The sequence below is a fragment of the Vombatus ursinus genome, unplaced genomic scaffold (genome assembly GCF_900497805.2).
Source record: "Vombatus ursinus unplaced genomic scaffold, bare-nosed wombat genome assembly UNPS02014179.1, whole genome shotgun sequence".
NCBI lineage: Eukaryota > Metazoa > Chordata > Mammalia > Diprotodontia > Vombatidae > Vombatus > Vombatus ursinus.
In genome coordinates this window covers 1,616,128-1,688,216 of record NW_020953957.1, presented here as the reverse complement: position 1 = coordinate 1,688,216, position 72,089 = coordinate 1,616,128, and the positions used below count along the sequence as shown (strand labels likewise).

General features: G+C 40.0%; 1 protein-coding gene across 2 annotated transcripts; it reads left to right on the top strand.

Moving 5' to 3' along the window:
- Nucleotides 1–16,382: 16,382 nt before the first annotated feature.
- Nucleotides 16,383–62,803, top strand: LRIG2 (leucine rich repeats and immunoglobulin like domains 2). 2 transcript variants are annotated; one of them, XM_027860415.1, is made up of 18 exons: nucleotides 16,383–16,428; nucleotides 34,748–34,813; nucleotides 36,478–36,552; nucleotides 36,707–36,841; nucleotides 37,139–37,282; nucleotides 37,411–37,554; nucleotides 38,108–38,251; nucleotides 38,466–38,609; nucleotides 40,588–40,668; nucleotides 41,551–41,622; nucleotides 41,762–41,830; nucleotides 50,651–50,814; nucleotides 51,761–52,081; nucleotides 54,456–54,737; nucleotides 55,235–55,684; nucleotides 56,709–56,858; nucleotides 58,219–58,509; nucleotides 60,551–62,803. In XM_027860415.1, the coding sequence occupies exons 2-18, from the start codon at nucleotides 34,800–34,802 to the stop codon at nucleotides 60,775–60,777; spliced, it is 2,907 nt and encodes a 968-aa protein (XP_027716216.1). In that variant the 5' UTR covers nucleotides 16,383–16,428; nucleotides 34,748–34,799; the 3' UTR covers nucleotides 60,778–62,803. The 2 variants fall into 2 exon arrangements, with proteins under 2 accessions (XP_027716216.1, XP_027716217.1); XM_027860416.1 differs by having other exon boundaries at nucleotides 16,415–16,428; nucleotides 56,709–56,876.
- The last annotated feature ends 9,286 nt before the right edge of the window (nucleotides 62,804–72,089 follow it).

The window sequence follows — 72,089 nt, the reverse complement described above, 5'->3', positions numbered from 1 at the left end:
GTCAACGGTACCAAATGTTGTTTACCTGGGACTCCGAAAAAATCATCCTTGTTATTTTAAAGTACCGGTACTTGGGTACTTGCTCCAGCTGATGTTTGCAAGAACTGCAAAGAGTTTTGACCCAGGGAAGGAACGTAACCCCAGTCCCAAAGCCCGTTGGTGTGGGACTCTCTCTCCTCATTGGTAAAGATCAATGTCCTGCCCTGAGTGATGGGTGGCAGGATGGAGTTGGTGAGGGAGAGAGAAGAGCTTTGGTCTCTTCACCTATGTCAGTCTCCTTGAACTCTTTTGAGTCTCATCAGGCTAGTAAGGTTCTACAGTCACTTTGGGATCTTCTGGCTTCCAGTTCACCAACCCCACTTTGGCTTGCTGAAGGGAGAATTAGATTTTGGAAAGAAGCTAACGTGAGAGGAGCAGGCAGTCTCCAGTATGTCCCTATCCCCAGTTTGCTACTCCAGAGATGTCAGGGTCAGGGAGTTTTCCCTTTGGGTGAGATCTGATACTCCCTCTCTCGGCTGAACTGAATTACTATGCTCCCAGAAGAGATTTAAAACTCTCAAGAATGAAACTACAAAGACATAAAAGGAAGAATTCCAATAAGAAAGAAAAAGGGAAATTATCTAAAAAGACCAACGTAGATACACAGGGAACTCATCCATCAACTTAGACTTTTAAAAGATCAGGACAGAAGATGAATGCAAGAGCAGATAATAGCAAATGATTACAAAAGTGTGACCCAGTACTATAAAAATAGTGTCAGAGATGAAAAAGCTCAGATGAACTGGGACTGTTGAGAAGAGCCAAAGATAACTAAAAAAGCCCTAGAATTTTAGCCTATATACATTTATCAGGTGAGATCACACCTCAAATGTTCAGTAGTTGTGAATAAGGCCTGGGTACCTATTTAGGTGTTACAGGAAGTCTGTTGAGACTGGCAAAGAACCTTGCTCCCACCTTGTGGGTTGTCTAATAAAATAGCAGACCAGTTTAAAAAAATAAGATGTTTAATCAAGTAAAGAGGAAAGAATTTTAATCCTGGTCCTCTCATTTACAACTGATGTGACCTTAGACAAGCCATATATCCTCATTCAACCTCAATTTTATCATCTATAAAATAAGGTTGTTTGACTAGATGCCACATTTCATAATCTCAGTAGGGCCCCCACTGCAACAAGGTAATCCTTTTATACCTTCCTAATCAATTCACTATTCCACTCATCACAATAATTTTCATCCCATCTCAAACCTCTGAATATATCCCACTCCCCCCTTCCCAGAGAGCCATCCTTCATGACAAAGAATTAAAAAGAAGGGAAAAAATAGTTCAGCAAAACTAACCCACATATTGGAAAAAGTCTGACATCATATGCAGTGCTCCTTACCCATTATCTCCCACCTGTTCAGAGAAGTAGAGGGAGGTGCCTTCTCATCTCTCCCCTTTGGGAGCCAAGTTTGGTCATTATAACTTTAAGCATTCAGTTTTGATTACTTTATTGTTGTTGTCCTTTACATTTACATTGTCATAGTTACATACTTTGTCTTCCTGGTTCTACTTCCTTAACTTTGCATCAGTTCATAGAAATCTTCTCGTGTTTCTTTGCAAGCATCATATCCATTATATTTTTAGAGCAGAATAATATTGCATTACATTCCTGTACCTCAAATTGATTAGCAATTCCCCTAAATAATGGGGAATTTTTTGCTTCTAGTTCTTTGCTATTACAAAAATGCTTCTGAAAATATCTTGGTATATATGGGACTTCTCTTTTTGTTCTGATCCTTGTCTATATTTGAAGCCTATAGCATACATTATAGATATTCAGTAGATATTTGATGATGATGATAATGATGATGACAGAAGAGGATAAAGCAAGAAGGAGACTACAACAGCAAATCAAACAATTATATAATATAACCTGATTGGATTTATACTAGGAATATAGGGTTGGTTCAATATTATTATTGATATTAATAACATAATAACATATTAATAACAAAATATCCATTTCTGCTTAAAAAAATTAAAGCATAGGAATAAATGAACCTTTCCTTAAGATAAATAGTATCCTTAGATAAATAGTATCTATCTAAAACCCAAACCAGCTTTATATGTAATGAGGGAAGAGACCTTTCCAATAAGAATAAGGATAAAGCAAGGATGCCAATTATCCCCACTACTGTTTGATATAGTTCTAGAAATAAGATAATAAAAAGAAAATGAGGGAATAAACATGGACAAAGAAAAAAAATAATAGTTAATAATAGTAGTTAATATTTGTATAGGACTTACTATGTTCCAGGTACTATGCTAAGTTCTTTACAATTATTATCTCATTTGACCCTCACAACAACCCTGGAGATAGATATTGTTATTATCTCCATTTTACAGATGGGGAAACTGAGACAAACAGAGGTAAAGTGGCTTGCCCAGGGTCACAGAGCTAATAAGTATTTGATGTTACATTTGAACTCAGGCCTTTCTGATTCTAGGCTAGAACTCTAACCACTGTACCACCTAGTAGCCTTAAATGATCATTTTCTGTAGTGATATGAGGGCCTACTTAGTAAATACCAGCTAGTCAACCAAAAAAAAACTAATTAAAACAAATATCAGATTATAAAATAAACCCATACAAATCATCAGCCTTTTCTATATATTATCAATAAAAGTTAACAGTAAAGAATGGAAAAATAACTATAGAATGTGTAAAATATTTAGAATTCACTTACCAAGGTACATATACAGAAACTATATGGATATCACTAAAATATACTTTACAACAATTAAGACAGACCTAAATAGAGAGATATCAATTGCTTATGGTGGGGCTGAGCTAGTATAATAAAAATGATAACACCATCTAAGGTAATGGGAGGAGATCTAACCGATGAGGATCCATTTCTTATTATCTGTGCAAGGGGCTCTGAACATTGCCAGACCCCACGAAGCCTTGGAGAACCAGTTAATGGAAATCTGTGAATGTATGTAATTGAGTGGCCCAGCTCCCCACAACAGAGCACCAACCCCATCAAGTTCACTTCTGAATGCAGCATAGACAACAAAGTCACACCCTTACTCATAGGACCAACAGAGTTGGGGGAAGCTGTGGTCTCTGCAGCATAGAGAAGAAACCTGCTTGACCTAGCCAAGTGGTGAATCAGCTTTGCAACTGGGACCCCATGTCCTATGAAGCTCACAAAAAGTGATTGTCTCTAGTTCTTCTTTACCTAAGAATAGAAAAAAAAAGATACAACATGGACAGAAGCAACATAGGTGCCAAACATTCCAGGTCACATGGTACTTGGGTAGGGAGAGAAGCCTTGCCTACTCAGAGATTTATGTTGTTCTGTAATGGATCACCGCCAGAAAAGAGAGATTAAAATAACTTCTTAGTGCCCTTTGTAGGCACACTCAGTTGCCAGTCAAAAGGCTTTTCTTTACCGCTCAGTAAGTGGACAAAAAACAGTAACAGAACATCTGTACATACTTTGGAACATAGAGCTAGATCCGTCTCTTACATGTCATCCAGGATTTCTAGAAATGGAATCCTTAAGGCTCCATTTGGGCTGGCAACAGGTAGAGCTCCCACACATGTTCTGAGAAATGAGTCCTCATTGGCCAGATCCCCTGTTACACTAAATTAACATACATATTCAGTGTTGTACCAATCAAACTGCCAAAGGGTTATTTTTAGAGTTAGAAATTTTTTTAAAAATCATTTGAAGGAATAATAAGGCAAGAATCTCAAAGAAAATAAAGAAAAACAGTGAGAAGGAAAAGAGCTTACCACTATCAGATCTCAAAGTATACCACAAAGTAGTAATCATCAAAATGATTTCATACTAGTTAAAATATTAAAAAGTTAATCAGTGAAACAGGTTGAGTACATAACACATAGGAACAAATGAACATAGTAGCACAGTGTTTGTTAACTATTCCAACTACTGGGGTAAAGACTCACTATTCGACAAAAACTGCTGAGAAAACTGGAAAGCACTCTGGCAGAAGCTAGATTTAGACCAAAACTCACACCGTATTCCAAGATAAGCTCCAAATGGATATATGATCTCTATATAAAAAGTCATATCATTAAGAAGTTAGAGGAATGATGAAGGAAATACCATTAGCAATTACGGATAGGGAAAAAGTTCATGATCAAACAAGGGATAGAGAAGATCATGGAAGATTAAATGGACAATTTTGATTACATAAAATCAAAACATTTTTGTACAGTAAAAAACCATGAGGTTAAAATTGGAAGGGAAGCAATTAACTGAGAAATAAATTTTTGCAGCAAATTTTTCTGATAAAGTTCTGATATTCAAAAGATATAAGGAACTTATTCAAATATATGACAACAAGAGCCATCCCCAACAGATAAACGATAAAAAGTATTATAACAACATATACTTGGTGGCATTATTTGCCCAGCCCCACCCTAACAGACTAGTCGAGGTCCCAAACAAGGTTGGCTACATCTCTTCCTCAGAGTTCTAGGGTTAGAATCCTGTTCCTTATTTTCCACTGCTCCTGTATGTGAATCTTTCTATCTAGTCCCAAGTTTTCATAGTCCTCCTCTCCCAAACATGCCACATTTATCCAGCCCTCACCATGGTTTTGTTTCTACTGGCCTGGAATACCCTCACTCCTCCTTATCCTACCATTCTTCAAAGTTCAGCTCAATTCCTGCTCTTCAGTTGAGGTCATCCTCTTCCCAACCAGCTATAGTACTCAACATATATTTTGGCCATTGTCTTTATGTCAATGAATGTTTCAGACTATAGTGTATATTGTTTTTAAGTTGTTTTATGTGTGTAAATCTTTTTGACCCAGCCTCCTTAAGGGCAGGGATTATGTGATGTTCTTGTTTTTAATACCCCACACAAAATCAGTCTTAGATACATGATTAATGCCCAATAAATGTTTGGTGACTTGAACTGAATTTCCAGATCAATTCTAAACAAGTGGAGGTTAGAGGGTAGGTGGGGGAATGGTGGCCTGAAGTACTATTGCTAATAGAACTTAGACTTTGAGTTTATTATTTTTGGTTTAGTTTACCATTGATCTTGGCTTATTGTCCTGTGGATTTTTATTTCACCAAATGAGTAGTATTATAAATTATATCTTTTGTTAGTATAGCCAAAAATGTAATGAAAACATCATCCATAGGAGGGAGAAGTAAACAAAAGCATAATATACTACTTTTCTGAGGGAAGCATTGTTATGGTATGCAAAAATCTCAAATTAAGATAAATAAGGGTTTGTCTAGGGCATAAAAATCTACTCCTCAAAAAAAACCCCCTTCAAATTTGAGGCTTCATCTTATAGCCATTAGATTGACAAAAACGACAAAAAGGGAAGATGGCAGCTGTTGGAGGAGCTGTGGGAAGACAGGCACCCTAACTCACTGTTAGTAGAGTTATGAATTGGTTAGCTATTCTGGAAAGCAATTTGAAACTAGATGGAAAAAGTCACTAAACTCTATATGCCCTTTGACTTAATGATGCCATCATTAGGCCTATATGCAAGAGAAATCAAAGAAAGAAGAAAAGGACCCAAATATACAAATATTTATAGCAGCTCTTTGAACTGTAAACTAAGAGGAATGCCAATCAATTGGGGAATGGCTCTAAAAACTGTTCAGTAAAGCATATGAATGTAATAGAATATTATTGTATAGTAAGAAATGACTAGAGAGACTATTTACAAGAAACCTGGGAAGACTTATATGAACTGATAGGACTGACGGGAGTAGAACTAGAACAATTTTACAAAATAACAACAATGTAGAGGAAAACAATTCTGAAAGAGTCAAGAACTCTGATCAGTGAAATGACCACTCTGCACCCAAGAGTACCAATGATGAAGCAAGTTTGTTGTTGTTCAGTCATTTCAGTTGTGTCTGAGTCTTTGTTATCTGATTTGGATTTTTCTTGGCAAAGATATTGGAGTGGTTTCCCATTTCTTTTTCCAGCTCATTTTATAGATGAAGAACTGAAGCAAACAGGGTCAAGTGACTTGTCCACACCGCTAGGGAGTGTCTTAGGCCAGATTCAAAATAAAGATGAATCTTCTCAAATCCAGCCCCGCTGTTCTATCCACTGTGCCACTTAGCTGCCCAAAGTTACCCCCATCCTAAAAGAGACCCATTTTCAGACGCAATGTATAGATTGGTTTTATATGAATATGCTTATTTGTAACTAGGCCAAGGATTTTGTTTCTCTCTCTCTCTCTCTCTTTTTTTAAACTAGGGGATGGTTTTTGCCCTCTCAGAAAATAAAGAAAAGAAAGTCATTAAAACATTGAAAAGAAAATGCAGTGTGACCCTGGGTAAGTCATTTAACCTCATTGCCTAGCCAAAAAAATAATAATAATAAAAAGAAAAGAAAATGCACAGAAGAGAACAGAAACAAGTTCATAGACAAGCAGGACAGCTTTGAAAGTAACATAGGGAATTTGTTACATACATTAAAAAGAGCATGTTGTGTGTAATAATGATTCATGGATTCATAAACAATCATCTTTTTTTTTCTATTCTACTATGTGTGAGGAAATGCTAATTTTTTCGCTCTTGGTGTTGTTTAAGGGCAGACAAAAAATAAAAGTTGTAAAAAGAGAAAGGAGAGGGGAAAAAAAAGAAAACCTAGAAAGTAATGACAAGTCAAAGATGTGAGCACCAAAGTATTCAAACAAAACTCTCTACTACTCTTTACTGAGCCCTTCTCAGGCATCATTTCTGGTAGTTACTGTATATCCCCTGGCATGAAGCGATTCCATAGAGGGTGACCTGAATTCTTCTGGGCAAAAATTCAGGTTTTGACCCATATTCATGATATAGATTGATCTGCTCACTGCTACTCCTGGTAACTGTGGGAGAGTTACCCTGCTTTAGCATCTTTGAGTAGGAAGAGATTACCTCCAGCTGTCAATTAAGCAGCTAGCTCTTACAGCAAGTATAAATGCTGGAAGCTGGATGGGAAGAACTCAACTGCAAGTATAGTAGAGCCAGCTTCTAAGCTGACCCCAATTTTGAGACTTTTAAAAAAAGTTTATTCCATGCTATTCAGTGCACACGCGCGAGCACGAGCACACACACACACACACACACACACACACACAAACACACACACACTCCCTATCATCTCTGGAGTTGGAGAACTTTTTAAAATGCTTTCAGTTGAGTTATGACAGCCCAGAAAATAAAACAAAACAAAAAACCGTTGCATGCATTTAAAAGCTGCCAGCCCAAGCTGGGGTATTTTCTTCAGTTCTTGGTAATAGCTGTGGTCCCAATGGCCATGCCCTCAGGGGAATACTCATTCCATATGTCAATCTGGGGCTCTTTAGTAAAAAGGGAGAAAAACCCTAAGCCTTTCTGAGGCAATAGCCTGCCTCTTCTTGAGCCCAGAGTCCCAGAGCATACCTTACTTCTTGTTGAAAAAAAAAATCAAGCATGTAATATCATCTAGTTTAGCCCCCTAATTTTATAGATAAAGGAATCGGACCTCAGAAAAGTTAGATGAATTGTCCAAATTGACACAACTAGTTCATGGCCGAGTCAGAATTACTGCTGAGAAAATTTCACTGGACAATAGAATCGATATTCAGGAGGATTTCAACAAGCTGGACTGGTGGGTTCAAGCTAATAAGATGAATTTGGTAGGGATAAATGTCTGGTGATTGATCTTTTTTTAAATGGAGTACAGAATTGGGGGTGGGGCAGAAGAGGTCAGGGACACAAAATATGATTAGGTAGAAGCTGATGTCAAAAACACGTAGCACTGGAAACTTGATTATGAATCATCAATATGACAAGGAAGCAGCAAAAACAAAACCAAAACCCAATGGAGTCTGAGGCTGCATAGAAGTAAGGGGTCCAGTGTGAGGGTGCCATATTGAATTCTGCTCTAGTCAAGTCCACTTCTTTTTTTTAAATTTTTTTAAATTTATTTCTTTTTAGGCAATTGGGGTTAAGTGACTTGCCCAGGGTCACACAGCTAGTAAGTTTCAAGTGTTTGGTCTGAGGCTGGATTTGAACTCGGGTCCTCCTGACTTCAGGGTCAGTGCTCTATCTACTGCGCCACCTAGCTGCCCCCTTTTTAAAAATTTTTTTGTTGTTGTTTTTTTTTTTTTTTTGGTGAGGAGATAGCCTGGGATGACCTCAATGTCTGACCAAATTCTAAGCACTCCATACCTCCTGCTTCAGCTGCTTTCATGGCCATTGGAACAAATTGTTCTCATCTGCCCACTCAGCCAAGGGGAAGTCTTTACATTTTTTTTTTTAAGACAATTGGGATTAAGTGACTTGCCCAGGGTCACACAGCTAGTGTCAAGGGTCTGGTCTGAGGCCAGATTTGAACTCAGGTCCTCTTGACTCCAGGGCCAATGCTTTATCCATTGTGCCATCTAGCTGCCCATGTCTTTACATTCTTGGGGTACACAATATCCTAACTTACTGATGGGTTTGAACCCTTTTGGTTACTCTCAACCTGGTTCAGCCCATATGCCAGAAGGTTTTATCGGGGCATGGCTACTCTGCATGCTACAGCTTCTTGGAGCCACAGGTGAGAATAAAGGTGGACACCAAAGGTAGATGAGCAGCCCTGAAAAGGGCTCAGCAAGCCCTCACTCCCGACGTGCTACTCCTCCTTAACACCCTTTGAACAACCCAAGAGAGGGACTAAATGGCCTTTAAAGTTCCTCCCAGCTCTAAGATTTCATGATTCTAGCACATATCCCATTCAACTTTATGAATAAATTCCAAATATTTCTCTTTCTCCTTACATTGACTAGACCACTCTAGCTAATCTTGCAATATGACCCTGACCTCCCCACAGTGCTAAATGTTCAGGGGCTTTCCCATTATATTTTTCTTCCTTCTTATTTCTCCCAGGCCTCTCTTGGTATCTAGCCCCTCATTTAGCCCAATTAGTACACTGACGCTATCCATTCAGTCACGCTCCCTGGGTTTTCAGTAAGGACATAAGGTGCTGCTAGAGAAGTGGCCGAGGTCTGGAGGCTGTTAGACACTCTTATCTCCAATCATCGAATAGATTAGGGAGCTGGGGATAGCGAGACCCCGATCCCTTGAGCTCAGTTCTCCTCTCTGACAACTTGTTAGACTGATCAGTCAGAACCTCATCACCAGGAACAAGAGGGTGGCTTTTTGGCAGAGTACCTTGGCTCTGTTCATGGACAAAGAGGTCCTGGGAAAGAACAACCAGGATTGAGGGATGTGTCCCCGCAGGCCCTTCTCCTTCCATTCTTCTAGTTGCCATTTGAGCATGCACATGCAGGCAGGCACGCACACAGCCTCTCTTAGTGTTCAGGCAGTTAAGAAGCTGGTGGGTTCATTCCAGGGCAGCAGCCTTGGAGGACAGGGGGAGGATAAAGCCTCATAGATGCACGACCGCACAGGCTGATTACTGAGAAAACCCCAGCTCTGAGGTTCCCAACACTCATTTCAGAGAATTTTTCAAGAAGCATCTTGCAAATGGTCATGATTTTTAAGAGATCATAAGCTTCTTATTTTGACTATGAGTCAGTTCCTTCCCAGCTGAGGCAGGGGAAAAAGACTTGTTATTGATGAACAGTATGAGATATCCCAGGTTGGGTGTGGGAGGCAGTACTGAGTACACGACAGTTTGTGGGTTACAGACTAGAAGTTGGGAGTAGGGAGGCTGGAAAAGGGGTGCCCTAGCAAAAAGATCACGGCAGCTGTGGCCTGGGATTTCATTGGTATCTGGAGCTCTCAGTAAGGAAATTCCATTTATTAATGCAGATCAGCAACTATTCTGCAACTTATAGTCTTAGTGAGTTGCCCTGGGCACTGAGAAATTAAGTGTCTTGCCCAGGGCTACCCAGAGGTCATACAGAGTATATGGCAAAGAGATTACTCGAACCCAAGAGGTCCTGACTCCAAGGCTAGATTTCTATAAACTATGTTATGCTGCCATTCTTATAAAATGTAATGCAGCATAGAAACATGGTATGTTATTAAATTTCAATTGATCAGATTCAGCCCACCCTTCCAGATTGTCAAGATCTTTTTTTATTCAGATTTTGTCATCTAACATCCCATGTAATTCACATATTTGACAAATATGTCAAATCCATCTTCACCTAAGTCACTGCTATAAATATTGAATAGAATAGGGTCAAGAATAGAACTCTGGGGCATGTTGACAGTGATTCAAGTTGACATCAATCCATTAATTAACACTCTTTGGCATCAGGCAAACAACGAATTCCAAGTCCACCTGAGTGTATGTGACACAAATGTAGGCTGTCTATGTGATTGGTGAGTCATCCGTGTAACCGTTGGGGTGATGCTTTAGCAGTAATATCCCGAATCTCTCATGGATTGCTTTCCTTAAACCTGCAAGAATGCTGGGTGTGCTCTTATTAAACCAACAAAGGGATGTAATATAGAATTTGTCCACCAGATGGAGATCCACTCCAGTCACCAGCCTAGAAGTCTTGGTGTAGTCCTGTCAAACACAGGAAGGAGGGACTCCTGCCCAATTCCACCCAAATCCACGGTATCGAAGTGGCAAATAGTTAAAAAACCAAAAACTAGCCGAATTCTGAATTTATGGTAGGGAAGGAAGGTGACCTGTTGCCCAGAAATATTGAGAAGGGTCACACCAGTAGGCACATGGGTGGTGGGGGCAGCTTGCTTCCCCACCTAGTTAGCAGGAAGTCTTCAGTTTCCAGAACAAAAGGAAAAGGCAAAAAGGGGCAGAGAAATAGCTGCACACTAACTCTTTCCACATCCATCAGTCCTCTTGCATTCCCTCATCCTGCTGTGAGTGGTGGGCTTCCGGCAGTCCTGTTGTCGTCCTAGTAAAGGGATGAGAATCTGAAGGAAGCATGGCCCTCACCAGAAGCAACAGAGTCACTCCTTTTTGTGTTTCCCAAATAACCATCATTCTGGTACCTGGAATAATAAATAATTCAAGAGACAATAACGGTTTCAATTATTATCTCTATGCAGATAACTCCCAAATCTATCTATCTAGCCCTAGTCCTAAACTCCAGTCCCACATTTCAGGCTGGATGTTCCATAGGCATCTCAAACTTAACATGTCCAAAATAGAACTCGCTTAGACTCCCCCTCCCCCACAAACCCATCCTTCTTCTCAACTATTATTGTTGAGGATACAATAGTCTTCCTTGTCACCCAGGCTCTGATACCTTTTTATTATTCTTCAGTTTCACCAGGGGTGTGCTGGTAAGTGTTTAATAACCAGCTTTCTGAAAACAAAAATCATGCCCACAATACACTTTTACGTGTAACCTTTTCTCCATCACTTTCTTCAGTATGGACAATCAACAAAACAATAAATCAAGTGCTGATTTTAGCATTTGCCAATTTCGAAGGCATAAATGCCCCACTGAAAATTCAGCGCTGGCTCTGTAGAGCTGGTTTTAGTAGGCTACATCCCACATAATCAATTGGTTGCCTAATCTTGTCCTTTCTATTTCTACAACACCTCCTTTTTTTTTTCTTTTATAACTTTTTTTTTTGAAGAAATCAGGATGAAGGGACTTGCCCAGGGTCACATAGCTAGTAAGTATCTAAGGCTGGATTTCAACTCAGAGCCTCCTGACTTCAGTGCTGATGTTCTATCCACTGCACCACCTGGCTACCCCCACAACAACTTCTGAAATGGCCTCTCCTTTCAAATCATTGCCACCATTCTAATTTGAGCCCTTATCACCTCTCACCTGGACTATCAAAACAGGAACCTAATTTGTCTCTCTATTTTAAGTCTTTTCCCTGAGATGTTATTAGTTGTGTAACTCTATCTGAGCCCTAATTTCCTCATCTGTAACATTCAGATCAGATAATAATAACGCCTACTTCACAGGGTTGTTGTAAGGATTGGATAAGATATGTAAAGAGTTTTTCAAAACTTAAACACTATATAAAACTGAATTATTATTATTGTTGTTGTTGTTGGAATTTATGTAGCAAAATACTAGAAAAGAAGAAAGGGATCAAATACTAACTCTTCTGTTTTTCTTTAAAAAACCCTTCACCACCTGAATCCAACACAGCTTTCTAGCCATATGACATTGCTGTTTGTCGTTTGTTCTCGAAGAAGATGGTGACATCAGGAAGGTGATGCCTTAACAAGCAAGTGAATTGGATTTAACAAACAAGAGCAGTGCAAAGTCACCAGCCTCCGTTTCTCCTCCGGAGCCATCTGGGTCTAGTGGCCAGATATAAGCAGGAGGACTGCAGATGGCCCTGGATGTGCCATATGATGAGTCACTTATTTCACACCCTGTATGATCTAGCCAATGGTCTTCTTTCTGTTTCTCACACAGGTAAGTCCATTTCCAGTCTCTGCCTGTGCACAGGCTATCCCCTCCCCCAAACTCCCCCCCTCACCTTGCCTTAAAAGCTCAGCTTAAGCACTGTCTTCTACAGGATGCTTTTCCTCGTCCTTCAGCTTAGTGCCTTCTCATCCCACCTGAGTACCTTGTTTTTATTTTGTACATAGTTATATTTGTACATATTGTCTCCTGATAGAATGTAAGCTTGTAGGCAAAGCTGGTTTCATTTTTGTCTTTGTATTCCCAGTCCCTGGTACATAGTAGGTATACAATAATAATAATACGTGTATTGAGGAGGCTCAGAAGAACAGTGGATAGAGCAATGGGCCTGGAGTCAGGAAGGCCTGAGTTCAAATGTGACCTCAGACACTTACTGTGTTCTAAAATGACTTAAAGAAGGAAATGGCAAACCACTCCAGTTTCTTTGCTAAGAAAACTCCAAATGGGGTCACAAAGAGTCAGACACAACTAAAAAATGACTAAACAGTAACAACAGAATAATAACTAACATTTATATAGCCCTTACTATGTGCCAGGGACTGTGCTAGATTCTCACAACGACCCTGGGAAGTAGGTGCTATTATTATTCCCATTTTATAGATGAAAAACTGAGGCAAAACAGAGGTTAAGTGACTTGCCCAGGGACACAACACTACCTAGTAAGTATCCAAGGCTTTGAACTCAGGTTTTCCAGACTCCATGTTCAGCACCCTATCTGTGGCACAGCTGAATGCTTATTGATTGACTGTTTTCCAACCTAGGGCTAAGGAAACTCTGGAGGGCTTCAGACACTTGGCGAGAGACGATGGGATCATAGCCGTGGCGTGGGAAGGGACCTCAGGGGCCCAGTCCAGTCCCCTTATTTCATAGATGAAAAAAACCGAGGCCTGGGGAGGTTGTGACTTACCCAGGGTCATCAAGGCAGTCAACTTCAGAAGCAAGATTAGAACCCTTATGCTTTGACGTCAAAGTTAGTGTTCTTTCCACTATTTAACATTATGTGAATCTACAAATAAACAAACGTATTTTCTGTAGACTGAGTATATCTTGCGTGTTTTACTAGCTTTTAAAATGTATTTACGTAAAAAAATTATGTATATGTTGTTACAATAAAAGAAAATTCATTTAAAATTAGAACTGAATAGGTTTTGTCATGTATTTTTTCAATTAATGAATACTAATATAATAACTATTATAATATATTATAATATAATATAATAAATAATATATAAATAATAATATATATTATAATATAATAAACTATTATTAGCAGAGGTGTCTGCGAAATTTTATGTTAAAAAAGTGTACTCAGAGCCATAACTAAAAATATTTTCATGGGACAACGGAGGAGCATAGCAAAACATTTGATTAAAGGGATATGGAGAGACCACATAGGGTAGTTGTGGCAAAGAGGCCAGTCTGACTGAGGGGGCAGTTATGCCAGAAAAGGGGGCATTGTGACCTTTCTTACATCTTATTCCCCATCATGTTCTCTTGATACTGGCCTCCTTGAAGTTCCAGGTATAAGGCACTCCATCTCTTGGCTCCAGGCATTTTCTCTGGCTGTCCTCCATGCCTGGAAAGCTCTGTCTCCTCCTCTCAGCCTTCAGTCTTTAGTGGCTTCCTTTCCGTCAATCAATAAACATTTATTAAGCACCTACTATGTGCCAAATGCTAATTCCTTTAATTCCCAACTAAATCCTGTCTTCCATAGGAAACTTTTCCGAACTCTCAATTTTAGTGCCTTCCCTTTTAAAATTATTTCCTATTTATCCTATATATAGTTTGTACATATTTTTGCTTGCTTTCTACCCTATTGGGTTGTGAGCTCCTTGAGGGCAGGAACTGTCTTGGACACTTAGCTCAGTGCCTGGATTATAGTAGGTACTTAATTAATACTTTTGCCTGACTGATCTTCCACTTCCTCCTGGTGCGGGTTGGGGGTGGGAGAGGGAAGAAAATTAGGCCTGGAGAGAAAGAAGCCAACAAGGTGATTGGGGGGGTGGGGGAGAGAGAGTTATTTTGACCAAAGCAACCGTGATTCAACGGAGGACCAAGAAGTGAGGTATTGGGATAATGGTCACCGAGGAGAGAATTATGCTCCTTCCCTCTACTACAGCTAGGTGGGGCAACTGGTAGAATCCTCTGGGGCCTGGAGTCAAGAAGACCAGAGTTCAAATTTGGCCTCAGACACTTACTAGCTTTTTGACCCTGGGCTAGTCACTTAAATGACGTCTGCCTGTTTCCTCAACTGTAAAATGGGAATACTTCCCAAGGTTGTTTGATGTCTTAAATCTCTTCTGCCTCTAAAAATCTTGCAATCCTATCAAGGAGTTGAAGTTGTCTACCCAGTAAAGGGCAGCACAGGTTGAACTGGGGTCCCAAGGACAGTGGGGAAGATTTGAAACAGGTTGTCTGAGGAATTTGATAGAGAATTCCTAAAAAGCTTGCCACATAGCTGCGAGGGCACAGTGGAGGCTAAACAGCTAGGAAATCATACTAATCAGCTACTTAATGCCAGAATATGTGTGGTGGGGTCCTTTTCTGGGGGCTCCTTCACATACCCAGTTTCTTAGTGGATTCCTTTGTGCAATAAGTGCTAAGTGGGAGGGTCAGTTTCCCCCCCTGGTTTCTGCCCCTACCGGGCCCCAGCCAAGCTCTTGGGGAGGCCTGGGAATGACTTTTATTCCAAGAAGCGGAAAGCGTTTTCGAAAAGTCATAACGGAGCAGCCGAAGCAGGAGAAGCTGCACCATTGGCCAGTCTTCGGGGAAAGCCTGTTTGGCCTCTTGGGCCGGCCCTGTGGTTTGCTATGTCCTTGACCTTGGACCAGTCACAACCGCACCAAGGCTCGTTTTCCCCACATCTGGAAGGAGAGTTATCACCTTTGCCCCGCCCAGCTCATGAGATCGGAATGTGATAAGGGACTGGAGTTACTGCGACATCTGTTAGAAGGCCGTTCACGCATAAAGTGTTGTCCCCAAAGCCCTATTTCATAACTTTGGAACGACAGCAGGCTAGGGGAGGCTCAGGGTAGCAAACTTCGGGATGCTCACGCGGGGATGCACCAAACTTCTGCTCCAGCACCCTCCTCCCACCCACCAAGCCACACGGCCTAGAATGCGGGTGGGTGTGCATCCGAGCCAGCAGCCCCTAAATCACGGGGTGGTCGTCAGTTTTTCTTGGACTCCTACTTGGGGGCCGTAGAGGCACACACCCAGAATAGTGAGCTCTTCTCCTCCCCCAGATGCTCAGAGAGGGTAATCGACTTCCCCGAGGTCACCCAGCACATGGGGCTGGTGCACGAGCTTTCGGGTCCTCTCGGTCCGCTTACCGACCGCCCGTGGTTTCCCGGTAGGTACAGGCAGTTCTTGAGAGAGAGCAGAGACCACCGGGGACCAGGAGTTTGAGAGAGGGAGGGTGAAGCGGAAAAAGGGGCGGGCTCGGAGGATGGAGAGAGGGCGTGGAGGAGAAGGTGGCCCCGCCTCTAGAATGGGAAGCTCGCGCTGACCCCGCCCCCGCCCCGCCCTCAGAAAGCTCCGCCCCCGACGGAGCCCGTCCCCCCCATCCTCGAGGCGTGGATTGGCTGGCGTCCTTGCGTGCGAACGTTGCGCCTCGGGGTGGGTCCGGAGAGCTGCGTCGCCCCCCCCTTCCCGGGCATCTCAGCCGAGTCGCCGCCGCCGCCGCCGCCGCCGCCGTCGCCGCACGCAGGGCCCCTCCCCCTTGCTCCGTGCAGGCCTCAGCCGGGGCCTCTAGTGAATCGCGCGGCCGCTCTAGATCCCCCGGGACCCGCCTTAGCCAGAGGCCCTGTCCACGTCGGGGGAAAGATGGCGGCTCCGCCCCAGCCCAGCCCGTGGGAGCCGCTCGTAGCCGTGCTCGTGTCGGGGCCGCTGCTCCGGCTCCTCCTCCTCGCCCAGACCTCCCTGCTCCTCCTGCCCGCCGCCACCGCCGCTGCCCGGACGGGCCTCTGCCCCGCGCCCTGCTCCTGCCCTCTGCCGTTGCTCGACTGCAGCTGGAGGAAGCTGCTGCCCGCGCCGGGCTGGAGGGCGCTCTCGGGCCCGCTGCCCCCCGGCACCACCAGCCTGTGAGTGTGCGGGCCCGGGGCGGGGGGACGACTACCGAGGAAGAGGGGACCCCCTCTAGGGAGGGGGCACTCCACAGAGAGGAGGGGGAGGGACCCCACAGAGCGGAGGGGGAGGGGAGCATCCTCATGGAGAGGAAGGGGCAGGGGCACCCCCATGGAGAGGAGGGGGAGGGGAGCATCCTCATGGAGAGGAAAGGGCAGGGGTACCCCTATGGAGAGGAGGGGGAGGGAGGGGACACCCCTGTGGAGAAGAGGGGGAGGGGAGCATCCCCATGGAGAAGGAAGAGGGGACCCCTTCCCCATGGACTGGAGGGAAAGGACACACCTGGGGAACAGAGAGGGGGTGTGGTAGGAGGCCTGGGGTGGGGAGGAAACGAACACATGGCTGAGCAGAAACACTTGGAGAAGGCTGGTTTTGCACAGTTTCTGTTAGAGGCAGGATCCTGGCAGGTTTGGGGTCTCTTGGTTTTTCCCTGTTGCAGCCCACTTCCTCTGATCTAAAAGTCCATGAGAAAGGAAGAGTGGGGATAGATTTGTGGCTGCAGTATCCCAGAAAACACACTTCAGCCCTCCCCTAAAAAGCATACACAGAATTGGGGGTTAAGGTGTGACCTAGGAGTGAGCAGTGGGTGTGAAATAACTGGTCCCTTGCTCTTTTTGGTTTCCTAGCATACCATAGAACAAATATAGGGAGAAGTGTGTGCCGTATTAGTTATTCCTAGGATTGTTGTGGTATATATTTTCTATACATCCCCTCCACCCCCAACCCCTCTTTTTAAATAAATTACATAGAAGAAATAAATAAATACCATAGATGAAACTACTGTTGACTTTTGGCTGTTCTTATTCACATAGTTCTTATATAGAACAGTGGCATCTAGAGAGCTCATTAACCTGAGTCCAGGAGGTGATGTTAGGAACAGCAATTAGATATTAAGTACAGCAATTATGACTTACATTAAAATGACTACTGCTATTCAGTTATTTCTTTGCCACTAGTTTTGATTGATTGAATTCTAATAGTTCCATCTTAGTCAAAGTGGAAGGACAGGCAGTGATAAAAGTTTAGATTCTGGGGTTCCAAGAAATAAAAAATGAAGAAAATGTCTTCTGATAGCAAAATATCTAGATAAAGGGCCTCATGTAATTCAGATTTTGCTTGCTAATGCTTGTAGGAAAGAAAGAAGGAAACAAGCCCTTGTTAAATGCTTACTTTGTGCCTGGCTCTGCTGCTAAAGGATGAGAGCTTATGGTCAGTGTCTCCCTTTCTCTTCCTGCCTGCAAATGAAGGAAAAATTTTTAATGACCAAATAAAGCATTCCTAGGGTATTAGGTTATTCTGTGTTCTTTGGGTATGGTATTGACACTTCTGGCTGATTTGTTTCTATAGTCTTATGCATATGTAGTTTAAGAAAAATTGCTATTACATGCAGCAAAATCCAGTCAGCATACATTCTTACGCACTGACTAGAGCTTTCTAAGGATTTCGTACTGCTCCTCAATTGTGATGGAATGATCCGTGGTCCAGCTTCCAAAGCAAGAAGGTTGCATCCAGCCCTGATTGCAATCAGTGTGTTTCCCTTTAAACAATGTTGGGAAGGTAGTTATTAAAAATAGTTTCATTGTAGTTACACGCTGTATCCAAATTTGGTTTTTGTTTACTTATATTGGCCTGTCAGGTGATTAATCTTTTAAAAATGTAATGAAATTGACATTTTTGTTGTGCAAGCCTCTTTGAGAGTAATCTTGCCATTAAAAAGGTGATTGAAATAAAGTCTAATAGTAGAATCACACTCTTAAAATATAAAAGGATAGATTTGTATTGGCTTTAATTAAGACTTTTAACATGCTTTTTAGTACTTGTCAGATATATTATTATTATCAGATACAAATTGACTTTTTAAAAATTAGAATTTGTATGTTAGATGTGACCTATGTGAACTACAACAGTAATTAGAATTCAGATGCTCATGCTTGTAGCCACTGAGAGGGCCTTACAGATCTAAATTCTGTGATCCTGAACAAAATCCTTAAGAAAATAACAGTCACTCTTTTTTTAAGCAGAATATTTGGATAATGGCCTTATTTAAGTTTTTCTTGGCCTAAAATTTAAGGTTTTGTTTTGCTTTGTGACTGATTACTATTTGTAGAATTAAAAAAAAATTATATACATTTCAACTATTGTTTCCCCACATTTCTGTTAAGGATAATTAAAAGTTGTTTCCTTTTCTTTTGACCTTATAATAATAAGATGGAATAAGATGGAGAGATTTATAGGATAATACAGTGGAAAGAGCACTGGTTTTGGTGTCAAAGGTACTGGGTTCAAATTCCCCTTTTGATGTTTATTCCCTGTGTAACCTTGAGCCTTAAGATTACCTGTGTAACCTCCCTGGACCTCAATTTCTTTATCTGTAAAACAAAAAGGTTCAACTAGATAGCTTCTGAGGTCCCTTCCAAAACTAATCCTGTGATTTTCCCCCTATAGTAGGTCATTTCACCCGTTCTAAAAACTCCATTGGTACAGATTGGCAATTCCTCTGTACCTTGTGCCTGTCTGCTGAGACATTAAGTGCTTTGAGTGTTACGTACACACTCTTTCTATTTATATAGCACCTGAGGTTTGGTGAAACACTTTACTACTTATTCCAGCTCCTGTGTGACAGATAGATAGGTAGCACATTTTCATTTTATAGGTGACTATGGCTAGGGAAGATTGTGACTTGCCCATGATCACACACCTAACAGGTGTGTAATTGAACTCAGGCATTCTGTATAGGATGCATTAACCATTTTATAGTAGTGGTGATTTGAATTTGTCACTTTGCCTGCTGCTTTGTTTGAAGTGGACGTGAGATTTCATCAGTGTTGATCTCTACCTTGCAAATTAGTCTTAGAGAGTTACTTCAGTGTACCTAGACGTTAAGGGACCTCCCCAGCCAGTACCAGCAGAGGTGGGATTTGAACACAGGTCTTCCAGACTCCAAGTCTGGCTCCCTATCAATCAAATTATTAAATGTCAACTCGTTAGATGCTGTTCATCATTCTATATTGCTGAGGTCTTTTGGGGTTCTGATTCTCTTTTCAGTGTAATCTACTTACCTGATAAGTATGTCATCTGTGAAGTAGTATGGTATAGTAGATAAAAGAGGTTGCCTCAGATCCAGGAAGATTTAGGTTCAAAGTCCAAGCTGTCATATACTGGTTATGAACCTGGCCAACTTTATAAAACTTATTTGTAGAAAAGTTGCCAGTCTGCATGGACAGAGGGTGTTACCAAAATCATAGGGCCAGTCTCTATCACCATCCTTATGTTGGCTGTATCTTCATCTAAGTCATTGTTAATATTTTCTTAATGAGGTCAACTACAGAATTCTGGGGTATGTTGTTAGATCTGAATTCAGATCACTATTACTGTGTAGGATTTAATCTTGAGCTCTCTAGGAACCCTGAGCCATCTACCATTAACTTCTGTGGTATATGTCCCAGATTCCCATCTTTAAAAGGCAGATAATATAGCAATTCATTCTGTTCTCCCTTTTGTAAGGATACTGAGGACAACCATACTCTCATTTGCAAAGCATTCTGAAGTTTTAGAAGACTGATAAGGTAGGGGAATGAGCTACCTGACCCCTCAGGTTTACTATATTCTTTATTTTTCTGAAAATGAATTTCACTTTTCTGGTGCAGAGATAAAAGAAATAAAGTTAATGAAAAATAAAATTTCTTAAGAATGTAGCTTGCTGTAATGTTTGACTAATTAGTCTTCCAGTTGACCCAAAGGTCCATTTGGAAAAAAAATTACTTCGTATTTAACAAATAATTATTAGGCTTCCATATATATGCTAGGCAATGGGAATATAAAGATAATTGATAAAAAGGAAAATAAAACAGTGTAAAGGAGGAGTTTAAGCAAAATGCTATGAAAAATTTAAGGAGAGGTCAGTGAAGTAAGTCTATTAAGTGACTGGGGAATCTGTGAGAGGGCTTTTGATTTGGTTCAGAGGTCAGTGAAAGAAGTGGTCTGCTATACAGGGAAAACCTGCTGCACGATTAATAAATCACAGTAATTCCTTAATCTTCCCCTCCCCACCCCCCAGCCTAGATTTCCTCAAGTCTGGCCATTGATTGTTCCTGTGACATGTGTCTTTCCAGCTTGAAAGGGTAGTAGAACCTCAGAAGACATCTAGTTTAACACCTTCATTTTCCAGATGATGAAACTGAGGCCCAGGGAGATAGTATAATTTGCCTTGAGTCATAAAGGCAGAGTTGAGATTTAAAGCCCCAAGGCCTGTTTACTCCATGGTACTATTTTGTTTCTGGTATTTCATCTGTTCTGAGCAGCCAGGGCCCCCAAACCAGATGGCTCCCTTTCCAATTTCATGTAATTCTCTGTAGCTTCCTTAGCCCTTCCTTGTCATCTGTCTCCCCTCCCCCCCCAAAAGTTTTTGGTTTTTTTTTAATTCTCAGGAGACAGAAGTTCTGAGGGGTAGTAGGTTCTGGAGTCATTCATTTTTAGGAGGCATATGTTAAACTTACATTCTGCATTTCATTTTCTACTCTTGTCTACCACAACTCAGTTCTTCTTACCATTCCTCCTTGATATTTTCTATTGTATCTTCCTGAGGAGGTTAGGGGTGATTAGGATAGAGTAAGAGGATTGATTAGTAAGCAAAAATATATGAGGAAAGGTATATTATGCTAATTCACATAGGAATATTAAAGATAATCATGAGAAGAACCTCAGAGAAGCCCTTTTCCTACATAATTTCTTATCTATGCCTCTTAAATGTAGTCTGCGATTCAGTTCAGCAGATACTAAGTGCCTACTATGTGCAAAACTTATGCTAAGATGCATAGTGGGTAGAGTGCTAGTCTTAGAGTCAGAGAGAATTGAGTTAAGCCCTGCTTCTTAGGCATAATAAATGGGTGACCTCTTAGCCCCCAGTGCCCCAGGCCACTTTCCTGACTTCTGTAGAAGTCTAGGGCAAAGGTTCTTTTTTTTTCCCCCCTTTGGTGATGTACTGGGGTTAAGTGACTTGCCCAGGGTCACACAGCTAGTAAATGTCAAGTATCTGAACTCATATTTGAACACCAGTCCTCTTGACTTCAGAGTCAGTGCCTTACCCTTGGTGGCAACTAGCTGCCCCGTAGGGTAAGGGTTCTTAACCTTTTTTTTTGGTCATGGACCATTTTGGCAATCTGGCAAAGCCTATGGATCCCTTTCCAGAATAATATTTTTAAATTAATAAAATAGAATGGGATTATAAAATAAACTTCAAGTTAGTGAAAAGAAAGATTCCCCCCTCCCCCCCAATTTCAGTCCATAGACCCTTTGAAATCTATCCCATGGACCTGTGGGCTGGGGGGGCGGGGTGGCACAGGGGGAGAGGCATTCTGTGGCCTTAGGTTAAGAACCTCTTCATCTAGGAAGTTTTCGCACCAGCACATCATAAGATCATAGAATTAGAGCTAGAAGGGACCTTAAAAGTCATCTTGTTCAACCTCTTCATCTAGAGATGAGAAAACTAAGGCCCAGAGAAGATGACTTCCTTAAGTAAGGTCAAACCAACTAGTAAGTAACAGAATCAGTGTTCAAACTCAGGTCCTCTGACTCAATCCAGTTCTCTTCCTGTTGCTCACAGGTTGCCATCCCTTCTCCCAAAATGGGCAAGGCATTCTGCTAGGCACTGGAGGTGATCAGGGAAAGTTTCCCAGAAGAAACAGTGTTTGAGCTGAGCCTTGAAAGAAGACTCAGATTCTGAGAGGCAAAGATAAAAAGGGAGTGGTTTACAGGCTTGGGGAAGTCTGTGTGAATGCTGAGAGGGGGGAGATGGAGTGTCGGTTTCAAGGAATGGTAGTCTGGGTCAACTAGAATTTGTATTTTGTGAAGTAAAGCTAGGAAAGCCAGAATTTGGGGGGTCTAGGATGAGATGCCAGGATGAGAAGATTCATTATCTCTTAGGCAGTGGGGAGCCATTGAAGACTTTTGAGCCGTGGAAATGACATAGTGAGATTGTGCCTTAGGAAAATTATTTTGACAGCTGGATGGATTGGAGAAGGGAGACACTGGGAGCAAAGAGAACAATTAGACTAGTCCAGGTGAGGTAATGAGGACTTGACCTGGGGAGGTGAGAGATGGGCATGTATTGGAACAGATTGGGAAGAGATCTTGGAGATCATCTCATTGACTGTCTCTCCATCCCAATTCCTTTATCATTTTACAGATGAGGAAACTTGAGTACTATGGAGAATGAGTGACGTGCCTACGGTCTCATAGTAAATTTATGCTTAATTGTTTTAATAAATAGTTGTGCTTTAAAAAATTTAGATAGGAAACAAGTATTGTAATCTCCATTTTAGCTGCCTATGCTTAGTAAAATTTAAATCTGGTAGTGTTTGCCTAAATAACCAAGACTAAGGTCCCCATTGCCATCTGGTGACACTGTAGATCAAACATTTTTAAAAATATACCTGCAGGATGTCTTTCAAATATTAAAATGGCAAATTCCAAATTACAAGTATCATATGATGACTTTATTAATTTTTCTTCTACCTCAGAGACCTTATATCTTCCATATGGCATGAGGCCTCAATCCTTTTGATCTATTTATAGGTCATCATGCCCTTGTGATGAAATTGACATTTCAAGTGGTAAAATATACCAACTTGATCACAGCTTATTCCTTAAAATCTGTTAAGGATCTCAGACTCCAGTAGGCAACAAAAGTAGTGCTGTAAAAATCCCATGGTTAGGTTGTAGAGAATGTTTACATTTAGTGTTTTTTTGTATGCTTTCCCAGTTTATTCTTGACTTTTTTCAAAACCATTCAAGTATACTATACTCCATACTACTGGCTTATTTTAAACATTAGAATAAACAAAAAAACTGGGCCAAAAACTTGTGGGTGGCCATTCAGACCCCCAGAGGGTTAGCTTGATGCTATTCAAATAAGGCAGCCAGGTGATGGCATAGAGGATAGAGCATTGGGCCTAGAGTGAGGAAGATGTGAGTTCAAGTCTAACTTCAGACACTACTTCCTAGCTGTGTGACCCTGGACACTCTGTTTGCCTCCATTTCCTCATCGGTGAAATGAGCATAGTAATAGCAACTACATCCCAGGGATGTTTTGAGGATCAAATGAAAAAATATTTGTAAAGCACTTAGCACAGTGCCTGGCAAATAGTAGGCACTTAATAAATGGTTAAATAAAGGAAACACTTTCTACTCTTATCCCAGCCTGATATGCTAGCTAATCTGAAATATCTTTTTTGTGCTTGGTGTGCTGCTAGTGAGGATGTTGACTCTTAGGTCTTGTTCTTTGCAAGCTGAACTTGGCTTCGTGTAGCAATGAGGTGAGGAATCAGGAAGGAGAAATAAGGCCAATGAAGAAACAAAAGAGAGAAACCCAGGGAGGGCGGCTGTCCCCTTGCTGTTCATTGTCAACTAATGCCTTCTAGCACTCATCCAGAACTCTGATGTCAGAGCTACAAAATACCCTAGATGTGCCCAAGAATCTCTTTTCCTACTAATATCAACTTTATTACATTTATTAAACACCTACTTTGGGCTCGAAGATGCTCGAGGAGATTAAAAAGTCTAGACAAAATGAAGTACTTGCATTCAAGGTGCTGACAGACTTGTAAGGGAATTCCTCCCTCTCCCCCTCTCTCTTTATCCCCTCCCTCTGTCTTTCTCTCTTCTCCTTTCCTCCCTCTTTCCCTCCTATCCTTCCCTCTCTCTCTTTCTCTATCTTCTCTCTGTCCCTTTCTTTGTCTCTATCTTTCTATCCCTCTCTGTCTCCCTTCTCTTTCTCTGTCTTCTCTCTCTATCTCTCTGTGTCTATATCTCTTTTCCTTTCTCTCTGTATATTTCTCCTCTGTCTCTATCTCTCTTTTTTCTCTATCTCTTTGTCTCTTTTTCTGTCTTCTGTCTCTATCTCTCACTCTTCTTTCTTTATCTTTGTCTCTTTGTCTCTATTGCTTTCTGTGTCTCTCTGTCTCTCTCTCTCTTTCTCTATATTCCCTCCTCCTTTCTCCCCTTCTCTGTCTCTCACTTACATATTTATGGAGCACTTCAAAGTTTGCAAAGCACTTTGCAATTATTATGTCATTTGGTCCTCACAACAACCCTGTGAAGTAGATACTGTTATTATCTCCATTTTACAGATGAAGAAACTGAAATGGAGAAAAATAGAGTGTCACAGCAAGTAAACATCTGAGGCAGGATTTGAATTCAGATCTTAACTCCAGGTCCAGCACTGTTCACTGTACTACCTAGCTATAATGCAATAATTCCTCAGTGGATCGGGGCATTCGGAGTATTAGGTGAGGTCACTGGCATAAAAAAGGTCATTTATGGCTGAAGGGATGGGTAAAGGCTTCCTAAAAGGCAGGTGGTCGATAAGGTTCCAGGCAGAGGAGTAGTATGAGAGGAAAAAGAAAGTTTGAAGGAGGTTTTTTTCTGATAGGAAGGGGTAGAGTAGGGACCACATGGAGAGGTAGTGTGTGATGTAGACGAAGTGGTACCTTAGGAGAGATGGGTCTTGAATGCCGAGCCAAGGAGTTTACTACCTTCAGAATAAGAATTTCCATCCCCACTGAACAAAAGTTAGGGTAGGTCTTCTCACAATGAAGAAGCCTTTCCTTTCTCCTTGTGGAAATTTGCCTGGGTGAGATATACTTGCAACAGGGAAAATGTGTGTAACCCTCCTCAGGGATGTAAGAAAAGTTCTTTGTGAACTCTAAAAGTATAAACTCTAATATTATGCGGCCTCGGCCCCTCCCTTTGGCTGTACCAGTGAAAGCAGTGTTGGCATTCTAATAAATACTTAGTTCATAATGGGCTTATGGTATTACTGTGCGGTCGTGCCCCATGTTCCCTTGCCCCTCCAGCGTACTTCATTGTTTGTGCTCAGTGGTTGTGCTCCCGGAGAAGATGGCGGATAAAGCCCAAGTGATCTAATGCCCGAGTCCTTTTCTTTGTCCCCGATCAGGTGATATTTGAGCTGGGGTTTCCATAAGGACACTGTTTTTTAACATGTCCGTTTTACATTTGGTAAGATAACATGCTACTCTAGTTAAATAAAAATCCTGACAGGTTGCTGTGAGAAAAGTAGCCAGTTCTGAGCAAGGAATGACAGATTACCCTACTAACAGATTTACCAGATGCTTGTCTATCATAGTGGGAATAGTGAGATGCCTACTTTTGAAACCTAGCCACTCCTAAAAATCTTTATGGTAAGTACCTAAGTCATTACTGTATCACCAGGTACAAAGCTAGGTGCCTAATAAATATTTTGTTATGGTGATTACAAAATGTTAAAGTCCTGCTCTTTCTTTAGATTTATGAGTATCAACCATTTGTTCCACAGTTGCAAAACTATCACTTTGTTTTTATTTGAAAGATGAAGAGGAATGTTGATCACTTGGGAGCACATAGGTATCATCAAATTGTTATTTATGGTCAGCTAAAAAGGTGACAGGATGAAAAGGACAGTTGGTTTGGGAAGTTGTCTTGTCCAGTTCCATTGTTGTACAGTTTCACCTCCAGAAGGGTTAGATGACTTACTGCAGATTACAGAGCTCATGAGTGAGAGTCCCAGATTCCAAACCCAGATCTTGTGATTCCCAAGATAGTGTTTTTTTCTGCATCATGCTGCTAAAGGACAGATAAAATATCCTGAAATTGAAGTAGTGTCTGACTTGTTTTATGAAACAGCAAGATTGTTGAAATTGAGATATCTGCACTTTTATTAGATCCACTCACTTCTGAGCTCTGCCGTTTCATTCTTCGTCCAGTGTCAGACTTCTTAGTTTTTAGTGGTGTTATTTGTGGCATAATGATTCAGAAAGAAGTTTTTGCAGCAGAGAGACCTAACTCCTAAGAAGAAAAACAAAGCAAACTTTCTCGCTGTCATTCCTAAATAAGATAGTTGCTTTCATTCTTCTAATTCAGACTTCATAGAATTTTGTGGAAAATAAGAAATTGTCTCCATTTTTCACTTGGCAGAAAAATGCAGAAGTTCAGGAGAGATTTTGTATTGAATATGTAAGTATGCAAGTGATATGTGTCTCATGGAAACTGATGAAATCTTTGATAGTGGGTGTATGTAGAAAGAGAAAAAGACAGAGCCTAGGACTGTGCCTCAGAGAAATACCCACTCTTTGGTTCAGCAGAGATTATTTGAGAAGGAACAGCACAGGTAAGAGAAGCAGAAGAGAGAGGGTTCACTGCAGCTGAGGGAGTCTAGTTTATGAGTAAAGACAAACATGTCTGCTGAGACTAGGGTGGTAGATAGAGGAGGCGTTGGTGGTTGAGAAGATAGTAGTTTGATGCAGAGTTTTTTGTTTTTGTTTTTAAATAAGCATATTTTCCCTAAAAGAGTCTGTTTGAGAGAGTGGCAGGAGTTCAGTTAAATCAGTAGCAAATCAGTTAATGTTTGCTTGCCTTATTCGCTTAAATAATTTTATTCTTAACTAATACAGATTTAAAAATTAAAGCACTTAAAGATCTCATTTATTCTTGGGTTCTCTCTATCAATGAAAACACCTTTTTCAGTGGTAGATCAACACTGTCACAGAATGTATTGCAGAAAATCATAGTAGACAGAAAGGTAGATGTAGTTTAGAAGAGAATAATTTCTCCTATTACAATAGCATTACTTAACCTGCAACCTAAACTACCCATAACATGATAACAAGCAAAACAAACCAAAAAGCCCACCAAACTAAAACTGCTTTAGGCTTGCTCCTACAAGCATTGCTTAAAATCACTAAAAATAGGAGAAATACAAATCAAAACAATTCTGATATTGTACTCCCCTCCCAGCAATGTGGCAGAGATGTCAAGGTGAGAAGGATCATGTTGATCACGTTGTAGAGGTGGTGATAGGACGAGGGCACCAATAGACATCGTTGGTAGAGTTGTAAATGGATTCAGCCAGGCGGAGGAGCAGTGTGGAGTTATGTCCCAGAGAAGGGGACTGTACGCTCATATCTTTTGATTCAGAAATTCCATTGCTTAGCTAGGTGGCATAGACACTGAGGAAGTCAAAGATCGGAGTACGCTTCTTTTGGTGCCATATACGTAGCAGCACTTTTTTTGTATAGCAAACGACTCGAAACAGAATAGATGCCCTTTGGTTGTGGGTACATGAATAGAAGGGAACTTTACTGCACTGTAAGAAATAATGAATAGGAAGAATTTAGAGAATCGGGGAACGCTTGTGAGCTGAACCCCAGTGAAGTCAGCAGGCCCAAACGAGATATGCAGTACTGATGGCAGTGTAAATGGAAGAGTAACCACCATCGAAAAGAAACTCAGTGCTTGGCCATTACCATGATTACCATGATTACCACGATCACACATTGTGTTCAAGAGGAGATGAGGAAATGCCCCTCCCTCCATTGCAGAGGTGGGGGGGGGGAGTAAGGGAAGGGAGACTTAGGGTGTGGAATATTGCATTGGCTGTTAGACGCTGTTGATGTTTTGGTTGATTTCCTGAACTGCTTTTTATCTTAATTTTTTGCAAGGAGTGGCTTGCCATTTAGGGGAATTGGGGGGGGGGGTGGCGCATGCAGAATTTGTGCAGAAAGAAGGTAAAACAAAAGCTCATAATAGAAACATTAAAAATAAATAAAACATAAACATATGTTTTATTGATGCCTTTTATCTTTATTATATCATGGTCATTCCTGGAAAAGGGGATAAAACTCCCCCTGAATTCCCAGATTGAACGTTCCCTAACTAAGCAAAAATATCCACACAGTGGCCATAGCTATTACTGTATGCCATGATCTGCCTGTCCTTGTAGTCACCTAGCTCCCTGCTATGAAAAGGAGAGGGCATGTTTCAGGATCTTTTCTGGACGACCTTCATTTGTTTTCCCATTACTCAGCTTTCAGATTCCCTAATTGTGATCTTTTTATTCGTTGTAGTCATTGAGAATCTCATTTTTTTGGTTCTACTTATTTTGTTCTGCATTAGTTCAAATAAATCTATCTTTATTTCCCTGGATTCTTATTATTTGCCATTTCTTACTGTACAGAAATTCCATTAAGTTCACGTGCCATAGTTCTTTTCTTTTAGTTCTTCCTCAATCATTGGACAGTCTCTTCAATTCTAGTTTTTTGCAGCCATAAAGAGTACTTACTGCTGTGGATGTTTTAGTAAATATTGGGCCCTTATTCTTCTACCATTGACTTCCTTAGGGCTTAAGTGCAATAATGGGTTTTCTGGGCCAAAGGGTATGGAGAATTTAGTTCCTTTAGTTCTTGCGTAATTTCAAATTGACATCCAGAATGGTTGGACCATTTCAAAGCCCCACCAGCAATGAATTAATGTCCCTAAATTTCCACAGTACTTCCATTGATCTTTCCTTTTTTTTTTTTGTCATCTCCATCAGTTATCATGGTGTAAGGTGTAACCTCAAAGACCTATTTTAATTTGCGTGCCTCTTAGTGATAGTGATTTGTACCATTTTAAAAATATGGTCATGTATAGATTACAGTTCTTTTCAAAGTGTCATATCCTTTGGCCACTCATCTAAATGAGTCTATTGGGGAATGGCCCTTGATGTTACATAGTTGTGTCAGTTCCCTATGTATCTTGATTGTCAGACTTTTATTAGTAATATTTGATGCAAATATTTTTGCCACTCTCTTGTTTAATCATATCCTACACACACACATCTTAATTATTTGGTTTCCCAAGCTATGTATTTGAATCAACAAATTGTAGGGCTGCTAGAGTTACTCATACTGAGAATAGCAGGAGACAGTTTTGACAGCCTGACATTGAGAGCAGAGACTGAAAAACTTTTAAAAAACAAATTAATAAACTTCTAAAAGTACAGCAGTCTGGGGCTCTACATACCCTAATGTTCTCTGCCAACATTACTATAAATATAGCACAGTTTGATGATTTGCATAATGAATACCTTAGGGTCTTCAAGAAAAAGTTGAATTATGGCCAGTTTACTCCAAGAAATCAAGGAAGCTCTGAGTACATTTAAGATGATAATTTTTCATGATCCTGTGATCCAATGATTTGAATCTGGATAAGACCTTAAAGATCATCTAAACCCCAGTAAGGTTAAAAACTTTTTTTGAAGCTTTGATTCTTAGAAGTGGATTGGATGATTTGGGGGAGAGATCTATTCCAGATAATTGAGGCTTTACTGTAAGAAGTGAGTTCTTCTCTTATGTCATCAAGTAGATAACAATTATTTTGTCGGTCCACTTAGGCAGCAATCTCAATCTCTGATGATGCTGGATAAATTAAGCATTACTAAAGATACAGAAAACTTTGAAAAAAGGAAAATGAGTTGTGATAACGTTTGTTTTCCAGGTACTATTAGCCCTATTAATTTTTGCAAAGGGGGGGTGCCTCTTTTCATAAAGATTATTATCTCTAAAGTCTCTAGGTCAGCTCACTAATGCTGCATAGTACTAGAAGTAGAAAATGAGTAAGATGACTTAGACATCTAGTTTTCTGTGATTATGTGGAGGAAACCCCCCTGCTTCTCTCTTGCCTAAGGACTTTGTAATTACCTTGTGGAGCACAGTTCTCCTTTTCTAACCTGTTGTGATTGCTCTGCAGATCCTATAAATTATTTACACTGTGATGGCACTAAATGACTACATTAATGGCACCTCTGGCTCCACAGGATATCAAGAACTTTAATAATTCATCATTTATTACAGCTCTATCCCTGTAGATTAGCATGAGGGGAAGCTTAGTTCACAACACTGATAAGGCTGGCTCTTAAGACCTCTACTTTTCAATTATCTTACCCATAAATATTCAGATACCAGTGGTGTTAGAAGCTGAAAAGATGAGATATTAAGTTATAATAGTGATTGTTGCAACATTGAGCTTTTTTAGATTTAGTTCAATAACAGTAGGTCATTTCATTAAGTACTTGAATGTATTGTAGCATGCTACTAAGAGAAAAAACCCTGGAGACAAAAGAATTCTGTTTTCAGGTGGGTTTAGAACTTCAATTTTTTTAAAAGAAGTGCTAAACATGGGTTGAAGTATTAGTGAAGACTTAGTGAAGATTGTACCAATTTTTGAGTGCTAAGCCACAGCAAACTACCCTGAGTTGTTTCTCCAGAAAAATCTTTTGCAATTCATTCAATTTGAGCCTATTTAGACTTTAAAAGCATCTTTTTAAAATGTGTGATTTGTTAGGGATTTTTTTTCTTTTTACTTTAGCATCAATTGTACTAATGTGTATAATTGTTATAGAAAAGAGAAATCCTGAGAACAGTGAACAGATTCTCTGGATATTAAAATTTTCAATCAAAAGGCATAGGCCAGTTGAAGAAATCTGAAGCTTTTAAGTTCTCAAATTATCACTGGAACCGATCTATAGTTTTCTTTATATCTGCAGCTGCATATATGATATAAATTCTACTAGTTAGTGTATGGTAATCCACATAATGCTAGTTTAGCTAGAAGGGAGGATTTAGATGTTAGCAGATTACTGATTGCCTGTACCTGCTACAGGAAGGATGGTTGTTCCAGAGCATGTTAATTACAGACACATTATGTTCCCTGCTTTGTGGCATGTGTTGTTTTATAAATAAATGGCCCTAAGTCTTCTCCTGGTACCTTGCTGCAGTATTAGCTGTGGAACTGATTTTAGTGTAAGATGGGAGTTGGATGGGAAAATACCCCAAAACCTTTGTTATAAAGCAGTCATCTTCCAGGTGAATGAGACTACAGTTTAGGTTCAGAGTGTAAGTTTTCACCTCCATTCCCTGTCCTCTCCGCCTTTCTCCTTTATACAAGGGGTTCTTTTTTTTAATTAATTTATTTTGAATTCTCAACAATCACTTCCATAAGCTTTGGAGTTTTAGATTTTTCTCCCCCTCCTCCCTACCTCCTTCCTCTAGATGGCGCATAATCTGATATAGGCTATACATATACATTCCTATTAAACATATTTTCACATTAGTGATGTTGTAAGTAAGAATTAGAACCAATAGGAGGAACCACCAGAAAGAGGAAACAAAACACAGCAGAAGAAAAAAAATAGCAAATAGTGTGCTTTGGTCTGTATTCAAGCTCCATAGTTCTTTCTTCTTTGTGGATAGGGTCTTCTATCATGAGGCCTTTGGAGATGTCTTAGATCCTTTATACAAGGGGTTCTTAACTTGGTGTTGGCAAACTTTAAAATAGATGTATGTATATTTTCATAAATGTATTTTACTATATTTGGTTTCCTTTGTGATCCCATATATTTTGTGCATTTAAAAACATTCTGAGATCTATAGGCTTCAACAAACTGGCCAAAGGGGTCCATGACACCAAAAAGGTTAAGAACCCCAGCCTTAGATTTGAAAGGTATAGAAAAGTGGTTTTGCCCATCACACCTCCTCCTCCCCTCCCCTAGCTGTGACACAGACTACTTTTCTTTGGAACTAAGTATAAACACCATGTTTCTATTAAAAAATCTTTTGTATGTATTGCTTTGGCTGTAATGGAAAGTGTTGGTATTTCTTGTACTTGATAAAACTGAATGAATAATTGATAACAATTTTAAGCAACCCTTTTGAATGGAATGGGATAAATAAAGGAAAATCACTGGTAGCATGAAGACTGCTGGATCAGGAGTCAGAGGACTTGAGTTTAAATCTTGACTCTGCCATTTATCAGTTATGGGACCTTGTACAGATAATTTTACCTTGCTGGTCATCTTCTGCAGAATGATGGAGATGACCTAGAAAGATCTTTTTGCTCTAAATCCGATTCTGTGACATCCATGAAAAAAGCATGGGGCAAGACTTATTATCATCTTGTGTAGAAAATGCAGAGAGATGTACAATACATGAATGGTCAAAGGATATGAACAGGCAGTTTTCAGATGAAGAAATTAAAGCTATCTATAGTTATATGAAAAAAATGCTCTAAATCATTGTTGATTAGAGAAATGCAAATTAAAACAACTCTGAGGTACCACATACCTATTAGATTGGCTAATATGACAAAACAGGAAAATAATAAGTGTTGGAGAAGATGTAGGGAAATTGGAACACTAATGCATTGTTGGTGGAGTTGTGAACTGATCCAACCATTTTGGAGAGCAATTTGGAACTATGTCCAAAGGGCTATAAAACTGTGCATACCCTGTAACCTAGCAATACCATTACTAACTTTGTATCCCAAAGAGACCATAAAAATGGGAAAAGGACCCACATGTACAAAAATAATTCATAGCAGTTCTTATTGTGGTGGCCAAGAATTGGAAATTGAGGGAATGCCCAGCAGTTGGGGAATGGCTGAACAAGTTGTAGCATATGATTGTGATTGAATATTGTTGTGCTGTAAGAAATGACAAGCACGATGGTTTCAGAAAAACCTGGGAAGACTTGCATGAACTGATGCTGAGTGAAGTGAGCAGAACCAGGAGAACATTGCACATAGTAACAGCAACATAGTGCAATGACTGGCGTTATTAGACTTAGCTCTGCTGAGCAGTGCAGTGATCTAAGACAATTCTAAAAGACTCATGATGGAAAATGCTATCCACATCCAGAGAAGGAACTGTGGAGTCAGAATGCAGAGTGAAGCATGCTATTTTCTGTCTTCTTTTGTTTTTGTTTTTTCTTTCTCATGGTTTTTCCTTTTGTTCTTACTCTTCTTTCACAACATGACTAATGTGGAAATATGTTTAATGTGATTGTACATGTATAGCCTATATCAGATTGCATGCTGTCTTGGGGAGGCAGGAAGGAAGGGAGGGAGGAAAAATTTAGAACTCAAAATCTTGTAAAAGTGAACGTTGAAAACTAAAAATAAATTAATTAATAAAAACCCCCACATATCTCCTGAAGAAAAATGCACCAGTATTACCTAATAAAAAAGAGAATAAAAATCTTTGCAACAGCAACAAAAAAGGAATATGCAGAGAGATGTATAGAGAAACAGAGACTTACCAAGAACTAGGAAGGAGGATCATATGAACACAATTCAAATAAAAAAGAGAACAGTCCAATCTGCAAGCTTTAGTGTAGAAAAAGGATAAAAGATCTTACTAGGCAAGGACCTCTAGAACTGGAACGCCATCGGTAGGAACTATCTGCTGGCCTGCCTGCTCCACTTGGAGCAGAGCATGAAAGAACTAACTTGGAGGAGAGCAATGGTTTTCAATTTCTGCCCTTATTGAAACCTCCTAATAAAATAAGAATAAAAACTAAAGTTTCTTTTCACAATTGTGTGACATTTCGTGTTATTCTCCTCTCAGCTTGGGGGCAAAAATATCTGAGTGAGATTTTTTTGTTGGGCATATTTCATCACCTCCATGTTCCCCACCCTCTTCTCCACCCATTAATGCCCTTGAGCTGATAACTCCTGCCAGACTTCAGCCTAGAGCAAAGGTGTTAGAACCTTTACAGAAAAAAGGGTGAGGATCTTTGGCATGTCCTTAGTGATATTATGGTGTAATTCACGTCTGTGAGGGAAAGTGTTTGGTTTCACTGACAGACATGACTCTGGCTAAAATTGATCGTTTGGCTGTAATAAAGACATTGTTCAAACCTGGGTGCATCTGTCAACACTGTTTGGTAGCACAGTGAGATAAGCTCTTCCTTCTTCACTTGCAGTGATCTGTAATGCTTCACCAGCATGTTCCTATTGCCAACCATATTGTATCATATAGTAAAGCACTTGTGCGGACGGCTTGTGTGGGCCGGATTCCACCTCAGCCTTGTAAAGGTGCCAGAAAATAACAAGCAAGAGGGAAGTTTCTTAAAGCTTATTTAAATGTTTAGCTCTCATTGCAAATTCAATCAAAACTAGGTTGTACTTAAGCAAAAGTGAACTGTAGAATTTAATTTTTATTTTATCCATTTCTTCTCCATTGTTAATGTAAACTGGACTGACAAGACAGTGTGCAGTAATGGGAAAAAAAAACAAACATTGGATTTGGAGGCAAAAGACTTGATTTTGAATAAAGGTTCTGTCACTACCTATGTAAAATGAGAGGATTAGACTCCATTTCAGAAGTCCTTTGCCAGCTCTAAATTCTGTGATATTATGAAATGGATTTCCCATTCCTAGAGCAAGAGTGTTATTTAGAAAAGCCATCCCTATGGAAGATGGATTCAGTTTCAACTTTGTTTTGTGCTGTCTTCAGTGTTGCACTCTAGGGGGTTTTTCATATATGAATATTTGTTCTCATCTTATAAACACCTGATATAATGTGAATATAGAGTTTTTGCTTTAGCTTTTTGTTGTATGCTCAGCTACCATTTGCCCCACTCCTCTTCAAGGATTCAGATGAAAATTGAGTATTTTTTTGTTTTTTAGGGATTTGAGTCATAATCGATTATCTAACTGGAGCATCAGCTTGGATTCAAAGATGTTACAGGAAGTGTAAGTTATTCTTAATTGTATTTTTGTGACCTAATAAATATTTTCAGTTTGGGGATTGCCACTCCAGACATGGTAAAGAATGTGGGATAAGGGGAGGAAAGAATTAAAATTTTAAAGCCGTGATTAGACATCAGAACAGTTTGTTTGGATTTGTTATATTGGAAAGTCTCTGGGCACTATGCCATTGTATTGTTGCTTTAAAGTTGCCATTTGCACTGTACTTTCTTAGAGTCACAAGTGAGAAGTTTTTCTTTCTGGAGTTATGTACAGTATTTTCTTTATCCAGATTTACCAAAGAAACAGAAGACTCCCCCACATTATGTAAACATTTCTTGTGTTCTGCTAAATATTTGGCATCTAAAATAAATGAATAATATAAAAAGTAGGTTTATTTACAGTAATACCCCATTTATCTGGGAATGTTGGAATGAGGCCTTCCTGTTTTGGTATTTTCAAGATAAGTTGAAATCATATTCTCCCCCCCACACCCTTACTTTAAGCTTAATTCATTTCAATAAGCATTTATTTGTTGCCTCCTATGTGCAGAAGATATCATTCTTTATCTTCAAGGAGCTCAGTCTACTTAGATAGCTTTTTGTTAGTTTTATTCTTCTCTGTATTGAAAATAATTTAATTTTGTTTTGATTATGATTCTTCAGGTGTTTTTATGTGTACTTTTGGGTGGGACCTATTTGCCCAAACCCCAAAATGGCCCCAGACTTCTGTGTTATGGGGAGTCTTGTTCATAATTTAGATATGGGTTCTCTGTCTTTTCTCACTATTATATTGTCTCTTAACACTTCTGATATTCTCATTTACCTTCCTCTCTCAGCTTCTCTTGATCTTCTTATTTTCTGCTTCTAATCCCCATAACTAAGCTTTATTTTAATTTTAAATAAAATGAGAGTAAGCAGACTCATACAAAAAAAAAGTATAAGCATGTTGTTGCAAAGATTTTGGATGTTCAGATGCCTTTTCCCCATAAAGATATGGATTGTTTCAGAAACTCAGGGGACCATTCAGTGCAGTCCTGAATCCCTTCTATCACATCCTCAGCAAATGATCATCTAGGCCAGGGCTTCTTAAACTTTTTCTACTCTCAACCCCTTCAACGCTTCTTAAACTGTGGGTTGTGACTCCATATGATTTAAGTTTAAGAAACGCTGACCTGGGCTTTCTCTGAATAGTTCTACTCACAAGAAGCTCAGGACTACATGAAGTAGCTTAATTTGATAATATGCATTCATATACATATGTGTGTGTGTGTATATACCTGCATACATATATGTACATATACATGTGTATGCACATGTATTAATCACCTATATTTTTTCCCAGAATGGATATAAACACAGCTAACTGGTTAGCTCTGTAGAAAAGTTAAAAACATGAATTTACACAATTTTTCCTAGTTTTTTCTGAGCTTATCAGTGTCATAATGATAATAGACTATCAATCTTAAAAAGAGCAGTCATAATTTTTAGTCCTAGTCCACTATATTGTGGGCCATGGGTTTTTTTCTGTGTTGACTGTCAATCTGGTCAATCAGTGAAAATTTATTAAGCTCATTGTGTGTCCTAGAGTCTGCACACTTTCTAGTCAAGAACTAGAGAAGAAAAAAAAAATCATTGAAGAATCAATCTTTCCTTTTTTTTCCTCCGCAGGAAAATGAATTATAATGAGTTAATGGAAATTCCATATTTTGGAGAACTAACTTCTAACATCACTCTCCTTTCATTGTAAGTAAATGTTTAAGGATTTTTTTCAGTTTTTTTTCCTTAAATCTTTTAATAGACACTATATTGTTCATAATTCTTCTGCCTCCATTGGTATAGGTCATACTTAAAGAATAGGTCACAAGTAACTTCTAGAGTTCTCTTTTTTGGTCTTCAGAGTGCACAATGTAATTCCGGAAGTGAGTACAGAACAGCTCCAATTTTACCTTTCCCTGGAGACTCTGGATCTCAGCTCAAACATCATCTCAGAAATCAAGGCATCCTCATTTCCTAGAATGCAACTGAAATATCTGTAAGTAAAAAAAAGTTCCATTTAGATAAGTGTGTGTTTATATGATAACCTGAGTCATGGTATTCATTTTTGCTAAGATAGTAAGGTTATAATATTTCCTGGTCAGAAAAAAAGAAATAAGGCGATTTCTAAGGCTTACCTTTGGTTTATTTTACTAATGTAGTTGTATAGAAAATAAGTAAATAAAACTTGCTGAATTGCTGACTTCTCAGTATAAATCTGTTAAGAACTGAAATAATAGTATTGTCTTATGGTAGAATTCTTGTTCAATATGTATTTTTGCCTTGTTTATTTCAGGAATCTGAGTAATAACAGGATAGCCACCTTGGAAGCTGGCTGCTTTGATAATTTGTCCAGTTCTTTGGTAGTGGTCAAGTTAAACAGAAACAGAATTAGCATGATTCCACCTAAGATCTTTAAGCTGCCTCATCTTCAGTTTCTGTAAGTAGCTAATTGGAGAGGTCTTTTTCTTCTATGTAGCTATCTTTTTTTTAATTATTATTATTATTATTAAAGTGGATGATTCTCAACTGTGTATGTATTAACTTTTGTTCATATTTCTCTTAAAGAGAACTTAAAAGAAACAGGATTAAAACTGTGGAAAGTCTTACATTCCAAGGGCTTGATTCCTTAAAATCTTTGAAAATGCAGCGGAATGGAATTAGCAGACTTATGGATGGAGCTTTCTTTGGCTTGGTTAACATGGAAGAATTGTAAGTACTAGCAACCACAGCAGGGGAGTGTCAACTAGGGCTTCTGATTAGGACTTCTAAGACTCAGAAGGCTGGAGTAGGGTCTTTTATTACACAGAGTTTATACTAAGGAGTTCTGTGCTCTAATCCCTGAGGCAATTGATGTACAAAAGTTGGAGTGCTTTGTAAAATGTGAAATCAGTGGATTTGGCTGCTCTGCTCTTGAGTATCATATATAAATCTAACTGAATTACTTTATTCTGTTAGGTGAGGGGGACCATCAGAACCCATCAAGATTAGGCATATTGGACACAGTTTGGTCACATCTACTCAAGCTCTTAGGTTTTGAACATCTGATTTTCCTCAGCAGTCTTGCTACTTTATTGAGCCTTAAACAGATTGTTGAGTTCATTGATAGATCCTCCTAAATTCAGATATTGTAGGATTGAGCAAAGAAGAGGTCTTGGGCTAGACACCGTCCAGGACTAAGACTTCATGAAGATTTAAGAATATTCTTCTCATTGAATATCTTGTTTTATAACCCATTTTCTGCTCTGTTTCTCTGACTCTGCAGAGAACTGGAGCACAATAACTTAATAGAAGTGAACAAGGGCTGGCTCTATGGCTTGAGGACATTACAGCAGCTCTATGTCAGCCAGAATGCTATTGACCGAATCAGCCCTGATGCCTGGGAGTTCTGCCAGCAGCTATCTGAACTGTAAGTGTTAAACTCAATTTCAGTGATGACTTCGCAGTTTAGGTCAGGTTGAAATGAATAATTGCCATAGTCAGTAATGAAGGCTAGAAGTTCCTAACCTATGTGTTAGGAGTTTGAAAGTTCTAGAATACATGTATCTTGTAAGAAGGATGTGAATTATAAGTTGAACTCAGATATAATGAATTTCTTACTGTTGCCAAAATCTTATTTACAGTGACTTGTCCTATAATCAGTTAACTCGTCTGGATGAATCTGCCTTTGTGGGTCTGAGCTTATTGGAGAAGTTGAATTTAGGGGACAACAGGGTGACTCACATTGCTGATGGGGTTTTTAAAGACCTTTCCAATCTTCAGACATTGTGAGTATACTGGCTCAACAAAATTGACTTTTGCTTCAATAAAAAAGGCAGAGGAAATGAATATAACTAACATGTACTCAACACTGTAATTTAAAAATTTTGTAATTATTTTAATTTTGTTGTTCCTTTGCCCTAGACTAAAACTATAACAAATCTTTCAACTGCACCTGCTTTTTAGATCGATCAGTCAATAAGTATTTTCTGTCCACTGTGTGCCTACCATTATGCTAAGCACCTTTGGGGTGGTATTGTAAGGCACACCATTCTTATCTAGAAGGAACTTACAATCTTTAATGATAATCAGGAATACATCTGAACTTTTATCTGTCATTTAGAAAGTCATTTGAAATAAATCATCCTGATTATTGGTTAATTAAGAAGATGCCTTAATTAGCAAAATTATAGGAGATTTTTATAAATTGTCATGTTCTATTAGCCTTAATGTATTTTAATGAAATAAAAATAATCTCAAAAGTATATGGCAAAAAGAGTGATTAATTAGCAGAATTTGTATGGTCTTAAAGACCCCTAAGTAGGAGGCTGTCTGGTCATCAAATTCTGAATCAACAAATGCCTTAAGACAAGAGGTCATGTTGATTGAGAAGGTTGCAAACACTGGTGCTTAACCATGCATGAGAATGTAACTTAGATCTTCTTATGCAGAGGCTTTTGTCTGAATTTTAAGATAGATGAGGTGGTTTTTCTCCAAATTTGGATTTGGCTGATTTTCAAGAGCTTTCTAGCTTCTTGTCAGAGTGAATTGACTAGTGTGGATTGGATTTACCTCTTACAGCCATTTTGGGAGAGCTGATAAGACAAAGGGCATCTCAGCTAGTCTCGACTCTCAGAACTCTATACTTTACCAAGGAACAAGAGTGAAATTACCTGTAAGGCACTAGGGCACACCTTATGTGCACACCTTATTGACTGCTTTTAGCTGCCTAAGAGGAACTGAAGACAGAATTGGAGCCAGAGTTTGGAGATTCTAGCTCTGGGATTGGATTTATCCTTTGGCCTTTCTTTATCTTTGGGAAGAAGGGCAGGAGATAAGCAGACTTAAATAAAATGAGCCTTAGAAGGTGGGAAGAAAAAACCTTTCCTGTTTAATAGTGAGATTTTGAGTGAGGTAGGCCATTGAAGGTTTTAATAATCTAATGCTTAGTTTTTAGGAAAGTTGACTAATCCACATAGCTTTAAAATAGCCTGTAAAAGTAGAAATTTTTGGTGTTTGGGCATAAGCAGGTTTGAAGAGATATCAAATACTAATAAAATATTCTCTTACTGGCATTTTTCATCTAACACACTCATGTAACTACATTTCCTTTGAGGATGGACTAGTGGATTTTAAAAGGCCCATAATTTTCATTTTAAAGAAAACACTGTAGGCATTGTTATTCACATGGGTGTATCATCCTTACTTCCCAGGGGAAGAGTGTAATTGCTCTGGAGCTGTGAAATGCTGTATTGGTATTACTCTTAGTCAGCCTTTCTAAGCTGAGGACCCTGGGGATAGACATAGGTCACAAAGAAATCCCATTAGCCAGTAACCAGATTTGTGAACTATATTCCCTGCACTTGGAAAAACTTGCTGCCTGCCTGGCAGCCCTGTACAGTACCCTTCCTATAATCTTTTAATATGCTAACACAGTTAGGAACTGTTAGCCAGGAAGATTAACATTCTTAGCATGTTGCTTAATTTACTTATCCAGGCTTGCCTCTGGAATCTTTTAGCTTGTGACAAACAGCAAATCTCTCTCACATGTCTGTCTTTCAGATGATCACAGAACTTTCTTCCTAAGTAACTCATTCAAAGCATAGTCTGCATTGAAAATACTCTGTGATTTTTAGGTAAAGGATCAAACTAGAGTGGTTATTTGGCATGGCCATGTCAGGATGCTAACCATTGAACTGCCATGTTAACTAACATTAGTGGTTGCTGGCCTTTCCCCAAATGAAAAAGGCGGTTTCATTCTTGCAGAGATTTACGGAACAATGAGATTTCCTGGGCCATCGAAGACGCAAGTGAAGCATTTGTCGGACTCACCAAACTCACTAAATTGTATGTATTCTGGTCTTGTGTGTGCCTGTGCAAAAGTGTGTTTTACAGCTGTGTATGCACTAAGACTTTTGGAGCTGATGCCTTATTTCTTATCCACCCAGAGGAATTTAACCTACTCCGGAATTTGCTTTCTGTTTCGGTTCCTTACTCTTGAAAAACTGTTATCTTCTAAAGCTGTGGGCACCTATGTAGTGAAGCTATTTGTGCTCAGGTTAAAAAAAAAGGTACTGAGTCACAGGAGTTACAGTAATAGAATAAAACTATTTAACACCATGAAGTTTCCATCAGCTCTATCTAGCGGTAATTGGGATTGTTGACTCTATTTTCACACCTAAATGTGAGATTCTGTGAGATGATGCATGTAGATTTGATAAAATAAGCATATGTTAAGCAAATCCTATAGGTAAGACAAAGACACCTGAACCAGGCTGGGCCTTCCAGCAACTTGTCCCCAAGAAGGCTGCCTGCCAAGTTGTGAATTGCACAAAAGCCAGGGCTCCCAGGTCACCATCTCAGCTTTGCTGCTTGTTCTTCCTGTGTGGCTTTGGAAACTCACTTAACCTCCTAGGCTTCAATTTCTTCACCTTCATGATGAAGGACCCCCCAGGTCTCTCCAGCTCTGAATGGGGGATCCCCTCTGAGACTTAGATCTGCTACCAAAGGGGGAAAAACATGTAACAAGGAGGACAACTCCATTTTCCATGACCATGGTCAGTGATGTTCAGAGCCTTCATGTTATTTTTGGTTTTGTATTTAAGACTTATAGCTCTTGAAAATTGAAGGTTTTTTTTTTTTTAAGTTCATCCTGGCCTATAGGTTAATTTAGTGAATTGGGGGGGGCGGCATGGAGAATTTTATTAGGAAGGTTTGTTTGTGTTTCAGAATCTTACAAGGAAACCATATTAAGTCGGTCACAAAGAAGGCATTCATCGGTCTTGAAGCCCTTGAGCATCTGTAAGTAGTTTGCATACATTAGGATCCATAAATAACCTTTGCTGTTAGCAAAGGTTTTTGTGACTGCTTAAAAAAGTGTTTTGATTGCATTTGTACAGATGGGGAGAGGTAAAAAGTGTTTTGTTTCTTTTGGTTGCAGAGACTTAAACAATAATGCTATAATGTCTATCCAAGAAAATGCTTTTGCTCAGACACACCTGAAAGAACTGTAAGTACCTTCTTTCCTGTCATCAGTCTCTGATGTTTATTATCTTGACTATGAGCCTGACCCAAAATGTGTTTAGGAATTAGAGTGAAAACTGGATATCACATTGAGTTAATTTTTTAACTCTCTTGACCTATGAAAAAATCCAGGCATGGGCTTTGCCAGTGTTGCTGCCTTCGAGCTGATCTTTTTTTTGGGTCTTTGTCCTCCTCTGGTCTCTTTCATCCCACTACTGATCTTTGCCCCTGGCCTTTGGCTGTGATGGGTGGTTTATAGGCTGTGGTTTGGGTGTGAAGGGTTGGGGAAGGGAGCATGCATCTATTAAGCATCTGTTGTGTGCCAGGCAGAGTGCTAAGCACTTTCCAGATATGATCTCATTTGATGATGTAGAGCTTTCCACTGAAAATGGCCACTTCTAGTAGTGGTTCTGGGTAGTTCAAACTGGTATATTATTTAAAAACTGTTATGGTTGCAGTGGAAGAAATATAATGTGTTTTTCTTCTTTGTGATCTTGTGCAAATAAGTTCAAGGGTTTTATGGTAATCAATCAATGCTTTTTACTTAATGATGCCACAAAAGCCATCTTTGGCTATTTTTATCCACACTTCATTAAAAACTAGCTTTCTCCGTGTTTTAAAAATGGTTTTTTCTCATTTAAGAGGACTTCCAGTGCCAAGGGAGCTGAGAGAGGAAGGGACCCTTTCAAGCCCTCCCAAATTCCCCTTCAAAGAAATAGAAACTGCCTCAGAATTGATCAAAGAGCATGGAAGCAGCTGACCAGCAGGGCAGGAAAGGTCTGTCTCACTGAGGTGGGAAGGGATTGAGGTCCATGAGCAGCAGCAGCAGCCAGCCTCACAGCGGGGGGAGGCCTGCAGCAAGGCTCCAAGCCTTGGGCAATTCACCATAGAGGCCATCCTGTAAACCAGCAGCCCCCTAAGGCAAGTGAGGAGTCTGTACAGCTCAGCAAGCCCCTCCCCTCCCAGGGGCTCCAGCACAAGCCACCAAAGAAGCCTCCACCCCCTTGCTGACCAGTAGGGAAGCCCCGCCCTGGGGCTGGCCAACAGTGACCCTGGAGCCTACCAGCAGAGAGACCCTGTTCCCATAACAACCCAGCAGTAAGGCCTCACCCCTAGGTATATCATCAACACAATTACTCCTCCAGGGCCTGCTAGTTGAGAGGCTAGTGCCTCTCTAGCAACCTAGCTGTAGATCCCACCCCTGGGGCAGGCCTAGAGGTAAACCCCACACCTAGGGAGAGCCAGCAGAGAGACTCCATCCCCCAGTACAAGCCAGAAGGGAAGCCTACCCTCCAGAGGAAGCAAGCAGCTAAGCCCTGAAGCTCAGTGAAAGATAGTAGTAAGACCCAGAGCCCCAACACAAAAAGCTTGGGACAGTGTAGGACCAGAGCCCAACTCTCACATTAAAATACCAAATCACAAAAAAAGAAAAAAAGACAGAAAAAAATGATCAAAAACCAAAAGAGCTTGACTATAGAAAGTTACTATGGTGATAGGGAGGATCAAGGCATAAATTTAGAAGAGGACACTAGTGTCAAAATGGCTACATGTTAAACCTCAAAGAAAAATGTAATTTGGTCTGAGGCCCAAAAAGAATTCCTGAAGTAGCTTAAAAAGAATTTTAAAAAGCAGATTAGGAAGTAGAAGAAAAATTGGGAAAAGAAATGAGAGTAATGTAAGAGAATCATGAAAAAAGTCAATAGTGTGGGTAAAGATAGACAAAAATTTATTGGGGAAAATAACTCTCTAAAAAATAGAATTGGCCAAATGGAAAAGGAAGTACAAAAGCTCACTGAAGAAAATAATTCCTTAAAAATTAGAATTGAACAAGTGGAAACTAATGACTGTGAGACATCAAAATATAAAACAAAATCCAAAAAGTTAAAAAAAAAATAGAAGAAAATGTGAAATTTCTCACTGGAGAAACAATTGACCTAGAAAATAGAGCCAGGAGAGATAATTTAAGACTATGTGAAAGCCATGATTTAAAAAAAAAAAAAGCCTGAACAATATCTTTTTTTTTTTTTAACTTTTTTTACTTCTTTTATTATATTTTTTGGGGGGGAAGGGGTGAGGCAGTTGGGGATTAGGTGACTTGCCCACAGTCACACAGCTAGGAAATATGTGTCTAAGGCCGGATTTGAACTTGGGTCCCACTGAGCCACCTAGCTGCCCCCCTGATCAATATCTTTCAAGAAGTATTAAAGAAAACTGCCCTGGTATATTAGAACTAGAGGGCAAAATAGAAATTGAGGGAATCCACCCATTACTGACTGAAAGATACCAAAATGAAAACTCCCAGGAACATTGTAGCCAAATTCCAGAGTTCACAGATCAAAGAGAAAATACTGCAAGCAGCTCAAATTAGAAACAATTCAAATATTGTGGAGCTACAGTTAGGATTATATAGGATTTGGTAGCTTTCACATTAGGAGGGCTTGGAATATGATGTACTGGAAGGCAAAGGAGTTAGGATTACAACCAAGAATCATTTGTGTAGCAAAACTGAATATAATCTTTCAGGGAAAAAAAAAATGAACATTTAACAAAATTGAGAACTTTCAAGCATTTCTAATTAAAACATCAGAGCTGAATAAAAAAATCTGACCTCCAAATATGAGACTCAAAGGAAATGTAAAAAAGGTAGAAAAGAAACAAGAAAGAGAAAAACAAATTCAATAAGGTTAAACTGTTTCTATTTCTATATGGCAAGATAATATGTGTAACTCTTAACAACTTTATTACTGTGAGAACAATTAGGAGGAATATATGTAGACAGAGGGTATGGATATAAGATGATTTTGATGGGATGACACCCCAAAAAACAAAATAAAGGGGTGAGAAACAAAATTCCACTGAAAGGAGGAGGGAGGAGATTGAATGGGGTAAATTATCCCACATAAAAGAGGCATGAAAGAGCAATTATAATGGAGGGAAAGATGGGGGGGGTGGGGTGGCATGCAAAGCTTAAACATTACTCTCATCAAAATTGGTTCAAAGAGGGAATAACATACACACTCAGTTGGATATTGAAATCTGTCTTACCCTATAAGGAAGTAAAAAGGGCTGGGAAAAATGGAAGAGGGAGAGGAGACTAATAAAAGGGAGAATATATTGAAGGTGGTGATCAGAAGTAAAACACTTGTGAGGAGGAAAAGGATATGGGGTAAAGGGGCGGGGGGATAAAAAAACAAAAAATAGCATGTAGGGAAATACATAGTTACCATAAGTATAAATGTGAATGGGATGAACTCACCCGTAAAACCAAAGCAGATAGAATGGATTAAAAACCTACAATTCATTATTCACAAGAAACACATTTGAAGCAGAGAGACACACGGGGTAAAGGTAAGGGTCTGGAGCAGAATCTATCATGTTTCAACTAAAGTAGAGAAAGCAGGGGTAGCAATTGTGATATCTCAGGTAAAGCAAAAATAGAGCTAATTAAAAGAGGTAAAGAAGGAAACTATATCTTGTTGAAGGGTGCCATAGACAATTAAGTCATACCAATACTAAACATATATGTACCAAATGGTATAGTGTCTAAATTTTTGAAGAGGTTGAATGAGTTACAGGAGAAAATAGAGAATAAAACTGTACTAGTGGGAGACTTCACCTTTCACCTCTCAGAACTAGATAAATCTAACCAAAAAATAAACAAGAAGGAAGTTAAGGAGGTGAATAAAATTCTGGAAAAGTTAGATATGATAGGTCTCTGGAGAAAATTAAATGGAAATAGAAAGAAATATACCTTTTTCTCAGCAGTATATGTCACCTATATGGCATAAAAATTGACCATGTATTAGAACATAAAAACCTCATAACCAAATTCGGAAAAGCAGAAATAGTAAATGCATCCTTTTCAGATCATAATGCAATAAAAATTACATTCAGTAATGGACAATGGAAAGAGATTAAAAATTAATTGGAAATTAAATAATCTAATCCTAAAAGACAAGCAGGTCAAAGAACAAATCATAGAAACAGTGGATAATTTCATTAAAGAAAATGACAACAATAAGACAACATACCAAAATTTATGAGATGCCTCCAAAGCAGTACTTAGGGGAAAATTTATATTTCTAATTGCTTCCCTCAGTAAAGTAGAGAAAAACACATCAATGATTTGGACATGCAATTAAAAAACTAGAAAAAGAACAATTAAAAATCCCCAATTAAGCACCAAATTAGAAATCCTGAAAATCAGAGGAGAGATTAATAAAATTGAAAGTAAGAAAACCATGAAACTAATAAATAAAACAAGAAGCTGGCTTTATGGGAAAAAAACAATAAAATAGATGAACCACTGGTTAATTTGATTTAAAAAAGGAAAGCAAACCAAATTACTAGTATCAAAAATGAAAGGAGTGAACTCACTACCAAGGAAGAGGAAGTTAAGACAATTGTTAGGAGCTGTTTTGCCCAATCATATGCCAGTAGGTTTGACAGTCTAAATTAAATGAATATCTACAAAAATATAAATTACCTAGATTAACAGAAGAAATAAAATGCTTAAATTACCCAATATTAGGAAAAGAATTTGAACAAGCCATTAGTGAACTTCCTAAGAAAAAATCCCCAGGACCAGATGGATTCACAAGTGAATTCTACCAAACAATGAATCCTAACACTGTATAAACTATTTGGAAAAATAGGTGAAGAAGGAGTCCTTCCAAATATCATTTATGGCATAAATATGATGCTGATACCCAAAATGGGAAGAGCCAAAACAGAAAATTATAGACCAATTTTCCTAATGAATATTGATGCAAAAAATTTAAATAAAATACTAACAAAGAGATTATAGCAGTATATCACAAAGATCATACACTATGATCAGGTTGGATTTATACCAGGAATACAGGGCTGGTTAAATATTAGGAAAACTACCAGCATAAGTGACCATATCAATAAGAAAACCAACAGAAATCATATGATTATCTTAATACATGCAGAAAAGGCCTTTGACAAAATACAGCACCCATTCCTATTAAAAACACTAGAGAGCATAGGAATAAATGGAGCTTACCTTAAAATGATAAATAATATTTACTTAAAGCCGTCAGCAAACATTATCTGTAATGGGAATAAGCTGGAAGGCTTCCCAGTACTATCAGGGGTGAAGCAAGGATGCCCATTATCACCTCTATTATTCAGTATTGTACTAGAAATGTTAGCTATAGCAGTAAGAGGAGAAAAAGAAGTTAAAAGAATTAGAAGAGTCAATGAGGAAAAAAATCTGTCACTTTGCAGATATGATGTTATGCTTAGAAAATCCTAGAGAATTAAGTAAAAAGCTACTTGAAATTATTAACAACTTTGGCAAAGTTGCAGGATACAAAATAAACCTACATAAATCATCAGCATTTCTATATATTACCAACAAAGTCCAACAGCAAGAGATAGGAAGAGAAATTCCATTTAAAAGAATGTAGACAATATAAAATAATTGGGAGTCTACTTGCCAAGACAAACCTAGGAACTATATGAACACAATTATAAAACACTTTTCACACAAATAAAGTCAGATCTAAACAATTAGAAAAATATTAATTGCTCATGGGTAGGCTGAGCCAATATAATAAAAATAACAGTTCTACCTAAATTAGTCTACTTATTCAGTGCCATACTAATCAAACTATAAAAAAAATTATTTTATAGAGCTATAAAAATAATAGCAATTCATGTGGAAGAACAAAAGGTCAGGGATATCAAGGAAATCAATGAAAAAAATAATCTCCAACTGTATTATAAAGTGGTAATTACCAAACAATCTGGTACTGGCTAACAAACAGCAACCTGTGAGTGGTAGTACCTGCCCTGCTGGGGACCCAGCTGGCCAGTTCCAGTTGGGCAGTGCAGCTTTTTCCTTCCTCCCTTCTCTCCCTCTCTCCTCTCTTTCCTTCTTTTCCTTCTGTCCACATAGGGAATTATACCCTTACCTGTGGGTACTCTGCCCAAAGGAATATGAATTTTGGTTGCTGAAACCTCACAAGATATCTTGGAGTTTACTGGGTAGATTTCCTTTTTTAGGACCATGCCTTAAACTGAAATCACCCTGACTCTCACTGATTGTCCAGTAGTAGGTCTCAGCCCAAGCGGTCATTGTTTCAGTTTTGATGGCTCAGAGTAAATGTAGATAGCAGTTGTTTCTGTTTTGGCCAGAAACCCTGAGGGTCTTCCCCTCTCAGTTTTATTTATTTATTTATTTTTTGACTAGGTGAAAGAGGCCATTTTCTGTCTTATTTCTTACCTAGCCTTAATCACTGAATGGGCATTGCCTTAATCAAACTGAGACCTGGGAAAGACCTTAGCTTACAAAGGCCAAGGTCTCCCACTGCATCAGGGGCCATCTCCAGTCAACCTGATCTATATCCACTGGACCCAGATGGCTCCTGGGGAGAGAGTGAGGCTGGTGACTTTGCACAGCCCTCCCTCACTTTAATCCAATTCACTTGCTAGTCATGGCATCACTTTCCTGATGCCATGGTCTTCTTTGAGAACAAAGAACAAACAGAAGAATGGTGGATCAGTGGAATAGATTAGATACAAATTACATTATAGTAAGTGACCACAGTAATCTAGTATATGATAAACCCAAACATCCAAGCTTTTGGAACAAAAACTCATTATTTGACAAAAACTGCTGGGAAAACTGGAAAACGGTATGGCAGAAACTAGGTATAGACCAACATCTCATATCGTGTACCAAGATAAGGTCAAAGTGGTTACAAGCCATTCCCTAATTGATAAATGGTCAAAGGATATGAACATGCAGTTTTTCAGATGAAGGAATCAAAGCTATCTATGGTCATGTGAAAAAAATGCTCTAAATCACTATTGTTCAGAGGAATGTGAATTAAAATAACTCTGAGGTATCATCTCGCACCTATCAGAGTAGCTAATATGACAAAAAAGGAAAATGTTGGATGTTGGAGGGGGTGTGGGAAAACTGGAACACTAATGTACTGTTGGTGGAGTTATAAACTGATCCAGCCATTCTGGAGAGCAATTTGGAACTATGTCCAGAGGGCTATAAAACTGTGCATACCTTTGACCCAGCAATACCACTGCTAGGTCTGTATCCCAAAGAGATCATAAAAAAAGGAAAAAGGACCCACATGTACAAAAATATTTAAAGCAGTTCTTTTTTGTGGTGCCTAAGAATTAGAAATCAAAAAGATGCCCATTAGTTGGGGAATGGTTAAACAAGCTGTGGTCTATGATTGTAATGGAATATTATTGTGCTATAAGAAATAACAAGCAGGATAGTTTCGGAAAAACCTGGTAAGACTTACGTGAACTGATGCAAAGTAAAGTGAACAGAACCAGGAGAACATTGTACACAGTAACAGCAATATTGTTCAGTGAAGAACTGTGCATTACTTAGCTATTCTCAGCAATACAATGATCCAAGACAATACCAAAGGACTAAGGATGAAGCATACTATCCTTCTCCAGAGAAAAAAACTGATATTGATTGAAAAGTATGCTATTTTCACTTCCTTTTTTTCTTTTATTGAGTCTTTTATAAAATGACTAATATGGAAATGTTTTACATAATTTCACATGTATAACCTATATCTGATTGCTTACAGTCTCAGGGAGGGGGGAGGAAGGATAGAATTTAGAACTCAGAACTTGAAATAAAAATGTTTAAAAATGGTGGGGGGATAGTTTTCCTTCTAGATATCAGGAAATCCAGATTTATGTTTCTTCTGGGCTTTATAAAGCCATTCATCAGCAGCCAGGGAAAAAAAGTGGGTCAGTAGAAAAAAGAGATTTGACTTGATTGCTTGCATAGACCTAGCTTGAAGCATTGCTTGGAAACAAGGAGAAAGTTAATAGTTCAACGTGATCTCCCAAATTATATTTGAATTCCTTAGGGGAGCAAAAAAGAAGAAACTCCCCCAAAAGTATATTAGTCTTTTGACTCCACACCATTAGTATCAATTAGTGAATGGAAAAAAAAAGCATTAATTAAGTGCTTGCTGTGTGCCAGGCACTTCGTTAAGTGTTGGGGATACAGATGAAATAAACAGACAGTTTTCTAGGAGCTCACACTCTAACTGGGGATAGGGTTTGGAGCTGTGATTGCATTGGTTCAGGGAACTCTCAAGGGAGGAGACTCTTTCTGTCAGTGAAGGTTGTAGCTTAAAGTCTTAGCAAGATGCCTCCTGCTGGGGAATGAACAATTAAAAAATCCACCTAAATGTGTCCCCCCAAGTGCCTGATTCTGCCTCAGATTTGATAGGTGCTCAAATGGTTATTTGTTGAGAGTAGTGTGCTAAGGCCCTTGGGGTGAGATAACAAAAATAATAGAAGAACCTGGTCTTTTTACTTGAGCTTATCTTTTTGGAAAAACAACATGTGCAAGAAAACACAGGAATTTAGAGTCTTGTTTAGCAATGTTACACCCTAATAAAAATTCAACTTGGTCTCCTGAAAAGAGTGAAGGAAACCATTCTGGGCCTTGGTAGAAACATGATCACTAATGATTGTTTAAGCAAACCCTTATTTTTCAGACGTGCTTAACAGGTTTCTTGCAGGCCATAGGCATACCTCCAGTGACATTCTCTTTGTTCTTTTTGTAAATGAGACTCCAGGTACTTTGGTCCTGTGGAAAGAATTTGAAAGTAATCTCCCCTCATTAGGGATGACAGCATACTCCCTGCTTAAGGAGACATTGAGTGGTAATGTGTAAAGCAGGCATCTGGCACTGCAAAGACTTGGAGCGTGAAGAGTGAAAGGAGTGGAGCCTCATTCTCTCTCTCTCTCTTTCTCTCTCTCTCTGTCTCCTTTGTAGGATGTTGAACACCAGCAGTTTGCTCTGTGACTGCCAGCTGAGGTGGCTGCTGCAGTGGCTACTGGACAGTCACTTAGAACATGCTGTGAATGTGAGTTGTGCGCACCCTGAATGGCTCGCTGGACAGAGCATCCTCAACGTGGATCCCAAAGACTTTGTCTGCGGTTTGTATATTTCATGCAACGTCTAGAGTCCAAAGAGACAGTGACCATGATTTTCTAGAAATGTGTTCTGATGTGTGTGGTCTGGGATCTGCCACTTACTTGGGGCTTTGACTAAACTTCTGTATTATACCTTTTCCTACTTAGAGAACTTACCTTTAAAGCAAAATGGTTTTGGAAATGGAATGACTTTATTTTATAGTCAGATGGTATGAAACTTCCAGGCAGATTGACCTATTTTGCAAATTACTAGCTTCTTTGATCATTTTAAGTTCCTTTTTCTTTTCCTTTTCCTTTTTCTTTTTCTTTTTCTTTTTCTTTGTTTTTAGTGAGGCGATTGGGGTTAAGTGACTTACCCAGAGTCACACAGCGAGCGAGTTCTATGTGTCTGAGGCTGGATTTGAACTCAGGTCCTCCTGAATCCAGAGCTGGTGCTCTCTCCACTGCGCCACCTAGCTGCCCCTAAGTTCTTTTTTCTTGTCATCTTTTCCTCAACATCCCCCACACCCCCACCCTGGGTTATCTATAGCCACTCTTAACTTAAAGATACTCATGGTATTTGTATAACAGCTCTGCCCCATATAATACCTTCAAATAACTTTTTTTTAGTGCTAGGTATTCCTTATGAAAGAGTTAACTCCCCATTTTATATATGAGAAAATTAGCACACAGTGGTTAAAGATTTCTTAGATTTATATAGCAAATGGTGAGACTAGCTTAGGATGTTGGGCTAGAGTTGTTTACCCCTCTGTCCAGTAGCTGGTGATGTTTGGGAAGGAAATGGAAATGCAGTCTAGGAAGCAGGATTAAGGTTTGAAGACTTAAACAGATTACAACGATTGGAGGGTACATTTAACTGTCGTTTGCTCCTTAGGTTTCTAGTTGAATTTATTGATTGTTTGAAAAAACAAATGAGTTAACTTAGCTCCTGTTTTTTTTTTTTCCACAGATGATTTTCCTAAGCCCCAGATAAGGACACACCCAGAGACCACAAATGCTTTGAAAGGAGTCAATGTGACCCTTACATGCACTGCAGTGAGCAGCAGTGACTCACCAATGTCAACTGCATGGAGAAAAGACAGTGAGATCTTGTATGACGCAGATATCGAGAATTTTGCTCGATATCGGCAGCAAGGTGGAGAGGCCTTGGAATACACTACTGTTTTACATCTTTTCAATGTGAATTTCACAGATGAAGGAAAATATCAGTGCATTGTTACTAATCACTTTGGTTCTAATTATTCTCTTAAAGCTCAATTAACTGTGAATGGTAAGAAACCATTTCCCTTGTTATCTTTTAAATTTGAGAAAGCTTAATAACTTTATTCTTTTGATTTTATTCATTTGACCAAGAAAATTAGACTCCTCCTGATATGTGGGAGGATACTACTGTACTATGGTAGAGTTCTGTGAGCGGGCAGGTTCTCTAATTGAGCTGGCTTGCCCATTTAGTGTCCTTTGGGGGTCTATAACTTTGGAGGAGTTTTACAAAAGGGCGGTATAATAATTTATATTTCTATAGCACTCTTAAGATTTACCAAGTATTTTCCTTACAATGCCATGAGGTATATAGGTAGTGCATGTATTACTGTCCTTATTTCATAAATGAAGAAACGGAGACTCTCACGTGAAGTGATTTGCCAGCTAGTAAATGACAGAGCCGGGCCTCGAACCCTCAAATCTTTAGAATCCAAGAATGGTGGTCTTTCCTTTAGGCCAAACTACCTCCGTTGGGAGCCTGGCTGCCTCCACACCTCTGTACCCTGAGAAGTACTTGGGGGTGTCAGTCCCCATCTGATAAGATGAGTTATGGTTGTTGAGTTTTAGTCACAGGATAGTCAAGGAAATGTGTTTGCTGTTTGCTATATACAAATCATATGGCTCCCACCACTCCCAGTGGCCTTCCTGTGTCACCTCACGACCGTGGCATTTCTGTGCCAGTAGGGTCTTGGGCAGGGGTGGGGGGAAGAGCGGCACTTTTTGGGCCTTGGTTTCTTTGTGTCCCAGACCAGTGTGGAAGGTGGACACAAATTTGCACCTCTCATCTCTTCTTCAGCTTTATGAGTGTTAGCGAGGAAAACAGTCAGTTTGTAGGTGAAAACTTAACAATGAAGTGAAGATAGCTTGTTCCAAGTGGCTTTAAAGGTATTTATGTGTGTGTACACACACATATATACTTATACACATAAACACATATGCACATATGTGCAATATGTACTTGTGTCTGTTAACATTTATATAAGTACATATATATATGTAGACGTGTGTGTGTGCACGCATATTTTTGGACATTCTGCTTTCCCTTCTGTTAGTGAGGGTAGGCACTTGCTTCTAGAAGTTATTGTACCACTGCGTAAAGACTTAAGTCCTGGTGCTGCAGGGGATAGAAGGTTGGGCCTGGAGTCAGGAAGACCTGAATTCAAATATAGCCGCAGACACTGACCAGCTCTGTGACCCTGGATTAGTCACTTAACCTCTGTGAGTCTCGGTTTCCTCAACTCTAAATGGGAGTATTAACAGCAGGGAGGATCAAATGAGATAATATTTGTACCACACTTAGCACAGATCCTGGCACATAGTAGGTGCTTTGCTTATTCCCTTCCTTAAGTGGAAGAATGAACAGGGCTTTATTATGAACTGAGTAATCAGTCAGCAGTCAGTTGTGAAGTGCCTGCCTGTGGGTACTAAGGGCTGGGGGAAACAAAGAAAGGCAAGAACAGTCCCTGCTGTCAGGCGGCTCACCATCTAATGGGAAAGAGAGTAGGGAAAAGGTAACTTCCGAGGACATGGCACTGGCAGCTGGGGCTGAGGTGGGAGCTGGGAAAGGGCTCCTAGAGAAGGAGGGTTTTGAGGTGAGTTGTGAAGGAAACTGAAGGACCAGGGAGAATGTTTGGGTGGGGTAGGCAGTGCAGAGTCACTGAGGGGTGTCAGATCTGGGTAGCTGGAGAGCAGTAAGGTGCTGGAAATACACGTGGGGGATTGAGACAGTGCTTGCTCTCAAGGAGCTCACATTCTGATGGAGAGAGACTGCAGCTGGAGAGGGAATGGAAAGGCAGCGGTGACAGCTCATGTGAAGGCCCAGTCCTTCAGAACAGTCAGGAGACAGCCAGTCCAGGTGACAGGTAACCCAGGGTAGCTAGAGTGTCAAGGGGAGAGGAGGCTGGTGAACAGTCACATCTGTGCTGGTGTTCTGATGGATAGAACCTTGCTTGTTTCTGAGTTTGAACCGTCAAACCTTGCCAGGGGTTTTGGTGGCAAGAACTCTTCTGGGTATTTTGTGGCTGTGACTGCTGAGACTGCATTGCTGGCAGGCAGGTAGGCTGGAGCCACATCTCCTCTGGTTACTTCCTAGAAGGCTGTGGTAGAATTGGGCTGTCTTTGGGGCTAGAGGCCAGGGTGAGGCAAGGTGCTGCTATTTTTCAGGTTCTTGGGAATGGAGAGGTTACTTCCCGCAGAATGTGACGGGGCATGATCTCACTGACCTTATTGATGCTGCTGCCCATTTTTCCTTCAGGCTGCCTCTGCCACTCTGATCCAGAAGCACAAGCCTTTGTGCAGAGCTGGTGTTTGGTAGGGAGGATGCCAGTTTTTCTCGTGCATTCCTGTTCTTCGTCTCATTCTTGGTATTGCCTTTTTTGTTACAGAGCTACCATCGTTTCTGAAAACCCCAATGGACCTAACTATCCGTACTGGAGCCATGGCCAGGCTGGAATGTGCTGCAGAGGGTCATCCTGCCCCTCAGATTTCCTGGCAGAAAGATGGTGGCACAGACTTCCCCGCAGCACGAGAAAGACGTATGCATGTCATGCCTGAGGATGATGTCTTCTTCATTGCCAATGTGAAGATAGAAGACATGGGGATATATAGCTGCATGGCGCAAAATACTGCAGGCGGTCTCTCAGCGAACGCCACCTTAACAGTGTTAGGTGAGCTTCTTTTCCTTTCCCATGGCTCACAGTATCTGACTAAAGCCTTATGACTCAGGAGCTACCCTTGGTTTTGCGGGAAAGGAACCTTCTAAGTGAGGCATCTTCATTCCAGGCAGGCCTGGCAGCCTGGATCTCCTGGTCCTTTGTTGTTCTTGTCCCTTAGGTGGAAGGATCTTGTTTTGGAATAAAACTGGGTGGGTCATGTAGTCTGGTGGAGAGGCTCTGATGGAGAAGTTAAGTAGAAGTCCCAATCTCTCATGATATAACTAATCCTGCTCTTGGCAAAAGGAAAAATACCTTATTCATTTGCTTTGTCCAGCTTTAGGTGAATTCGTTGACTTTCTGATGGTTTTTCTTGGTAGTATTGGGGTTTGAGGCAGTGTTGCACCAAAGAGCTTAAATAATGTTAGAAAAATGTTCCTCTACCTAATTTATTAAAGACAGGTGTAAGTCAGGTTGCCTAACTTAAAATATTGTTCTTTTTTCCCTTCTAGAAACACCTTCTTTTATTAGACCTCTGGAGGACAGAACTGTAACTCGAGGTGAGACAGCTGTCTTGCAGTGCATCGCTGGAGGAAGTCCAGCCCCTCGCCTCAACTGGACAAAAGATGATGGTCCTCTGATGGTGACCGAAAGGCACTTCTTTGCAGCAGCCAATCAGCTTCTTATCATTGTAGATGCTGGGCTAGAAGATGCTGGGAAATATACCTGTATCATGTCCAACACCTTGGGGACAGAACGTGGTCACATTTACTTAAATGTAATCTCTTCCTCTAATTGTGATTCCTCCCAAAGTAGCATTGGGCATGAAGATGATGGCTGGACCACCGTTGGGATTGTTATCATCGTGGTGGTATGCTGCGTCGTAGGCACCTCTCTGATTTGGGTCATTGTTATTTACCATATGAGAAGGAAGAATGAAGACTACAGTATTACCAACACAGGTGAGAAGTGTCTGCAGAGGCAGTGCTTGTTTTTTAGTTTTAGTAATCGCTGTGCTGGGGAATATTATAAAATGTTAGTGAACTAAGGGACTTTGATAATATAGCTCTGGTTTGTGATAAAGGGGGAAAAGCATTTTTCTGCTACCGCTTTTTCGACTTCTTTGATGCATCGGGAAGTTTGTGTCTGAGGAGCATTCTGAAGTGACTATTGATCTTCCGAAGCCTCTCCTTGTGCTAAGACCATGTTCCTGGCACTCTGCCAGTTGCAGTGGCCCCTTTGTGTTGATCTGTTTCTTCCCGTTGGAGGTAAGATCAGATCATTTGCTTTGGAGGGTCGAAAGAGTGTTGCGATTTTACTAGTTTTATGCACCTGCCATACTGAAAGTCCAGGAGAGAGGAGGCTGTTTGGTGAACAAGTAGGTAGATGTGGTTTTGGGGTTTGGTTCCCCCCCCCAAGAACTTGGAGAGAAATGGAACTGGTAACTGGCCAGTGGTGATGGTTTTAAGTACAATTATAGGCTGGGGGGCTATCAATCAATAAACATTTATTGAGTGCTTACTATGTACCAGGCACTGTGCTAAGTGCTGGGTATTAAAAAAAAAGGAGGCAAAAGACGGCCCCTGCCCTCAAGGAGCTTACAGTCTAGTGGGGGAGACAACATACAAGCAAATATATACAAGGCACATAATAAATAAATATAATAAATGGGAAATAATTAAAAGAAGGAAGGCACTGGAATTGGGAGGTTTTGGAGAAGCCTTCCTGAAGAAGTGGGATTTTAGCTGGGATTTATAAGGAATCTAGGGAGGTCAGTAATATGAGCAGAGATGGAAGAGCATTCTAGGCACAGGAGACAGCCAGATAAAATGCCTGGAACCAAGAGAGATGTGGCAGGGTTGTTGGTATCCCTAGGTGACTGTTCCTTTGGCTAATGGTTATTTGCTATACCTTTGCATAGATTGTGCATGCTCAGTGTTTCCCTGAGTGTTGACTTGAAAGTTGCTTGTGTGCCTGTCTCCACAGAAGAGCTGAATCTGCCTGCTGACATCCCTAGCTACCTGTCTTCTCAGGGAACGCTGTCTGAACCACAGGAAGGTTATAGCAACTCTGAGGCTGGGAGTCACCAGCAGCTTATGCCGCCTGCAAGCGGATACATACATAAAGGCCCAGAAGGTAGCTGCACCTGCTTAGGTATCATTCCAGCCTGTCTGAAACTTAAACTAGTACAAATTTTCTTCACTATACAAAAGAGATGTGTTTGGGGAAAGTTGGTTTTAAAACATTTTTGTGAAGTGCATCGTATTATTTCAAAGATAGAGTCCTAGGAGAAAACATCTGGTTATAAAGAAAATAAGAGGGGCAGCTAGGTGATGCAGTGGATAGAGCCCCGGCCCTGGAGTCAGGAGCACCCGACAGTTCAAATCCAGCCTCAGACACATAACGCTCACTAGCTGTGTGACTCTGGGCAAGTCACTGAATCCCAACTGCCCCGCCCCCACACACAAAGAATCACAGATTTTGAGCTAAAAGGGAGCTTTGAAGTCACCAGTCCAGCATCCTCATTGTACAGACTGAAAAAGAGAAAGTGACTTGCCCAAGAGTTCACAGGTAGTAAGCAGCAGAGCTGAGATTGGAACCCAGATCTTCTGACTGTTATCTCCGTATGAGTGCTTTCAGACAGAAATCCTTGACAGGCAGAGATCACAGGGTCATAGATTTAGAGCTGTCAGGTATCTCAAAGAACAGCTAGCACAGCCCCTTTGTTTTATAAAGGAGGAAACTGGGGTCCCAAGGAGATTACCTGACTGAATTACCCAAGATTAATTGTGAGAAGCAGGATTTGAACCCAGGTCTTTCTTGACTGCAGAGCTAGTGTTCTTTCTATTGTACCATGCTGACTCCAGTAAAGAAAAGTCTTAATTGCCAGAAATAGGCGAAATATCTACTTGCAAGGATCGGAATGAAGCATTGGCTGGGTTTACCAAACCAAAGTGTTATCCCAGGAAGGGGGAAAATGTGTTTAAAGAAAATGCTGGTTGTTTTTTTTTTTGGTTTGTTTTGTGGTTTTTTTGTTTTTTATTTTTTGGCTAGGCAGTGGGGTTAAGTGACTTGCCCAGGGTCACACAGCTTGTTAAGTGTCAAGTGTCTGAGGCTGGATTTGAATGCAGGTCCTCCTGACTCCAGGGCTGGTGCTCTATCCACTGCGCCACCTAGCTGCCCCTAAAAAAAAAATGCTGGTAGCACAACTTGTTGAGATAGTGTCCCCATCCCAAATCCTTGCAAGTTTCCATCCAGAAGTTAGCATTGCCCAGTTTAAAGTGAGGGTTTCATGGAATGAGCTCTTAGCTCCTCAGTCCTTGCTTTGTTTTGCACAACTCAGATGTGTGTCTTAGACTTTCATGCCAGCTTTGTCTCAGCTCCTTTGATTTCATCATAATTTCACAAAATCATGATTAAGCAGGAAGGCTAGGTAGGGCTTGGCTGCTTTGCTTCGTAAGTGAGGAGTGTTTGGTTTTTCCCATGTTGTCATCAGGTGGCAGTGGCAGCCGGGTGATCTGCTCAGATTGTTACGACAATGCCAACATCTACTCTAGGACCAGGGAATATTGTCCATACACCTATATCACCGAGGAGGACGGTCTGGATCAAACGCTATCTAGCCTCATGGTCCAGATGCCCCAGGAGACTTGTTTGGCACATCCTTCCCCAGAAGCTGCCATTGTGGACACCTTGATGTCTTCGGGAGACAGAGACATGTCGGGCTTCCTTACCAGCCATGACCGGATCAATGAGAAGGCACTTGCATCCACACAATTGAGCAGTGGTAAGGCTTATGGGATGTTTTGTTTTCTTCTCTTTAGGGTTACTTTCTTTGCCTTGAGTTTTTAACTTTGAACCTAATATAGCTTTGTCACTTGGCATTGTGCAAAATGAATTGGTTTGATGGAGTGTTGAATTACTTTCATAAAGCTGAATTTTGTGCTATCAACTGGAACCAAAGATTTCTGTTTTTGTAGGACTTTGAATAAAACTGTTGGATGCTAACAAGATGACACTATTTAAAATTCATAGGGTATATAGGAATTTGGGCTTAGTTAGAAAATGTGTGTCTTCCCCTTTCTCATCTTTTATTTTTAGTGGAATAACACTGAATAAAGTGTAAAAATTATAGTAGGAAGACTGAAAAATCCTTCCTTTTTTTGTAGTTTCATTGAGAAGAGTAAAAAGTTTCCACTCAGTTTGCTGTAGCAGCTTCTAGATACTATGAGATAAATAAGAAAAATTTTTCTCACTTGCCAGTTTCCTGATTTCTTTTGTGGGATATGCTCAAGGCTGCTCTGATTTGGGGGTACACCACAGAGTAGCAGTTTGGGGGAGAGAGGGAGTAAGGCAGTGGTTTTCCCAGACAGCCAGAGGAGAACACCTGATACTTTGTATTTGGGCTCTTGGTAAATCTTTGTTGGATTCCTGAGTGAGTGAATGAAACCAAGTTCTGTGCTTGGCCCCTGAAAAGCACCTTTAAAAGATGCTTCTTCATCCAGTCAGGCTGCTGGCCTCCTTTGCCAACCCAGATCCTCTAGTGAAGAGCAGAATGATTCAGGGCCAGCGGTAGCTGAGGAAGAGAAGAAGATAGAGGGAATATGCATATTGGATGTTTGCAAAGTGTGTGGGGCTGTCCTGAGAAAGCCTAACCTGGAACTTAAGCCGTGTTCAGTTATCAGACAAGAAGCATTTCCCCAGGCTTCTGTGTGTAAGAGACCAAAGGTTTTTTGCAGGGTAGAAATGGGGTTCCTAAGTTGGAAAAGTGCCATTGGTGAAATTATACCCATCATTTGTCATTACTGCCACTGCTCAGGGAAGGAAATTACGCAGGGCCCTGTTCATTGCCTTTCTCCTCAGAAGACAGAGTAGTGAATATGAATAATATAAACGGATACAATAATATCTGTGATTTCTCTTTCCTTGTCTTTAGTTGCTTTTGTTATTTTATCTGTCCAAATAAGGAAAGTAGCAAGTGAGAGTCCTTTGACTTCATTTGTCCATTCATAATTCTTCTAAAGGTCTTCTTGTTCTTAACGTACTCCGTATTTGTTTCTGAGTAGTTTTTTCATAGGTATCTCACTTTTTAGTCCCAAACATATAGCATAGAATTAATACAGCATATTGTTAGCAGTGTCACGGCAGAGGGGTAAGCACCTTACTTCTACCTATCACTGTACTTTGAGTAGAACTAAGTAAAGGAGAAATGTAATTGAAATCTCTCCCTGGCAGAAAAGCTTTCTTACAAGAGACACTATATGGATAATTTTTTCAATACTCACTTTTTTGTCAGGTGGCTAGGGAGGGGGGAGTGCGATTGTGGCGCTTACCATGGGTTTCGTGTCAGAGTGAATTGTCTGTACCAAATCAGGGATTTATCGTCTGTGTCATGACATTTTAAATTAATTAGTCAACCCTGAGTTCTGCAAGTGCTTGGGGTTTGTGGTCAATGTCACTTGGAGTCTAATGCTTCCATGTACTTGAGGGGGAATGCTTTGTTTTTATGAGAAGCGTACCAAAATGAAAGGTCTTTCACTCCTGGTTTAGGTGGAGGAAGTGGGAGTGGAATGGGGTGCTAAAGTTAGCCTCATAAATAGTGTTTCTTTAATGTATTAACATCAGTAATATACTTGCTGTGTATGTTATTTTCCTAGGAATATATTTATTGAGGAATACTGAGGATCTTTGTTGAGGAATAATACATACATTTTATACAAGATAATATTGCCTTATTTAAAAAAATTGACTTAAGAAAGGAAAAGGAGAAAAAAGTCATTAAAAATAAATCTTGATCTTGTATTTCTTGTTTGGTATTTTATTCTCAGAAACATCACAGCGGCCATTATGGGGCATAAACAAAGAACTTGGACTCCCACAATCTCACTTTTCCCAGCAGCCAGTCCTTGAGTCACCACGACTTCTCCAAAGTGAGAACCTGACAGAAGGTGATGAGGACCATTCTGCTTCCCCCAGACCCTGTCACAGGCTGCAAGGCCACCCCTTTGACTTCAGCAGGACTCAGAATGTACAAGATGGCAGTGAAGCTACATGAAGCACGCTGCACTCAGACTGGCGTGTGGACGCACACTTCAATCCCCAGCTGTGTATGTACTACCTCAGAGCTCAGAGGGAACCCCAAGGTTCACCTTTGCTTTCCTGTCATGTTTACAAGTACAACTGCGTGGGCCGAGTGAGCTGGTCACTGAGGAGGACGGAAGAGTCCAGCTCTCTCCTCTCTTGAGTCGCATCAGATCGAGAGACGGCCCAAGGACCTGACTAGTACAACAACTGTTTCTCTTGGGCCCAGGGGGACAATGTCCAGGTTTGCAGTAGAAAGAGGTTGGGAGAATGAGATTGCTGCTTGCTATCCGGAGAGAGCTTGGCTAACTTACTTGGTCTTCTGAGAAGACTTCTAAAAGTGCGCGTCAAGTTTTTGTGTAACCGTAAGCCTACCTTTGAGCTGGTGCTTCTTTTTCATGGCAACAAACAAGAATCCCATCCTTGTTTTGGCAGATTGGTACCAAGTTTAGGGCTTTGCGTTTTAAGTTTCTGTCCCTGTCAGACCAGGACAGCAGTTGTAAATACATTTTCACTTACAAATATTTTTTGTATTCACTACATGTAAAATGTCAGCTTAATGTAAATATTTTTTTAATATGCCAAAATTATGTAATATTGTGTGTTATTTTGACAGCTGCTTAACAGACCAGAAATGGATTTTGTAGAACTTGGAAAGTTTAAAAAATTTGCATTGAAAACTTCTTACTGATTAAGAAGTCTTTGTGTATAAGCAGGGTACCTCATGATAAATTTACACAGAGATGGCCATCCTGGGGTCACTGGCACTTTCTGGATTCTTTTCATTGGCAGAAATTCACACTTTTTTGTTCTCTTCTATAGACAGATTGTTTGTCCTCAGTTCTTCTCTTTCATTTTGTAAACCTCAGGTGGTCCTGTGCTTTTGATCCAGAAGGACTTGTCCATGTACATGTGGGGTTTAGGAAACAACCAGTTTGACCAAAGACATTCCTTTCAAAATAGATGCAGAAGGATTTTTTAAAAACAAAAATGTACTACACATAGATATACAGTAGAACACAGAGAATGTAGAGAAGCTGTAAGTGGAGAAGCTACTGGTCTGTGAGATCTTTGACTCGGTGTTTCTGTAAATGATACTTACGGCAGATCAACTTTACCCAGCAATGATATTTCTAGTTACTAAAGCTTTTGTTTGTAAGTTAATGACTTTAAGTGGGCAAAGAAAAGTAATGTTGCATATTTCTGTTTTCCTTATAGCTTCTAAGTCTCTTCTTATGGTCAAATTCAGTACCTTAACCCAGTTATGGTTTGGTCCATTTAAAGGGAGGTCAGTCACCATCTTACTAAAATTTTCTCGTTTAATGTGCTTCTCAAGAAGATCTAGATTCTCCCAAAGATTCCCATGTTGTCCACCAGTAATTTCAGCTAAGTTTTATTGATTTATTTTAATTCTTTTGTTTCCCTTACCCCACTAGCACTTTTTTGATTGGCTAATACTGCCGTTCCCTTGTTATTTCCTTTCTTCCGTAACATAGACTACCAAGTGGACCCTTTCACTTAGAATCAATCACCTCTCAAAAAATCTCTTCATTTAAAAAATTTTTGAAAGACAGGTCTACTTCTTATCCCTCCCCTTCTTGTCCCTCTCTTGTTACAATATGAGCCTCTTTGAAAGGCTCTCTTCCTGATCCAAGAAAGATCAACACTACATGAAGAAAAGCAATTTTCACAGAACAACTTGCGTGGTGCTCCTTGTTCCAACATCCCTGACTGCTTCCTCTTGGCAGGAATGATAGCATGGTAACAAGCCTGAAAGAGTGTCCCTCGTTAGTCAAAGTGATTGCACGTGGCATAACCCCTGCTTATTTCTAGACTGTAACTTATCCTCTCGCCACTGTCCCAAGAATTACCTCCACTTTTCCAATCAGTGGTTCGTTCCTACCCTTCTAACTGGTCAGCCTAAAACGTTTGCACTCTTTTCCCAGGATCCTTAGGTCCCTTCAGTAACTTTTTTTTTTTTCAGGTGAAGAGTTTTATATTTTGTTATTTTTTCCTATTACATGTAAAAACAATTTTTTAATGTTAGTCTTTTAAAATTTTGAGTTCTAGATTCTCTCTCTCTCCTTCCCCTTCCCCGTCCTTGAGAAGGCAAGCACTTTTATAGTTATACATGAGTAGTCATGCACAACATATTTCCATATTAGCCATGTTGTGAAAGAAGACACCCCACCCCCCCAAAACAAAGCAAAACAAAACAAGAAAATAAAGTTTTAAAAAAGTACACTTAGATCTGTGTTCAGACTCCCATCAGTTCTTTCTCTGGAGGTGGATAGCATTTTTCATCGTAAGTCCTTCAGAATTGTCTTGGATGGATCATTGTAATGCTGAGAATAGCTAAGTCCTTCACAGTTGATCATCGTACAGTATTCCTGTCACCGTGTACAATGTTCTCCTGGTTCTGCTCACTTCACTCGGTTCCCAGGTTCTTCCCCCTTCAGTAATTTGGTGGATCTGGAGAAGGGGAAAGCTGGCTCAGCTCTAAAAAGAAGTGAATTTGACTAGCTTCAGGACTTGGTGCTTGCCCTAGAAGCAGGCATTAGAGAGGCTTCATTATACATCCATTTTTGGCCTAATGACAGTACTAATTCTCCAGTAGCAATTTAACCACACAGTTTAAACTAACTTAGTGACTCTTCAGTGTTTGTTCAGAATAGTGTAATATCTACCTAATGCTAATATAACAGGCATCCTTGCTTAGCTCCTAGGCAAACTGAAGTGCTCAGGGCTGTGTTTTTCTGATCGCTGCCTTTCAGCAGGATGAGCAAGTGTTCCTAATTCATCCATTTGTATCTCTTGACTGATTGATCACCTAATTTCACCTGAAAAAAATCAACATTATTTTCCTAGTTACCCCAAGCTTTCCATAACACGGGCCTAGCTGAGTTATTTGGCTTCCTGTTACAAATCCGTTTTCTTAATCTCATTCCCTAATAACTCAAACTTCTCTAAGATAGAAGGTATTAGGAGACCAATTAAATGTATATCTGCCCCTGGAGTGTTATCAGAATAGATAATTCACCTGTGCAAGATCAGTTGCTTCCATATATCACTTTGAAGATGAAAAGGAACCTCAAGATGTTGGCAGTTTAGACTTTATTCCAGCCTACCACAAATCTTGGTGGAGGAGAATTAGACAATATCATATCAAGCAGAAATAGAAGCACTAGGTGGTTGGGTTCATGGGTTTAGTCCTGGAAGGGAGCTCATATGTGAGCTAGTCCAACCACTTGCAGATGAAGAAAATGAATCCCAAAGAGATTGTGACTTGCCCAAGGTCACATGGGTATTAAGCAGAAATCTGAGCCCAGATCCTATGGATGTAAATTCAGCAGATACCTGTCAGTTCAATGTAAGGAAGAAGGTTTTTTTTTTGTTTTTGTTTTTGTTTTTTTTTGTCAGAACTGCACAAAAATGGAGTGGCCTGCCTCAACACAGTGAGAAATTATTCAAGTAACGGCTGGATGACCCTCTGTTATGGATATTATAGAAAAGATTCCTACATTAGGAAGGAGGTTTGACATAGGTGACCTGTAAGGTCCCTTCCAATTATGATTTCTGTGAAATTCCCACATTTTCAGGGGATTTTGATAATCCCACCATTTCTTGTTCTCCCACATGGACTTTACCCAAAATAAAACCATGTGTTGGATCTTTATCCCCCTCCTGTATCTTAGTCTTTAAATCCACAAATGTGAGTAAGTTGAAAGATTTGGTATTAGGGGAACAAGGTTAAAATTCTGGGCTCTGCTGTTTCCTATCTTTGTAACCTAGGGCAAAGCATTTAATTTCTCTCATTTTCTTATCTATAAACTAGGGAGTAAGACTAGCTTAAGCTCTAAAGGTCCTACCAAGTTCTAAATCCTATGAATCTCTAGAAAATGTGACATTGATGTGGAAAGTGGAATTAGGAGCCTAACTTAAAAAGTAGAATTAGGAGACAACTTAAAAAATATATTGATCATATATGTTTTATAAGTCCCATGCTGCTCCTTGAGCTAAAAGGGACCTTCAGGGTCATCTAATCCAAGCACCTGCTTGGTTAATGAAACCCCTCTACAGTATCTCCAACAAATGGTAATATCCAATGTCTGTTAAAACTTCTAGTTTCACATAACTTTTATTGTCTCAGAGATCATTTTCATTCTCTTTCCTGGTTAGTTCAGAGGGACTTGTATTCTTCAATGCTGCCCCCAGATATTCTGATAATTGTTTCTAACCCTTTTCTGTTTAACATGCTGAAATCTAAAAATGCATGAATGCAAATGCAATGCTAAGAATTCATTTACCTTCATTTCACATACTTTCCTTATTTTACTTTTTTGCTTTACATTATTTAAGGGTCACAATGACATAGTTGGCCCTCATAAGGTCAAGCTGATATCTGCTATCTCTTTATTTGGAAATAATACTTTGTTTTCCTTATCATTCCCCCTTTTGCTTGGCAAATGAATTTTGTTCACCCACATCACCTGATTGTGCCCATCTAGGCTCAGTTTTTTTTTTTTTAAACAATCTTCTTCACTGATTTATAAAATGAAAAATTTCAAGTTAACTGGTATTCTGGAAATTGATATCAACCCCAATCAGAGCTTGAAAACCCAGGTCCCCTGTAGGATGGAATAGATGGTGAACTCCTGGACAAGTCCTGATCACACTCAAGATGACACGGGGAGAGGGCGGCTAGGAACCTCTATGTATATGTGTATTTTAAAGATACAGTAGGCAAAGTGAACTCTTTCATTATCAGCTGTTACTGTATCTTCAAGGAAATGTGTATCTATCCAACATAAAGCTCAAGGGTACTTCAACTAGTGATAAAGTAGCCTCTTCATTTATAATGGCCACCTTTCTAACCTTCACTTACCTTCTCCTTTCCTCTGTACCCTTTTAGTCTCCCTGCCTCCCCTTCCCCACCCTCTATCAGAGGATGCCAAAGTAATAGCAGCTATGAAACTAGTTGTACCCAAAGAGAGGTATAAGTCAAGTTGTCCTTTTTTGACGTTGCCCTTTCCTGGTATTTATATTTTCTCACCTATAAGAATGTATATTTTGTATAGCATGTGTAATATTTGTCTACTGTAATATGTCTTCAATAAAACAAAAGTACTGTTGCGATTCCTTTGTCACTTTGCTGTATGAGAGTGAAAACATGTCATTTTAAGGTGGTTACATTTGATTGAGGGAGGAGGGCATTTTAAAAACTACCATTGTGTTCCTGTTTTCTTATTGTTACAGTGGATTAAATCACAGAATATCAGGACTGGGAGGACTTTAGAGATAATCTGGCCCAATTTCTCCAATTTTACTGCTAAGGAAGCTGCTCTGGAAAGGGAGAATAATGTGTTTACCATTACACTGGTAGAAAGAGCTAAGACTAGAACACAGTCATTCCAACTCCATTCCCCTCCTGGGGGAATCCTTTGGCTCTAAGATTTTAAACTGTCACCAGCCAGAGGTGATGAAAGGTGGAGAGTGAAAGGGAGATTATGTAAAGAGTTTTACAAACCTTAAAGCTTCAGAGCTTTATTATCATAATTTATTATATTATGGAATATTATGTTAGGTGTTTTATAGGTTATCATTCATAGCTTTATTATGGTAAATATTCTTCATAGGCAAAGCTGACTTTTGACCCTATGGCACGTATTTATTGAATGAATAAAAAAATGGTACCCAGCACATCTTAGATACACTGAGTGTTCACTAATTACTTTTCTGGAGAAAAAAACCTCTCTCAATACAAAGGTCAGAGGAAGGAATTTGAAATAATCTTTTTAATTTAAACTTCAATAATGTGCAGAAAATGAAGCATTTTTACTAACTTTGTTTTGTGGTTAGTATTTTCAAAAATAGTATTTCTTTCCTCCTCCAAGTCTTCCTGAAGGATGGTCAACCACACTAATAAAATGTACCCAGTGCAGAGAATCTTTTGGACCAACGCCAGCAGTTACTGTCCAGCAATGGTTTCAAATTCAAATCAAGATAGATCCCCACCGGCAGCATATTGACTTACAAAACCACTAATTAACATCTATGTTTTATTGCATTTTTATTGATTTTGTTAAATATTTCCCAATTCCATTTTAATCTGGTTTGGGGGTACCTGGGAATTTCGAATTTGATACCTGTTTTACAGAACAATAGAGATGGAAAAAATGGGGGGATTGGGTTGATTACACCTCAGGGTGAGTATGTTCTAGAAGTCACTTTAAAAAATGATTAAGTTGATTCTAGTTAAATCATTGTTATCTTCTTTCTTCTAAAACCCAATATTAGAACTGAAGAACAACAAAATATCAACGTCTGTGTTCTCATTAATATGGGACCCAAATCCATACTTGCCCGCTCACTTGTATCCCCCTATAAATCTTCCACTGGGGGCCAACCCACTGTTCAGCAAGGGATCTGGGGCCATCTACATAACAGATCGCATCAGTTACGCCTTCTCACCATGTGATCAGCCTGCTTTTTCATGCATTCCAAAGATAGATGCTTCTCTTCAATAATTTTTGGTTGCTAACTCTTGTAATTCTTGTTGAGGACTGTACTATCGAGATACAAGCCTTTGCTATTTAAATATCTCTATCCCCAGAGGATGCGTTAGGCTAGATGCATGCATCCCGTCCAGGGGGTTTACACCTTACACGAAAAATCCAAACAAGGGCCTGTTGGGCAGTGCTTACTGATGCTCACATGGGTCTGGGAACCAGCCTGATTGTAGAAGAGATGGTCAGCAGAGTAGGTCAAGAACAAAGCTTGGAGTTATACTGAGCAGGCCACGGTAAGTGCCTTCGGGCTATAAGGTTCCTAATCACAGCCTAGGAGAAATTAGATATTTAAATATGTGTGATTCTCTGAGTGGAGTACTCTCTTCTTCACAAGATAAGCTTCATCAAAGCAAATTTAAATCTCCCTAAAAGAAAAACAATAAATCAGGGTCAGTGGTGATCATCTTAGTAGGAATTATTTATTTTGGGGGCCACTAGACACAGGTACACCAGGGTGTGCTGACAGTCAAAAAAACAGCTGAGCTGTTGATGAGTGTAAATGAGAACTGTCTTCAAACACCAGGAATAACTGCTTCTCTCTGACCTCAATCCTTGACTTTGAAAGCTGTGCGCTCACTAAATATGTATGCTATTAGTAAAAGGATGTAGAGCTAGGATTCTATCATCCTATGTCTCTCTGCCCTTTGTAGTTAAACTCTTTGAAAAGGCCACCTATATTAGGGGCTGTCACTCTTCTCTTTTTTCTTAACTCCTTACAAAGTGACTTCTAACCTTATCATTCCACCAAAATTGCCCCGTCCAAAGTTACCAATGATCTCTTGGTTGCCAGATCCAATGGCCTTTTCTCAATCTTCATCTCCTCGACCTCTATGCAGCCTTTGGCACTTAATCACTCTCTTCTTAACACTCTCTTCCATTTAGGTGTTCAGGACCCCACTGTCTTCTGGTTCTTCTCTTACCTATCAGATCACTTCTCTGTCTTTTTTGTTGGATTCTCTTCCACATCAGGTTCTTTAATCATAGGTGTCCCTCTGGCTTCTGTCCTGGGCCCTCTTCTCTTCTTCCTCTATATTTCTTCACTTGGTGATCTCATCAGCTCCCATGGATTTAATTACTATCTCTATGCTGATGATTTTCAAATCTACCTTTCCTGCCCCAGCCTCCCTGCTGACCTCCAATCTTGCATCTCCAACCACCTTTCAGACATCTCAAACTGGATGGCCAGCAGACATCTTAAATGCAATATGTCCAAGACAGAACTCATTCCCCCTAGTCACTTAGACTCATAACCTAGGAATCATCCTGGATTCCTCACTATGTCTCACCTCCCATATCCAATCTGTTGCCAAGGCCTGTTGGTTTTACCTTTGCAACACCTTTCATAGAGGGCCCCTTCTGTCCTCTGACCTCTCCTCTCTACCATTCAGATGCAGGCCTTTATCATCTCACTTCTAGACTATTGTAACAGCCTGCCAGTGGATCTGCCTGCTTCAAGTCTCTTCCCACGACAATCCCTCCTCCATTCAACCATTAAAGTGACTTTTCTGAAACTCAGTTCTGATCATGTCTCCCCCACCCCCTCAATAAACTCCAGTGGCTTCCTATTACTTCTAGGAGCAATTACCAAATGCTCTCTTTGGCATTCAAAGCCCTTCATAACCTAGCTCCCTCCTATCTTTCCAATCTTCTTATATCATACACTGATATGTATTCTTTGATCCAGTGACACTGGTCTCCTGGCAGTTCCTAGCACAAGATTCTCCATCTCTTGTCTCCAGGCATTTTCCCTGGCTGTACCTCATGCCTAGAAGCTGGGAAAGATGGATGACAGAGATGAAAAGTATTCTAGCCATGGGGGCTAGCCAGTAAAAATATATGGATTCAGAAAATGGAATGTCCTGTTCAAGGAACAGAAAGGAGGCCAGTGTCACTGGATTGTGGAGTAAGAGGGTAAGACATAAGAGGACTCTAAAGGTAGAAAGGGGTCATTTGTATTTGATCTTGGGGGTAGCAGGGAGCCACTGGAATTTGTTGAATACAAATTGACATGGTCATGACTATGTTTTAGAAAAATCCCTTTCATAGTTGAATTGAGGATGGACTGGAGTGGAGACATATTGGAGTCAGGGAGACCAAATGAGCAGGTCATTGGAGTAGTCCAAGAATGAGGTGATAAGGGCTTGCACCAAGGTGGTGGCAGTGTCAGAGGAGAGAAGAGTAGCATGTATGAGATATGCTGTAAAGGTAGAATTGATAGGCCTTGGCAACTGATTGGATACGAGGAGCGAGAGAGGGAGGAGTTGAAGATGATATCTAGGTTATGAGCCTGGGTGACTGGGAGGATGGTGGTGCCTCGACAGCAATAATTTGGAAGGTAGAAAGTGTTTGGAAGGAAGATAAAGAACTCAGTTTTGGACCTGTTGAGTTTAAGATGTCTATGGGACATCCAGTTTGAGATATCCAATAGGCAGTTGAAGATGTGAGGTCAACAGAGAGGTTAGGGCTAAGTAGATTTGAAAATCATTAGCGTAGAGATGATAATTGAATCCATGGGAGCTGATGATATCACCAAAAGAAATAGTATAGAAGGAGAAGAGGACCCAGGACAGAACCCTGTGGAGTACCCACTATTAGTGGTGTGACCTGAACAAAGACCCAGCAAAGGTGACTGAAAAGGAACAGTCAGATAGGACTGAGGAGAACCAGGGGAGAGCAGAGTCATGAAAATCTACAGAGAAGGGATTATTAAGGAGGACATGTTCCACAGTGTCAAAAGCTATCAGGAAGAATGAGAATAGAATAAAGTCCATTAGACTTAGCAATTAAGAGATCACAGATGACTTTGGAAAGCGCAGTTTCAGTTGAACATTGAGGTCAGAAACCACACTAGAGAATTCAGAAGGGAGTGAGAAGAAAGAAAGTGGTGGTGGAGGCACTCTTTGTAAATGGCCTCAGAGAACCATGAAAGATAGAAGAGGTATGGGATGGATGGATCGAGTGAAGGTTTTTGAGGATGGGGGAAGCATGGACATATTTTTGTAATTTTTTTTTTTTGATTAGGCAACAGGGTTAAGTGACTTGCCTAGGGTCACACAACGAGTAAGTGTTATGTGTCTGAGGCTGTATTTGAGCTCAGGTCCTCCAGACTTGAGGACTGGTGCTCTATCCACTGCGCCACCTAGCTGCCCCACATGGATATATTTTTAATCCGTAGGGAAGCAGCCAGCAGACAAGGAGTAGTTGAAGATTAATGAGAGAATGGGAATAACAGAAGGGATAATGTATTGGAGAAGATGGGATAAAATGAGATCACTTGTGCATGTACAGAGGTTTATTTTGGCAAGGAGAAGGGCCATCTCTTCCTGTGAGACAGTGAAAGAAGAGGTAATGGAAGAAGGCATCTGAGTAATGAGATAAGGAGGAGGAGAGAAGAGGGAGGGCTTGGCAAGTGGCCTTAACTTTTTCTTTTCTTCTGTTCTCTCCTCATTCCTCCTATTCTTTCCCCATCCTTCCTATTCTCTCCCTAGCTCTTATTTTCTTCCCTTTCTATTCTCTCCACTTTTTATATTCCATTACCTCCTCCTGTTTTCCTTCTATTTTCTCCCCTCATGCTCACCCTAATCCTTTCCGCCAAACTGCTCTCTCCCCCTTCCTTCCATATATTTTCCCTCCTTTTCTCTCCTTCCCTACTTTCTCTTCCACTCTTTAATTCAATTCAACAACTGAAACCCACTCTCACAAAGACACCTGCAACATTCTGATGCCCTGAGGTATAAATATTTGATAAAGAGAATGCCTTTATGCAGTTTTGCTCTTGCATGATACCTTATTTGATCTAATCTGACAGAAGATGAATGAATGAACCTATCCCCTCTCAGGGAATCTTATGTTTTGTTTCTCATAGGATCTAGTCTTAGAAGGGGCATCCAAAGTAACTGAGCCCAAAACCTTCACTTTATAGATAAGAAAACTGAGTCCCAGTGAATTATTCAAGGGCACACAGTTACTAAGGAGCAGAAGTGAGATTCAAGCGTAGGTTCTCTGATGCCAAGTGAACTGTATGTTTCAATACACATGCTGCCCCATTCATAAAATGGTGATCCTAATGAATATCTCACCAGCAGCTCATGAAGAAAGTGCTTTGTAAATTTTTTTTAAGGCAGTCAGGGTTAAATGGTTTGCCCAGGGTCACACATCTAGTAAGTGTCAAGTGTCTGAGGTCACATTTGAACTCAGGTCCTCCTGACTCCAAGGCTGGAGCTCTATCCACTTCACCACCTAGCTGCCTCTGTGCTTTGTAAATCTTAAAGTGCTATGAAAATGTGAGTTATTATGTTGCTATTTTTATTCTGTATTTCAAACACTAAGCATTTATTGAGTGCCTACTATGTGCTAGGTATTAGAATTACAAAGAAGGAGCTGACATTCTATTGGAGAGGAAACATGTAAATATGTGTGTATATATGTGTATACATGTACACATATACACATGTATACATACATACAATAAATGCAAGGCAGTTTGGCAGAGGGGAAAGCCTTGGCAGCTGGGAGGAGCAAGAAAAGGTCATGTGGCATTTCAGCTGAGCCTTGTTCCAACAGGGATTCTAAGAGATGGCGGTGAATGAGTGCATTTCAGGCAGGAGGTTTAATCTTTTGTGCCAAGAGCAGACAGCAGATGGAATGTCATGTGAGAGGAAGAAAGCCAGTTTGATTGGACCACTGAGTGCACGTAGGAAGAAGGAAATAAATTTTT

Bases quoted from the DNA above. Each gene is read 5' to 3' on its own strand.
- LRIG2 (XM_027860416.1), top strand. The intron at 38,252-38,465 runs GTAAGTGTTAAA...TCTTATTTACAG, and splicing joins TGCCAGCAGCTATCTGAACT to TGACTTGTCCTATAATCAGT. The intron at 50,815-51,760 runs GTTTGTATATTT...TTTTTTCCACAG, and splicing joins TCCCAAAGACTTTGTCTGCG to ATGATTTTCCTAAGCCCCAG.